At 40.4% G+C, this 70,935-nt stretch overlaps 2 protein-coding genes across 7 annotated transcripts; one reads left to right on the top strand and one right to left on the bottom strand.

Annotated features, from left to right (window-relative positions):
- Nucleotides 1-10,295: 10,295 nt before the first annotated feature.
- On the bottom strand, nucleotides 10,296-54,189 carry U2SURP (U2 snRNP associated SURP domain containing). Of its 6 annotated transcripts, none has more exons than XM_057366962.1 (27): nucleotides 53,881-53,960; nucleotides 46,204-46,251; nucleotides 43,835-43,933; nucleotides 42,616-42,730; nucleotides 42,082-42,215; nucleotides 39,948-40,015; nucleotides 38,496-38,590; nucleotides 38,377-38,412; nucleotides 38,195-38,277; nucleotides 37,648-37,813; nucleotides 36,963-37,174; nucleotides 35,986-36,029; nucleotides 32,684-32,788; nucleotides 31,543-31,609; nucleotides 31,288-31,451; nucleotides 30,027-30,189; nucleotides 29,428-29,507; nucleotides 28,320-28,407; nucleotides 26,602-26,724; nucleotides 25,530-25,686; nucleotides 25,093-25,188; nucleotides 24,429-24,495; nucleotides 23,287-23,449; nucleotides 16,241-16,351; nucleotides 13,693-13,811; nucleotides 12,730-12,906; nucleotides 10,296-11,454 (listed from the first exon to the last, which is right to left on the bottom strand). In XM_057366962.1, exons 3-27 carry the CDS (start codon nucleotides 43,925-43,927, stop codon nucleotides 11,316-11,318), a joined length of 2,865 nt encoding a protein of 954 aa, XP_057222945.1. In that variant the 5' UTR covers nucleotides 43,928-43,933; nucleotides 46,204-46,251; nucleotides 53,881-53,960; the 3' UTR covers nucleotides 10,296-11,315. The 6 variants fall into 6 exon arrangements, with proteins under 6 accessions (XP_057222945.1, XP_057222941.1, XP_057222942.1 ...); XM_057366958.1 differs by lacking the exon at nucleotides 53,881-53,960 and adding an exon at nucleotides 53,177-53,242 and having other exon boundaries at nucleotides 10,297-11,454; XM_057366959.1 differs by lacking the exon at nucleotides 53,881-53,960 and adding an exon at nucleotides 53,177-53,242 and having other exon boundaries at nucleotides 10,297-11,454; nucleotides 38,380-38,412.
- A 7,075-nt stretch (nucleotides 54,190-61,264) lies between these two features.
- PAQR9 (progestin and adipoQ receptor family member 9) lies at nucleotides 61,265-68,921 on the top strand. The gene has a single exon (XM_057366957.1). The coding sequence runs from the start codon at nucleotides 61,363-61,365 to the stop codon at nucleotides 62,590-62,592; it is 1,230 nt and encodes a 409-aa protein (XP_057222940.1). The 5' UTR covers nucleotides 61,265-61,362; the 3' UTR covers nucleotides 62,593-68,921.
- The last annotated feature ends 2,014 nt before the right edge of the window (nucleotides 68,922-70,935 follow it).

The following is a 70,935-nucleotide window of genomic DNA, read 5'->3' as shown; positions in this document are numbered from 1 at the left end:
GGCCGCGGGCGCCGCAGCTCACGGCGGCGGCCCGGCCGAGGCGGCGCCGCGCTCCGCTCCGCCCCACAGCGCGGGACGGCAGCGAGGGGCGGGCGGGGGCTTACACCGCCCCGCCAGAACGCATCGCTGCCCGCCCCGCACTTCTCCCCGCTCCGCCCCCGCCGCGCTGCGAGAGCTCCGGTACCGCCGCCGCCACTGAGGGGCGGCCCCGAGCGGCGGCTCCCGCCCCGCGCTCGCTATTGGCGGCCCCTCCGCCCGGCCTCGGTCTGCAGCGCTCCGCCCGCTCCGCCCGGCCGCCTTCGGAGAGAGCCCGGACTGTGCGGTACCGGTACCGGCACCGGCCCCGCAGCGCTTCTAGGAGCGGGTCTCTGCCSAGGCGCTTCCGTCGACCCTGCTCCGGCGGGAGGCTCCTCAGGGGGTACCCCTCGGACAGCGGAGCTGCGCCGGTAACGGAAAGAACCGAAGATGGAAAAAAGCCCTGAAAGGCCTGAGAGGGGTCTGGGCCCAGCCCCGCTGCCGTTAGCTAGGTCTGTGCAGAAACTCGGAGTTCTCAAAGGTCCTCCAAAAATACTAAAAAAGAAACCCTCACGCTGGAYCTTCTGACAGAGCACAGCACAAATCGATTCGCCCGCAGTTCTTCACAAGGTGTTTGTAGCCGGTGCCCGATGCTCGGGCGGCCCCCAGCCCACGGCAGCACCGAGCCGGCAKCTGGCCGGCCACGGGCCCCGACACCCCCTGCCCCGGGTGAGAATCAAAACGGGCAGGGCTTTCTCCTGACTCGTGCRTTCTGAGCCACAGCGCTATGTGAAKGGCAGCTCCAGGCAGCACCGGTGCTTTAAAGACGACATCCCCAAAAGGCGCCTGAAAAGGCACGGACGGCGGGTCCCGAGTGGACAGCGCACCTGTGGGACATTGTGGGCTGCCCGATGGGCTTCCACAGTGCCCAGTTACGGGCAGGAGTTTTCTCCGCGGTTTCCTCTGTCCCCGACGGAGCTCGGAGCACTCGCGGGCTGTTCTCGAGTTACAGATGCCCTTAGCGACTCTCGTGTCCATTGATCTCTCTACCCGGAGCTCTCGCACCAGTTCAACCTTTCCCACCACGCACAGGATATACACAGCCCTCCTCCCCGGGCAGCGGGGAGCCTGGAGCTGCTGGACGGCTGCACCTSGCTCAGACCAATCCCTCCACAACAGATGACACTGATGAGGTTTTGCTGAAATGTTTATTAACMGCACGGATCTGACACTGCAGCAAAAGCTTTTACACTCAGAGTGCGGATAAAGCACAAATTCACCCGGTGTGTGTCTTGCCGGGTAGCACACTATTTAATAAAGGCAAACAAACAGTACAGGAGCTAAATGTGTAACCGATCTTCATATTCCTTATCAAATACTTCTCCCACACTTTCTGCAGGGATATTAACAGGCAAGCTCTCTTTCTGGAGAAGCTTCTAAGCCCCTTCAAAGTGAAGGGTAAGATCTGTAGCAGGAAGGCTCCTCTCTTCGCTCCTTGCTCCTCCGAAGAACAAACCTTATCAGGGCAGGGTGGCAGGGGGACAAGAGCAGGGAGCTCCCCTGGTGTGACACCAGTGCCACCCACACGCCGCTGTCCCGGCTGCCCCGCAGCCATCGAACCACAGAGGCCAAATCAGAACCGAGTCACAAGCTGCCAGTGACGCTGGTGGCAGTGTTAAAATGTCACTGTSACTTTTCATACAGAAGTAATTTGTTAATAGCAGACTTTAAATAACCACTAAATATTCAARAAAAAGTCTCTATTTTATCAAAAGTGAGGGAGAAGGGGAAGCCATTTTTTTCCCTACAACGCTCCAGAGGAAGTATTTAAAGCYATATTATGTACAAATTATTTGCATCAAGTTGGCAAAATAAATGTGAACTGTGAACCTGATGAGCTTAAAACGATTGACTTGTAACTTTTGAAACACAGTATCTAAGGAATAATAATAAACCTTAGGAGCATCTTGTAGCATAAATGTCTTGCAGTTATTTTATTCTTTAATTCTGATCTGTGAGTTCTTCACATAAAATTCTTCTGCTTACATCCTTTTTGTAAAGGTTAACATCAAATATTTATTCAGCTTTCCGTGCTCATTACAGATGATATGACCATCACCTAGCTAAAGCAGAAATGTTTCTTTTTCATTCTGGAATGGTCTKTAGTAGCATCAATTAGTCTGTTTTAGATGATGAATGACAACGGCAGTACTGAGACACTGGAGTTCATAAAGCAGTATCTCCAGCCACTATTGTTCTGCAGCAGTAATGCAATAAAGGACAGAGACTACAGGGAGCAAAACCAATTCATAGCAGTGAAAAATCATTAAAATACCATGAAGTTCAAATTAATCCCTTCTTTCCATTTCACTTGGTTGAAGAGAGATATGAAATTTTCTAAAAAAAACCTACAATGCCAGCTCCAGTTCTTACACCATTTAAAATTGAGCAAGTAACAAATAAAGATAAGCAAACATGAACTGAAGGTATAACATTTGAAATGCTAAAACTAATCAGTAAACCCAAACATTAAAAGCTGTGATTGGATTCTGCACCTTTCCTGCTGTTACACAGTGGTTACATCTCTCTGAATCGGTGAGTGCAGAAGTACTGACAGCAGTGCTGCCTCATCAAACTGCTCCACAAGGAAAACCCAGGGCCCAGCAGCTCTTTAATTCTACTGTAAAATAGAGTCTTATTTTTCAAAACTGGAGCAATGTAGGTATTTATGCTGTGCAGGTGGATCCAAGTACCCACACACAACACAACTGCAATCAATCAGGTTCAGTGCAGCTGCTTTATCTGATCTTCCCAGAAGTTTCAGACCTGATAGTCAAGTTACCRCTTTGAATAACTCAGTATCGATGAATATTGTATAAGTTTATGTGGAAAAGATTTATACAGCCAACTTTCAATTCATAAGTTTGAAGCTTTGTTTGTTTAGTTTTTTTAAATCACCTATATACTTGTTGCAAAGTTTTAGAAGCATATATGGCAAAGAAACACAAAAGAATAAAAGGTAGTAAGAGGCACAGAAAGTGTGTGAAAGAGGAACATTCTGCAGCTGAACAAACAAAGCTTTCACAAATCTATTCCGATACTTCAGTGTACATTTTCCACCCTCTATTTTAGTAACAATGTTTATGAATTTACATTTAATATTTAGGCAACCCAAATCCTGACCAGCTGAATTTCCTCCCYCTCGAAGTGATACTGTCCCAGTCAGAATTCTCCAAGATTCCCTCCAAAACATCCCTTCATTTAAGCAATGGGGCTAAAAAAAGTTTCATCCTTACTGGATCACTTCCCAACTTTTTATTTTTTCATGCTTTATGATTTGTCTTTCTCATGCTCACAAGGATGCAATGAGCACAAAGGGAAGTTTTTTCTGAAGTCAAACTTTAGCAAGATTTAATCTTTTAAAACAAATCAAAAGATTGAGATTTATGCTGTTACATACCTAGCATGAGCTAAGTTCTGGGTGCTGATTAAATACTCCCCTATCTAGCCTAATCTATTCAGGATGAATAGAGATCCTGAATTTTTCAAACACTGCCCAAAAGGGAGATACTTAAAACTAAATCACAAGTTACAGACCACAAAATGTGAACAAAATTTCTRTAAAATTAAGTAGTTCAAAGTTCTCAAAACTTGGGAAACCTATGAATTTGTTTCAGACTGTATTTTAGTATCACCACTGGAGATGGGTGAGAAGAATCCATACAGCAGCATTTAAAATTGCAGTTATTTATATTTTGCACCCTTCCTTACAGCCTTGTGCATAATGTCTTAACAGCATATTCAACATGTCCTGCAGCAGTGGCAGCTGATTTCCCTCAAACACACTTTTTCCCAGCAATGCTGAATCCTTCAGCAGCCACTSCATTAAGTGATGGCTGCAGCAATCTGCCTTCTAAAGTATCCATTTTCTCTTGGATGTTCCTTCTGAACTGTGCCTKCAGAAGCAGCTGGCAGGGACCGAAATTACAGAAATACAAAGCCAAGTGGACAACCTTCCTGTAACAAGCTGTTCCATTCCCCTGCAGTTTCTCTTTTATATTCACTTCCAGTTGCACAGGTGACATTTTTAATAAACTTAATTTCAATAAATATTTATAAATTTTTGTTTGTGCAGCTGAAGGAATTCCAGAACTCYGCAAATGTCCTGGGGACATTGCAGTGTAGATTAGTCTCTATTTGACTTTTATTAAAATTAGAAATCTTTTTTCGGCTGTTGTGTAACTGGTTCAAGTTCTAAAGGAAATTAAGAGATTCTACTTTTATAACCACGTACCTTTAAAACAACGGGCAATGCACTGTTTCCCATCAAAGCTTCCCAAACCTTTAGCAGGTCACACCTAAGAGCGATCTCAGCCCCATGCATTTGGGCATCTCTAAACTCCCCCCAACCAACCCCATGATCCTGTGTTAATGACTGTCCTAGCACCACCAGGGCTTGGGGTGCCCGGGAGCCCTTCAGCTGCTCAGGGCAGCCCTGTCCCTGGATAACGTCCCTGTCCCAGGGGCTGTGYTTGGCACTGCCCTCCCCAAGGGCAGCAGGCAGGAGCCACTCAATGCTCCCTTGGATCGAAGCACTCAGGTGATGGAGCAAAACAGCCAGGCCTCATTTGATTATGAATTGGACAAATTTAAATCCCAGGGAAGAGAGTTGCCAATCCTCATCTAAAATTTCAAACACGGAGTTTTGGACCAAGAGTAAGAATTCAGTTTCGCACATGAGTAACATACAACATGCTATAAATGACCGTTTGGGGAGTTTCTTGAAATTAATCCACTATATCTCTTTGAAACTCACAGAGTAACATAAATAATTCACTAATTACTTTTGAAAATCCCCAGGACCTGAGAAAAAGGGACTCATTATCTGTATCCTTATTACAAACTTTTTTGTCGTTGTTTTATGTTTGTTTTTAAAATTTATCTGGTGCGATTACCATCTGCAAAAACAGAGGATGAGAATCTCCAGCCCCTCCGTTCACACAATGGACAGAATTCAATAACAGYCTCATGTCTTAAAGTTTATAGCCAATTCTTTCACAGAATTTGCCCAAGGCAAAAGTCTCCATTCAGCTAATCAGCAGACAGTTCTTTTTTCCTAAMCCAGGGAGGATAACCTGAAATGCCAGGAAAAAAAACATAAATCATCATCAATCCACAAGATGCATATTTTATAATGAAAATGCCCATATCAGCTGTARTGGAAACCTCTATACCATACTAAGCTCAGAAGGTTCATCTCTACTCTCCTGAGTTTCTACTTGCAGCAGTGTGGTCAGGGTTTGCTCTAGCAGGATCTAGCAGGTGAACACATCTGGGTAAATCATTCCTGAAACACCAGTTTTACCTCTTCAACATGGCTCCAAACAGATGTAAAAACTGGTTTCTACTCCCAGTGATGGCTTTGGTGATGATTCTGATTGCTGGCAATGATCCTGGAAGTTCAATCAATGTTCACAGGCTGCTCCATCTTCCACAAATCCAAACTGCRTGCATCAATTCCACCCTCCTCTTCCCACACCAGCTAAATTTTAAAACAAAAATAGTTTGTCATAAAGAATTAAGAAATTCTGCCAGGTTAAATCTTTCTGTGAAAGATTTCTGAGAGCTTTCTACAGACCTTATGCTTACCCGTTCTCCTTGCTCACCTTTCTACAGGCAGTTACCACACACAAGCGCTTATCTCAGACCTAGGTCCAGCCTCAGAAGGCTGAAAAACAGACTCAGGAAACGGGTTCCACTTGCTTGCAGGCAGCATCTTAACAAAGTCTTGAAGAGTCAAACTCAGTCTGTATTTAAGGCTAACAGCTACAGCAAGTTTCCCAGTCCACACAAGTGGCAAWACAGAGCAAGGTCCCAGGATATCAAAACATCCTGTGTTTAGGAACTCTGAGCTCTGAGTGAAGATTGTCAGTAACTGGGACTTGTGATCTATCCCAAAGGAATACTGTGGGTCCTAACATCAAGAGTTCATATCCCAGMCTTTCCCATCTTGTGGGGGCATCTGAGGTCTCTTTGGTCTTTTTTGTCTTTCACAGATCTTGCAGAACCTAACTTACCTTGGAGGCATTCGCCCCTCTCAGGTTTGAGTGCGGTGTTCAAGTGCCACTGGAGCAAAGGGCAGATGGAGACAGGCACAAGCCTGTGAGAGCTCACTGCTGCTAAGACATGGCCCTGGTTCTGCATGTCCTTCCTGCCCTACACTTCACCCCACACACTGCCCATCCTGTGCCCATTCGCCCTTTCCACGGGGAAAGCTGTCAAACCAGGCAGCAGAAAGGACACAAGGACAGAACAAGAGGCACAAGGAAGGCTGGAACAGGACCTGCACCCAAAGCAGCATCAAGGTGTGACATCGGCCCAGCCACAGCAGTCAGCATCCCACTCCAGCCCCACACGGGCTCCACTCCCCCCTGCTGTCCCTGCACACGCTGCCAGTGCTCACAAGCTGCTCATCATCTCCCTGTCCGAGCAGCAGTCCCAAGGGGGAGCTTGCTTTGTTCAAGAGAGAATTACACAGACAACTACAGAGTGAGCAGCCATGCCTCATTAATGAGTTAGAGGAGCAGAGAGGTCACTGTTGACGAGGAACAGCAGCAGCCATTAGGGATGGACAACACAGGCAGAACAGCGATGAGCACAGAAGAGCTGGCGAGGCCAAGGAACTGTTCACGCATAACAGGCACGAACACTGCTCTCTTCCAGGTTATAAATAAAACCATATCTGGGTATCAGCAAACTGACAATTTTATTGTTGCCATGTCAATTGGAAAATTTTCTGCATAAAATACAAACCCAAAAGCAAGTAAGACAGAAAAGTCCATGTGGAACTACCATTACCTCTTTAAATCACCACAAACGGAAATTTTTCAGCTTATGACAGACTTATATTGTAGAACATCCCAGCACAAGATCAGACATCAGAAGAGGCAAATGGCACAGGCTCACCCATGAAAGCCAACACTGACAGAAGGAGGTGGAGGAAAAAACAGTATGCAATTGTTTAAGAGTTCTGTATCCTACAGGGTAAAGAGATTTGGACAGAATTAAATTAGCATGTTTGTTATGATCCTTACAAGAGTGGCTTAAAAAGTGAGGAGCAGCAGCTCCAGCAGCAGCACAAAGTACTGGAAGTCTTGCAATGGCACATGCAGCAATGAGAAAAAAAATTAAAATACTACTATGAGCTGTTTTAATAAAATATACGTTCATGACCTCAGCAGCCTTATTTAGAAAAGGAAACTGATAAAATTTCCAGACTGACAAYACCAGGTTTGTAATTTGATAAATCTCATGATACTGAGCAGCCTGATTGATAATGGTARGTAACTGTAAAATTCTCATCTAGGTTATTCCACTGTTCCCTTCTTCAGCTCTAGAGAATTCATGTTAAGTAAKCAGAGTAGACCCACAGTAGCTGAGAACCCTCCCACCCCCAATGCCTCACACAGCTGTACAAAAGTGCAACCAGCTATTTATCTAAAAACTACCAAGTTCAGTCCATCTGCAGCAATACAGCAATGCTTCTCATTTTTATTTATTCAAAGCATTAATTCCACTGAAGCACTGTAAATGCCTGTGGAGGAAAACCCCACAAGCAAGCTGCCTCAAGTGATTAGTCAGAACAGATTTGCCATTTGTGGCTGATCTTGCTTTTCTCATCCCAAGACTCTGGTTTGTAAGGTGTGTTACATGAACTCTTTACTCTCAGCTCACTGGAACAGATGAACTCACATCAGCAATAGCTGCAATTCTAAATATATGCTTTGGAAAACAGRGTTGATTTGTTACCCTTCTTCCTAAGTGGTTTCTGATTCTTACACTTCAAAACCTGCAAAGGACAGGTGGGGCGAGACCACATGCACGTGCACAGTGCCTGAATAACCTGACACAGACATTCAGAAACCAACTCTTCCTCAAACAGCATTTCAAAAACTACATGCAGCTGCTGTGAGGGAAGCCAAAGAAAGTCAGTTTAAAAAAGGCAGCTCAAATACAAACACTCCCTTAACACTGGGAAGATTTTAATTGTTGGAAGGAGACTCTGCACTATGAAGCTTTGTGCACCAGTCCAGGGCCCACAGGTCAGGGCWGAGCCTGACCAAGCCTTGTGGAGACACTCACAGGGCCGGCAGTGGCTCAGAGGACAAGCACCTACAGCTGTTCCCTTGAAAGCCTTCCCATAAACATGGGGAKGTCCTGAAGGACAGGGCAGGCTTCAGTAAAGTGCATCAGAACAGCAGCGTTTAGCACGAATCTGGGAACACAGCACAGACATTCCCTTTCCAAGGTGGCCCCACAGTTTCAGGCAGCACAGGGGTTCTCAGCCATGACAGAACTGGACTGGACAAGCTACACTCCGTTTCTCTGCTTTGGACAAAAACACTGAAGCAGAAGACAGAGAAGCCCGTTACCCACTGGTGTCTCTGTGTCCTCCCAAAGTGAAGAGCTGGACGGGCACACACTGAGGGGTCTCAGAGAATAATGGACTCCCTTTTCCTCTACAGCCAGAAACCATTGGGAAAAGTAGGACCACACCTCCCCAGGTCAMGACTTTACTTCACAAGGACTCAGCTGAATGCTACTTCCTGAATCCAGGATCAATTATTTACATTAYCCCATTCAGCATTTCACCCCAAAAGGCTGCAGAAACACAAGTCACACAGTAATGGCACACTGCTACTGCACCTTGCCCTGCAACATGACCTGAAGAAAAAATAAATTTCACAAGCAGCTGAATTTTATGTCTTCAATAATAAAGATTTGTTACCAGATGCCGTCTCCTTCCCATTTTTCTTTGTGGAAAAGCCAAGCTATAAACAGAACTATAAAAGCAGGAGGAAATTAGGACTATGTAGGATCAAAAGATACTCTTTTCTACAGGGCAAAAAAACCCAGGCARTCCAGTTAAGGATACAGATTCTTAATTGCTCTTAAGAGACTGCTGGGTATGAACAGCTGTTTTAGAGCCCAGGACATGAAGCAAAGAASAAGAGGTATGAGAATAGTATTTAGAGAATAGATACTGAAAAAAGCATTGCATAATAGAGAAGTTACAAAATAAAGTCTAACAGGTGTGCTCTTTCAGTTTTTGTGCTACTTGGCTTAAGCTTTCTATAATCACTGATGAGAATTTTATAAAAGCTGAAATGAAAATTAATTATTAAAAAGTACCTGAAATGCKAAGTGATTTTCTACCCTGAGGGTTTTTAGCTATTAAATGAAATATACAATTGATTCTGCAGATAAAATACTCTTGTGGGAAAGCATCTTTAGTCTCACTTGACCCAGAACATTTGACATTTATCACTCCTCCATTTATAAACAGCTACAAGATAAAAGTAATGAAGAAGTTAATTGGATCTGAAGTGATCATCTTCCCACTGCACAGCTAAGATTCTCCCTGTCCCTAGCTGATTTTAGTACCTACTTTTCTCTCCAGAAATCTTCATATAGTCTGTGCCAGGTGTGATCACACAGCATTTAAGAAAAAAATATATTGCCTTCTAAGTTTAGCAGCCAAAATCTGAGCTGAATCCTATCCTGAAACACCTCATGTTACAGGGAGAAAGAAAAATACAAAAAATAAACAGCATATTTCTAAAACAGCTGCTTTATAATGTATTACAAACAGATAAAAGGCATRTTCTTTTCTCATTATCAATGCATCTAATCAATACTCATTCTAACAAAGTCTTCACAGTATGCATGCGTTCTCCATATTTTCATTGTTGCGGGTCACCTCACAGTTCTCATTAGCAAAGAGAATTCTCAACTTGATTCTCACAAATGCAACAATTTATATACTTTTATAACAATGTCTCTCATCAGGAAAAAAAAGAGAGAAAATATATCCTTTTTTTTAATAAGACCTTTTAGATCCTGCTTCAGGAAGTGCTGCCAGTGAGGCTATTTACGTGTCCAAGAGAAGATTTCCCCAGCACATTTACAAATCTCTACCTGTGTGAAGCCTGTGGATACACCAATGWAACAGCAGGCCATCATCCAGCCCTCTGTGCCTGCAGCTAAGCACAGCTTTTGCTTTTRCAAACAGTTCACAAGAGGCCAGATCCCTTTTGATTTGATGTTTTGATTACAATCTCCCCACACCTCCACACAGAAACACTGAGCCCTCCCCGTTTCTCATCCCTCCCCCTCTCCCACCCACAGAAAGCTTGCATGGTAAGGTGATGCAATTTAAAGCCACATCAATGCCTAACACACAGAACTGGTTTGGAGAAGGGAAAGCGTAACATGAAAAAAAAAAAAGTTAAACAGCCTCTTGAATCAAAAATATCAATAAATATGTAATCAAATTTAATCTTTCCTATCTTGAAGAATTTCCACAACAGAGGAATAAATTCAATAAAATCATGTAAAAGCCATCCTTTTGGAGTAAAAATCAGTTTTTGAAAAACAAGAGTGTACTGTAGGTTGCAATTRTTGTATCTATGCTTAAGAAATCACAGAGCCTGAGGGTTGCTGTCCTTTTAGTGTTCCCCATGYGTGCCACAAAGGTGGCTTGTGACTGAGACATCACATATATGCTACACACACACCCCCAGAGGATGTGCCTTTGCAGAGGCCCTTTTTAAAAACGAACAAAAACATTACTGTGGTGTTAGAAATATTCCCTACGATTAAAACAGAGAAATAGGAAGCAAAGATTTACCTGTAAAGCTTATCAGGTATGTACCACACTGTTCAACTCTTCTTACAGTAAAATCTGACAGCAGGGAAAAAACCCCATCCACTGGATTCAGAAGGTGCTTTTATCTGGATAGTGAAGCCAGTGAAAACAGGAACAGAGCCACACTCCACTGTCTGTCTGAAATACACAGTACTTCTAAACAAACTATGCACTCCCTTAGGGATCTGTGTCACCAGTGGGCCAAGAAAACAACGTCTTCATTTTCTCTTCAGATTTTATTTGAAATCTAATTCAAATTGTCAAAGCTACAAAAAGGGGGAACATTTGGGTTATTTCTGCTATGTCACAACATTCTAAAACAAAATATCACTACTGCCAGCAGATCAGTTACACACATTTCTGATGAAACTTCTAAACACAAAAATGCTTCTTTTGGGAAATAGTCACAATGAAGATATTTTGTACAATATAAAACAATGACAGGTCTACAGATGCCGATACTCATGAGTATACACGTGCATTCACAAAAAAAAAATCAGGAATGCTTTTTTGTTTTTAAACAGACTGTTCAGGCACAAAAACAAAACCGCATTTCCAGTAAGTGACAGCATCATAAAAAATATTAACATTGTCAGTGTTTGCTTTTCTTTGACTTCTTGTGAGATCTGTGAGGAGAACGGGACTGAGACCTGGATTTTTTCCCTGACTTTTTAGGGGATCTGGATCGTGATCTTCTTGATCTTTTGGGTGTCCTGGAGCCAGATGGCGACCTGCCAAAGAAAAAAAAAAAAGTTTTATATCACATACAGATAAAAGCATCTTTTTCCACAGTTATTTCTATTCCTTTATTGAGCCAAACAAGGTTGGGAAAATATTTTCCCCTAGTAAAGAAAGTAACAGAAGGATATCTTACTTTTGAGAAAAAGGCCATTTTTGAATTATAAGGTTTTGCAAGTATTTTGGGCTCAGCTTCAGTGCTTAGAACTCACAGCAAAAATAACACCAACTAACGTCCTTCAACCCACATCAGGAATTCACAGCCTTTCCCATAAGCCTCAACTACCTTGGCTCTTCTATTAATTTCAGGCTATGTCCATATAGAATTTACAAACTATGCTCAGTTGTGTCAGAGTGAAATACTTTTGACTCTCATCAAACATGTTCAGATTGTGGTGCAACCACACAGAAAAAGAATGAGCACAGAATAAATTTAATGTCATCTAACCCACACCTCATATATTGATCTAATATAATGAAAACTGAATGAGCATCATATTAACTCCACAAAAGCCCTTCAAATACTTTTCTACTTWTATTTGAAATCCTTATTTATATAAGCACAAGAATACTGTAGATTCGTGCTATGATTTTGTCAGTACCATCAAAKGAGTTTTTCTCAGCATGACTGAGGAATTTTGTATCAGTAAGATATCCTATACCTCTAAAAGAAGTGGAAGGTGAACTTTCAAGTTTCAAGTTACAGCAGCATTAGTACAATAAGAAAATTTCACCTCAAGTTTAACATTAACTAAAGACAAATATTTGTGTCAGAGTGGAGATTAAGAAATATCTAGTTCAGTAACAAAACCCCACATTGCAGTATCTATTTTTTTTCCTTAAAAAACAAACTATGTGAGTGAGAAGCTTCATGTAAGCTAATCATCAGTGAAAGGCTGCATGGTCACTGCAATTTGAGAGGTTCTATAGAAGGGCAATAGAAATTTTAGAAGGACTACAGAAGACTTGTCCTTTGAAAATAAAAAGCTAAGAAAACAGAAAGGTGCTCCAGTTTAAAGCAGTATTTCTTAAAATCACCAGTAAAGAGGTAAACAAAGCCACAATAGTGCAGAGTCTGGAGCTATCAGGGCAGGAGGCCGTGTACACTTCCAACCCCTGTGTCCAAAGACATTAACAAGGAACACGCACTATAGAGCACTGTGAGAAAGTACCCGAGTATCAAATGTGCTCTGCTAAAACAGACAGAGCCCAAAGCCACAACCAAACACAGGCATCAGCTTCCTGAAACAGAGAAGATACCAGCTCACCTTTTGCCYTTTTTACTGACATCTCTGGGGGAATCTTTGTGTGAAGAGCGGGAGCGGGAGCTCTCCTTGTGGGAGCGCTCGGAGCGTTCGGAGCGTTCCGAYTTGGGCGAGGGTGACTTGGCTCGGCGGCTGCCGCTGCTGCGGGACGGGCTGGGGGACGCGCTGTGCCGCCTTTTCCTGAGCACATCCACACACACACACACACACGGGGAGGGAAAACAAACAGTGAGAAAATCTGTTCCTTTCTGCACGGGTTTTCTTTAGCCAATATAATGTCAGACACTTTWAAGTAATTAAAATATTGTAGGCTTTTTATTATTAAAACAAAACAATCAAGTTTAACATGTGCAACTGTTTTTCTCTGCTTGAAAAAAATTAAGGCCTGTGAGTCATTCTGTAGTGTAAAAACATTCTGTCACAGCTCCCTGAAAAGCAAGGCTTTTTACCACACCTACACTTAGAATCATGGCACAGTTTGGCTATGCAAATATTAGAAGATCGAGTGTTCAATCAACTACCCCAAACCCAGCTGTTCAGAAAGATCTGCACGATGAGATGAGTAACATTTAAACCACCATGTATCGTTAGTGGTCTGTCCTCAGGACAGYTCTGTGACTAAGACACTGCAGGCAATTCACTGCTACAAGAGAGTTAACCCCGTCTGCAACTGGTCATGACTTCACCACACTTCCCAAGGGCACAGATCAGCCAAAGGGCAACTCTGTTCACAGGGGAAATGGCACCTCACTTAGGGCCAGGTAAAAACAACAATTGCTTTAACATTTTGGAGTATGTTTTAATAGCCAAAGCCTGGGTTTTGTTTGGGTTTTTTTTGTTTTGTTGGGTGTGTTTATGTTTTTCATTTAAAATCAGATGCATGATACAAGGTAATTTCAAGGCATTGCATACAAAGACACTGTGAGAGCTTTCCTCCCATCCACTTCACTCCAAGGAGAGCCATACCTCTCTTTTCTTGTTGGTGTACATTCCTCCTTTTCCTTCTTATCTTTGGACCTGGTCTCAGACTTCTCCCTGTCCTTTTTGTCTCTGTCCCGTTCTCTTTCCATCTCTTTTTCTTTTTCCTAGATTATTAGATGCATTCATGATTTCAGGTAAGGTGTGAGTAATTATTAGAGGCAATCAAGCTAATCACAAACAGCACAAAAGCACTGAACACTGATGGAACACAGCACATGATCTGAACTAATGGTCACAACTTCAGCCTTTGCTCCTGCTTGGTACACAACACAGACATTTACTGCAACACAAGCACTAACAAAAATGCTTCTCACCCTATGTGAGAAAACCCGAGTATCTAACTGGAAATGAACAGTCTTCAAAGTTACAAATTTCAGAGAAATATTACAGTTGTAATAGATTTTCYAAACTAAATTAAACATGGAAGAATATCAGGAACCTCTTTCTACTTAAAACATATGCAYTCATCCTCATTTATCCAGACTGAAAATGTATCTACTCTCATAACTAGAAGCCCTCTAAAGAAGAAGCAAAAATACAAAAAAGATTCTGCAATAACATTTGATCTGTTAAAACCGAACAACTATGGGCCATTTCTAGGCATCAACAGGACCATTTTGAAAGAAAATATATATGCTGAGTACACTCTGTCTGTCAAATAGAATAGAAAATTAATTATATAAAAATAAATCTCATCAGCAAGTCTGAACATAGAGATCAGATGATGTGGTTTTTAGTACTGGCATTAAAAAAAAAAATCCTTCCATGCCAAAAAATAAACAGATATTCCCTGCATACCCCATAAAGAAGATTATGAAGGGGTGATTTATCTAAATGGAAGAAAGGGGGGATGGTAGGAAAAAAAAGAAAAAAAAAACAGTAGAGGGAGGGGAGATAAGATAAATGCAGGAAATACCAAGACATTTACACTCATCTGGTCTCATGTCACTTTTACAGGGAAGACTTAGCAGTAAAACTTGGAAGTGTCCCTTATCCTCATACCTACTCTAACAAACTGCTGTTAGCTATCTCTAAAATTACTGCACTCCCAAGATGTGTCCAGTGTATTTGATAGCATAACTAAGTATTTCATCCTGATAAGTAAGAATAAACACTATTTTAAATAGCTCTAAGTTTCTAATCTCTAAACAATATACAATGCTGCTGGGAAATTACTCTTGGAAAGCTTATTGTAAGTTTGACAAAAAAGAATGACCAACCACCAAGTTCATGGGAAATGTAATCACAACCAGTATTACATTACTATTATAAAAASTTATATAATGCCATTTATTATGGCATTAAAGCAAAAGATGAAATCATTACCTTAACAACAGAGTTTCTATTGTTTTAAAGAATAGTTATAAAGACCATTAAATATTTCTTTCTTTCTTGAAAGAGACAATTATTAAAAAGCCAAAATAATGTGAACTGGTTGAACTAATTCAACACAAGACATCCAAGACAACTACAACTTYATCAGCGTTTTTCACTTCATCATTTTCTGTTTGTTTTAGCTACTATCTCACTAAGCATTCTGTGTTTAATGTATAAATCATTTCTTTTAAGAAAACAGCAAGAAAGTGGCAAGTTTTACAATACCACTATATTCAAAATGAAAGTTACTTATAAAAGTCTTAAAAAGTCTTAACTGCAGTCTTAACTGCTAATATCAACCTTCAGTGTGTACATGTCCTTAGGGATCAGTTTACCTAACTTTTACAAATCTCTTTCTTCAAGGCACTGTGCATTAATCACACACTGAGCACCAAATAATGGAAATAACAAGTGACAGAAAAAACCATGGTGGAAACTGCTTATTTGTGTTTAGCTTCCAAGGAACTGCATTGGTACCTAATTCCATCACTGATCTGTCAGGCTGTGAAACCAGATCAAAAAAATAACTGTCACTTACCCTCTCACTAAATGCAATGTCCAAAKAGGTTATGTTTTTTCATTATGTTTCAAAGGTTTGGGATCACATCATATCACATACAAGGTGTTAACTTTTAAAGCCACTCTGAACTCATAATCCAGAGAGGACTACTAAAAATGGTCATGGTTCAGAATTAGCCACATTTGGGTGAATGAATGAGCTGGAATTATTCAGGAAATTTAGACACTGGAGAATCAGAAACACACATGCTGCTTAAAACTATTCCCTTCCTTCAGAAGCATTTAGCACAAGAGATCAATTACTAAAAGCAAAATGGAAAGTCTGATAAACCTTCAATTGACAGCTGTCCCTTTGCTTTCCCACACCCAACAGTTTGCTTCATGCAGCAGATCCAGAATTGCTCTCTAAGATTTCTACACACTCCATGATATCCAGTTGTACAGTGGGAAATACTACAGTATTTTGATTTAAAAAGGAGAATGTGTGTATTCTGTATTGGACTTAAACATGCAGTTTGACATTACAGTACTATTTTAACAAGAACCATGTGTTTTATGTTTAATGCCACCTTACACTTGATAAACTCAATAAAAGTCTATCACAGAATCAGAGGCAAACATAAAGAACAGGTCTTACCCTCTGGAGCAGCTTGTCTCTATAGTGTTCAACTTGTTCCTGAAAACTCTGGCCTGGTTTCTTGGGTCTTTTCCCAGACTCTAACTCATCCTGAAACTTCATCACCTTAAGCTGTGGAAATAATACTGACCATTAGATTACTGAGCTTATTATTATCCAGTTAGGGATGTGGCTGAAAGGGAAATTTCCATGATTTATGATCTGTGTTCTTCATTCCTTCTATACAAGCTTGTGCACAGAGATACTAAACTTTTTTAAACTGGATCAAAGTAACAAAMCCGCACACTCATCTGCAAGCACCTGCAGTTGTTTACAGACACGGTAAGAACTAAAAATAGAGGGAATTTTTTTCTGTTATTCTACTAATTCTGTTCCCATCATTAGTACACTGAACCCTTGTATTTCTTAGGTCATTATCTGTTCYTTTTCTTTCAAAATGAAATCATTTACTGCAGGTGTCAATATGTTCTTTCAACTTCTCTTGTCTACTTCAAAGTTTCCTTTGGAAACTGTCTTTTTTTCCGTTTAACCCTAAATGTTAAAATCAAATGACTGACATAATTAGGACATAAGACAATGCACCTCCTCCACAGGGTTGTTTGCACAGAGTGGCTGATTTGAAAGAACTGATTTTTACTAACATAATACTTTTTCATGTGCTAACAAGCTTAGCAACCGAATTCAGTTCTCAAGTGCTGCGAAATGTAACACTAAATGTGCTGCAGTATCCTCAACAGAGTCACAAAGTTAAGCAAATGTCAGAATTTTTCCATGTGTTCTTTTTTGTGAGCTGTTTTTTGGTTTGGGATTTGATTTTTTTTTTTTAGTCTACATCAAGTTGATTCACATCATGAAACTTCACTCACATCTCTTATCATTTGTCAATTCTTCATTCCTAGTGACATGTCCTTGTACAAAAAATCCTTCAAATTGTTTGGAGGAGAAGGTGTCTCTTTTTTGGGGAAGGAGAGAAGAGCTTAGCAATAATTCAGGTTGTATTTGTCAACCCTCTTCCAAATGTTCATGCTCTGACCCTCCCGCACTTCTTGTTCCAGTCCCTACATCGTATATATGAGTASATTTTTTCAGTGCTCAAGGTTTTATTTTTAGCAAACACAAATAGTYGTTTTCTCTTTAAAAAGATTTAGTTCTTCCACACTGAAAACACGGAAAGGAAAAGACTTGCAACTGCCTGTTTTGATTATCTGAAAGGGTACTTATTCTCCTGCTCCTCAATTCCCCAACATGTAGTCACAAAATCAAAYTCTAAAGGCTTGTTCTTCCCTCTCAAAAATCCAGCAGACCAGATCTAATCAGGCCTTCCAGTTACAGACAGAAAGGTTATCACAAAARCAAACTAATCATGAGTATGTTAAGAAACATAAAACCCAAGAAAGGATAACAGAATTTGGAACAGGATCCCCTTTCCCTTCAGTTACAGAGCTCCTGCCAACACCACATTTTTCATTTTAGTATCATACATAAGGGAAAAACTCGCTTTCAGGAAAAAAAATGAAATAAAACTTACAAAAAGCACTGTTATCTCATACCACAGTACATTTCTGTCAACTGTTCTGTTCCCCTCCYTCACTTACAGAGCCTGCTCTACCTGCAGTTGAGCATTTTTTCTTAGAGTTCAGCCAATGGAAAACTGTYATTTGTCACATACCACCTTCTATAAAGGCATGCTTTTCTTCTCCCCCCCGCAAATGCTGAGTTTCAAAGGCAGAAATACCTTTTRGAACCATATACTCAGTGTCACTGTGTACCAGCTGTTCTGGTACGAAATCAGGATAGCATTCCCTACCATCATGTAAACTCCAAGGTCATCAGTTGCTCAGCACATTCAATACCAAACAGGAGAAGTATGGAGGAGGCTTAGCTGATCCAGGAAACCTCTTGGGCTGTCATGGTATGAATATGCCCATATCATTTTAACATTGTTTTCCCAACTAAATAACCCAGATAATTTAAAAAAACAAAACAAACACAAACCCAAACCAACAAAAGTCCACAAAAAAACCTCCATCAGTGTAAGATTTTATTTCTTTATATTTTTAGCCAACCAAACTGTGACAGTCTCTGTTTAACCGTATTTTGAAAGCAAGGAAGCCTAAGTCAATAGCCCAAAGTAACCTAAGATGAAAATAAGCAAGGAATCCAAACAACAGGCTTTACCTGATTTAATAACCTAAACTGGATGCAAAAAATGCTGACATGCAGGGCACACAACCCACTGTTGGCAGAAAGTTTAAAATGGCAAGAGGMATTATTTGTATGTAACTTCTCCAGAAAGTGTGGGTGGAGTCGGGGGCTGAAGGTGGTCATTAGCAGGTGCCTTGAAAAGAGAGAAAAAAGGAAAAGCCTACCCTATGGTAGRCTATCTCACTCAACACCTGCCCAGACTCCAACTATGGCAGGATCATATGGCTTCCTGAGACAGCTGTGGTCTTTCAGAGACCAGCCATGAATGGCYCTCTCCTCCGCACAATTGCTGTCTGTATCTCCCTTTGAACCCATGTAAACTGACTCCTTTTAAAAGATGCTGTGGGCAGAGGAAATGAGCTCTAGTACACCCTCTGGAAAAGGTGACTAAGTGTTACAAAGTGCTGAGATGCTATCAACAGCTCACTACAGAAAGATCAGGCTCTTTCACCTTTCTTCTCCACTCCTGCACTCCAAACACAGGGTCCCACTTGCATCTTTCCCTTGCACCAACTGCAGCGCCTGCATGAGCCTTCCATAAGCCAGAAGTTCACTCTCCTCCCCAGTTTCAATTTTCCCTCCCTTAGTGAGTACTGGGTCAGGGACAGAACGGGCAAGTGTCAGAGCCTCACAGGATCAGGATGTTTCCTCACCCAGCAGAGGWGAGCAGTTAATCAGATCAGCTCATCCTACACCTTCACATATAGAGGCTTTTGCGATTTGCTCTCATCCATCATCACTGTAACTGTGTTTTAAAAGACAGTTCCAAAGTCCATGAAGAATTATTAAAAAAAAATCAACCACTCAATTCAAATTACTGTCACTAAACTTAGATGCCTGGTTATGTGCCTTCACCATTTCACTGCTCATTGTACCCTGGCCACAGTGAATACTCTTCTCATGATCTTTCCAACCACAGTATGGGAAGCTCATATTCCGACCATACAGTTCAAGACACTCCCTGAGGAGATAGAGATCCCTAATACTTAGGCTTAAATCTCCTTAAGCATCTAATTGATGAATTTGTAAGCATTTCACTTTGCAAACCTGCACTGAGAATGAATTAATATAATTCTTTAACTATTCTTGTTCAACAGACAAGAACTGTTAACATGTTCATTTTCTAGGAATAAATATACTGACTTTTATCTGGACTASCCCTGACGTCAGTAATAGGTATGATAAAATGGAAGGGGAAAAATTTTTCAAATCTGTGTGCCATAACTTTGCAATACTAATTCCTTAGAGCAGYCTCCCAGAGCAGAGTTTACAGTCTTCAGAGCCTGCAATGCAGAAGTGTCAGATATCACTGGAGTTGCTGTGACTGATCCCTACTTAATGCTCTAGTGCAGGATCACATTTCTCACTAACGCCAAGAGCTCTCTCCCATGAGATCAAAACAAACACTCCACAGCATCCCTCTTGTCTATTGGTTCTCCTCTGGAGACTTCTTCCCTCTCTCCTTGAACTCAATTGAGCAGAGTTTAGAAGGTTGAGCCTTTGCTAGAAGCTGAGGCCTTGATTACAGTTCACCCAGGAAGTGAACAAGCTAAGGGAAAGTGTAACATTTCGCTACCATGGCTCAGGGCAAACTGAAGCTCAGCTTTTTCATTTAGATACCAACAGGTGTGCTGTCAGAAGCCTCCCTTACCAAAAACTAATCTGCTTCCAAAAACCGTTCTTGGTTTTCTGATCTTCTGCTGATAGTGTCTGAGTCCATGGACAGGGTCTTCAGTGCAAAAAGGCTTTTTTACAAGAGGTTACGCCACAATCACAGCCTCTGAACTTAGAGCAGCCAGGTTCAAACATAACTAATTTGAGATACATCAGCTGCCTGCAACATATTAGGATGAACTAGGAAGCTGATCACCAGATGCTTTTGCTTGGTAAGTAATTGCACTCAAATGTAGACTGATTAGAAACAGGACTGACATCCAAACAGACCAAAGTGTTTTGATTTTCTTTAGAACACTCTTGCCCCAACAATGGCTGTCATAAGTCCTAGATTTTGCCAGAAGCAGAGCAAAATATTTCTTTGAAAGCTTCACTTKCCCAAGAAGTCTATGAGTAGTGGAATTTCTAGAGCTAAAATATTATCAACAACAGATGAACAGATTTACTGACGTACACTTGTGAAATATCTCTTCTGCCATAACAGCCCTCTGGCACGCTCAATCACATTCACAGGTTGCCAAGTGTCTTGGAGCTAGGCAATTCCTTGCTTTTGGCTTAGTGTAAAACAGAAATAGAGTCAAAGATTTAAAATAGACCAGACTCCTCTGAGTAGTCATCATCTTCAAAGAAACAACTGCTATAAATAGCAAAACTATTGGTTAMGCAAAAGCCAATTTGTCTCATGTGTTATTATAAAGCCACAATCAGTAGGATATTTAATGGGGTATCTTTATGCTGTTTTGCAGCTACAGAAACCTCCACAGACTGCAGAAACCAAAGGGTTATATTGTTCTAGTCATTATTACAAACAGCTCCTTTGACCTGACAAAGAAATACTCAAAAGTTGAGTATGCTGCACAATAAGCACCATAATCCAGAGAAAGRAATAATAGAAACTGAATGGAACTTCTTGACAAAGGTAACCACCTTTCCTTTGTGACATCCAGGAAGACTTCTTTGGCTCTTGGTAGAAAAAAAAATGGGACCTCAAATACCATCAGGGGCAGGGAGTGTTTGGTGTGGAGTCTGTGCATGGAGCAGGGAGGTACAAAGATGAGTAAAGCCAGCTACTGAAATGGACTAAACTCTTGTTTGACCCTTTTGGAAGCACTGGTATGTTTGATTTGTGAAGAGCKTGCCTCCTGCTGCAAATGAAGTCTATGCTGTGCCTTTTTGTTTGGAGTAGGATTATCAAAAATTGTGCAGCAAGGTGGAGMCAGAAGTAAGATACCTTAAAGCAAGGTCCAAAGAGGACTGTGCTGCTTCACTTTGTCTGTGAGTTTTTGAACACTCTAAGGGAACATGATTAATGAACAATTTAAATAATAAAATTTCCATTTTTCCACCACTTCAGAGCACTAAGGTCTCTTTACAAAGAGGCATACACCTTTCTTTTAGATGTCCCGGCAGGGAGGAAAGACACACACAGCACCACAAAGACYATTCTGGTATCTGAGTTATAATGTAATGTAACTCAATCGTTCCACACTTAAAAAATGGTTTAGAAATCACTGTTCTTCTGAGTTACAGGAAAGCCTCTGCTCCTGCTGAGTTCTGGAAAGAATTCACACTTCAGAAGGATTAACAGGGCTATGAGGGAAGACGAACAAAAGGTTACTAGCTTGCCTCCTCTGATGGCAGCAGTCTGATGGCTGAGGCCAAAGTTTGTTTCTTATTTCACTTTCTCCTTCCAGCTAACAAGCTTAATTCACTAACAGTGCCAAGAACTGTTGTTTGGATTAATGAATTTTTAAAAAATGCATGAAAAAATGTTTTTCAGCATCCCTGGCAGCCACGGTGTAGACTGTGTAGCTAGAGAATCAGACTTCACCAATTTTTTTGCCAAATATTTTATAAAACAGTTTTTACAGTGCATATTAGATGGCACAGTTGTTAAAGCTGGTAATTGGTTGGTTTTTTCCTCAGCTTCTTCTCTCAAATTCAATAATGGATGTGGGTTTTGGCAGGGGTTGGGTACACACTAATAAGAAACCATGACTGTGAATGCTTTGAAGCAGTACAAAGAGTACTTTCCTGTCAATGACAAACTTGAGGAAAATTTTAAGTACTCCTACATAAAGTCTGAAATGTTCACAAAAAAAAAAAAAAGTTCTGCTCTTCTGGCAATCCCACAAGTCTGAAACCAAGACGGTAATTTRCTTACCAAAAAGAATACAACGCAAACTTGCACTTGAAAAACTCAAATATTTGSTACCTAAAACTCTTACTGAAGAATACATTGATGAAAGAACTTAAAACACTTGTGCAGTGTAAAACTGACAACACTTAAAGCAAATCACTGCCTAATCTGCCTCCACAACTGCCAGGACAACATTTATAAAAGAGATACTCAATCTGAAAGGAGCCCTTTCCATAACTGTTACAATCAATATTACAGCAACATGAAAATTAGYTTTACTTGTACTTTCATTAGTCTAACATCATGTATTTTCTACAAAAATACTGCCACCATGAGTCAGGTCAGACATAAATCCCGTTCAGCTTCTCACATTCAGAATTTACTCACTCAATATGGCTATGTATCATGAATGTTCAAACTGCTGTGCAAAGCAAGATATTTCTCAGTGCATAGTGAGAGTCTATTAATATCAATAAAATCTGAATAGTTAAAGGGAGGCATATTTGAGAGAAACAACAGTTGTGACATTTTAAAATATTATTGGCTGAACATCTTAGATGGGGCTTTGTTAATGGCTGACTTTAGYTAACCAGCACATTACAGCATAAACAGGAAGGCAGCCACAATTCCACCTTCAAAACATTACCCAGGTTATCACCTGTCATTTGGAGATGCTACAGCAACAGTAAGCATTTAGCAGCTCTTAATATCACTCTAATGCACTGAACAGAAGGTGCAAGAATTCTGGTATTCAATGTCCCCCGGGTTTAAATATTGAATACAAGCCAGAAAGTCACATAAAATTCTAAATCTGATTTTGCATGGCAGGGTGTGTCAGAAAGGCTTCACTGCTAGACAAAGTTTGTGCTAAAACGTTTAAAAATATACCGGACAAAAGGAAAAACTTACTATATAACTGAATTATAATTATTTAAGTAAAMATAACTACCCATCATATGTAGAGAACTCAGGGTGGGGTGAGGATTGGAAAGGTACAGAAGGGTGGCAGAAAACACCCCATGCTCACCTCTATCTCTCGGAGTTTGGCACGCTTTTCTTCACTCATTTCTGAGTATTTGACTGACGACTTGGATTCAGGCATTTCCTCTTTAATAGGATTGGAATACATGTGCTGTTCTTCTGACTTAGAACTCTGAGTGTCTTCTTCATCTTCACTTTCTTCTTCTTGACTTTACAGAAAACATACAGAATTAACTAAGATATAACAAATATCTTAAATATATATGAATGTACTATTTCTCCTACTTAGTTTCTACAATTGGTTACTAGTTTTGGAATCTGTTAAGTAAGATTATGTAAAAGTCTCCATCTGCAAATTAGTGTCCATCTGGGAAATAGTTATCTTTTTCATCTAATTCAAYTGTTAGTTTTTATTACTCACACAATTTACACTTTTCACGGAAACAGAGTGCAGAAGAACTCATGAAATTTATAGTCATCAAATACACCTCTACCTCAGCTACAAAACAAACCCACTCCCTCACAGCAGAATCTCAAAGTGCTTTCACTGTGCTTTTCAGATTTAGTAAGTTAAACAGAAGAACAAAATTTATTTCTTTTGCTTTTGGGAAATAAACCTGAGACATGGCAAATACCCAAAATTATATTCCCAGAATGGCCACTAGAGTGCTGCAGGACTGCATGCAAAGCAGGAAGTATTTACATTAACAGATGCTCTCAGCTGCCTAGAGAGCAAAGTAAACATCAACTCAAACCCAACTTCTGCTGGCAGGGAGCCTACCAGCATCCAACAAACCACACACCTCACAGCACTACYCACTGTGCTTGGCTCAGAAGCAAGAGACAGAGGTTTACATCCATTCATATGGATGTAAAGCAAGATAGCATGATTTCCATATTACTACCTTAGTTCTTACTATTTGATGCTAAATTCTCAAACCAGCATGAGTTTAAAGACTATAGGTAACAACTCTACCAAAAGGTGTAATTTATCATGTCAGAAAAAAATTGTGGGGGCTGAAAGCAGGCTGCACTAAAATCCTGTTTTTTCTCAGTTTTCTTATTTTCCTACTTTGAAAATTTCGTGTTTGTCCAACTCTTGTAATATATAACCATCTTATAAGGACTTCCACTTCACTTCAGATACATAAAATAAGTATGTTTTCATTAGAATTGAAAAGTATTTACTTTTGAATTTCCTCCTCCTCAGATTCTTCATGTTGGTCAAAAAGCTCCCACTTAGAAGTAGTCACAGCTAGGAGAGACAGTAGGATAAGTTTAACAATTAAAGAAATTACCACTTTATCTGAAAACTARTATTTGTATAATAGTAAGATGTATAGTATGTAATATGTAAGACATAATATGAATTACATTGTGGTAAAATTTCCTAGCATTTAGCACTTAATACAAATTTTCTGTTCCATGGAAATACTCAAACCAGCCCATTATAAGAATATTTACTTTTCACAGAGCTATTCACTCATATTGCATATCACATTCAATATCCTTYAAGAGTAGATAAGCATTTGTCAGTTTATAAAATATTATCTTTCAAAACAAAATTTGGAAAGACTGCCAACCCCATACCCAGATTTTTTTTGTTTTCAGTATCTATTCTTAATGAACTGGAAATTAGTTTTGAGGGTTGAGAGGTCACTGAAGTAGAAGAACCATAATAGAATACACTATTTTTCTTTTTTGGTTAAAAAAGTGAACAAGTTAAAACAGAAAATCCCATATTACAAGATGAATCCAGTTAGCATTTTAGCACAGATCAGCTGAAAATAATCATTACATAACCGACCTTATGCTTCCAGTTTACTTCAGGAAAGATACTTTCAAAACTAACCTTGAGCTTCCAGTTCCGATTCATCCACTGCCTCCCACTTTGAAGGGGCAACTTTAAATATGGGCTCATTCTTTTTTGAGTCTTCAGTTGTATCCACTAGTGGAGAAAGAGACACAGAAAAATAATTTACAAAACTCTTCAGAAGCTGAAACCAAAAAGTACTACAACAACAATCACAATTAAATAATGAAACAGATTCTACAATTTTAATATTTGCAAAGAAAAGAAAGAAGGGTTTAGATCCTGACATGTGTAACATCAGAAGACATCTCCTGTGTTTCTGAAGCAATTACTATCTAAAAGCAAGTTGAAATTAACCAATTCAACATTTTACAAAGCCACATGACAGATCAATTCTAGGCTGTATTTCTAAAAACTGTGAAGAAAGAAAATATCAAAGACTTMAGATTCAATTTGAAAGCTGAAACATTTCGTACAAGGAACTCCATCAAGATCATCATCCAGCGATTTAATTGGGACTCCATCCAGATCATCAATAGGAGCAGCATCAATAGGAATTCCATCCACATCTTCTAATGGAGCACCATCGAGCTCTTCCTCAATGGGAGCACCATCAAGATCATCCGGTACTTCCTGAAAGCAAATAATAGGTAAGTACTTCAAACACAAATCTACATTCCTTTCCTTTACTTCTCAAATTATCAARTAATTTCCTTTTAGAGAAGCACTTTTATAAATACCAAAACCTCAAAAAAAATCAACAACTTTTGCTAACAAGTATACTTGCTTATTGCAGAGGAAATAACACAACAATATCTTCCTATAAAAAATTCAAGCAAGAACTTGGAACTTGTCCACAATGTACTGGAAGCTTTCCAATACTTATATTGAAAGAAACAGATATTAAATTGAGGTTAGTTCAAAATCAGCCAATTACAATCAGATAAATTATACTTAATAGATATGAAGGTTTCCCCAAGACCAGTAAAATGAACAACTCAGAGAAATGGACCATTTYGCAGGAACATTAATGTAAGGAACACACAAATTATAAACACAGCTGTGTATTCTAACTTGTCAGGTACGAGCACTGTCCTTCATTTGTGTGAGTTCACCCCGCTCTTCCACTCAGAGAGATCAGCTATGCTTTCAGTTATACTGCTGCTCTCCCTCCCACTGTTCTGAAAGGTATCTTTCCACACAGTTACGATGCCTGAAACTCCATTCAAAATTCAGAGACAGCTACTACAGAGTATTTCCAACACAAAGGAAATACCTGTCATTCTGCACTAGTCTTTGCTCTGAAACAGTTTCACAATATTACTTCACAACAGCACCTCATCTACAAGCACCTCATCTACAAGCAAGACACACAGATTAAACAGTATTTGAATTTGAAAATATGTTACACCTCTAGGAGCAAAGACTTTGAGGAAAGGAAGGTTTACTCACCCTGAAAGAGAGAGCAATATAATCCTTGCCAGCCTTATTTTACATTTACACTTTTTTCCCCTGCCGTCTGCAAGCTTCACTCCTGCGGTCACTTACCTCTGTTTCTTTATCTTCCATGATATTTACAAGTCCCAAGAAAATATTCTGTAGTTTGATCAGAAATGGTTCTGGATAAATTGCCCAGTCTTCCCATGCTCGGAAGCATGTCATTACCCGTTGCTAGAAGCAAGAGGAAAAAAAAATGCTAAAACGCTTGTATTGTGAAATTTTACGTGATGGGAAATGGACCACAGAGAACTGCTACTGTAAACAACTATTGCTAAGTAGTTCCCTACTGAAGTATATTACAATGATACCATGCTGGGCAAGTATAGTAATTTTACAAAAATACGTATATAGGAACATTTTAAGAAACCTCACTTGGGTTTCATTTTCACTTTAAATTCCTGCTACATTATGCATTCTGGCTGTGCCCAGTTCAATCCTGCCAGTAAATTTCATTCTGTCACAATGTTCAAAGCAGGTGCCTCTACCAGCTCTAGGAGAAAATATCTTTCTGYTTGTAAAATAAARTAACTAAAATAACTAAAATTAACATTGGCTCATATATATTATTGAACTGAAATTGTGTTCCTACTTTCATTTTATTCAGCCTGGAGAAGAGAAGGCTCTGGGGAGACCTTAAGAGACCCTTCCAGCACCTAAAGAGGCTACAGGAAAGCTGAAAAAGGCCTTCCGACAAGGGCAGGTAGTGACAGGACAARGGGAGAATTGCTTTAAACAGAAAGAGGGATGTTTTAGATTAGGCATTACCAAGAAATTCTTCAATGTGAAGGTGCTGAGGCACTGGCACAAACTGCMCAGAGAAGTTATGGAKGCCCCACCACTGAAASTGTTCAAGGCCAGGCTGGATGGAGTTCTGAGCAATGTGGTCTRGCGAAAGGGGTGTCTGCCCATGGCAGGGGGTTAGAACAAGATGATTTTAAAATTCCCTTCCAACCCAAATAATTTTATCTTTTTTTTTTTTAAGCATATTTGAAAAACCATGTTTCAGTTTGACACATTAAATCCAACTGAAGATGCACATTTATTTTAAAAAAAATCTGCCTCTCTTTACCATAGAATTCTACAAAGTTTGAACATAGCATATAAATAAAATTGATTCTCAGTCTAGAGCAATTGGGAACAGAAGACAGTAGGACAACAAGGATGAAGACCTTAATATAGAAAAACTAACTACACCATAAGCTTTGTATTTAAAGCCTCTGACTGAAAACAAGAAAAAAGAAGTGCAGAGGCATCGTGGATACAGAAAGGAAAGGGGCTGAGCATGAGAAGCAGAGAGCATTCCATCTCAARATCACACTCTCAATGTGTCAGAACTCTACCCATGGTCAGAACTCTAAAACAAAGCCTGCCACTAAAAACATTTAAAAGTAACTTTATGGTGTTCTGCCCRTGAGTTTCTTTCCACACTCAGCAGCACCTAAGTTGATTTCTGAAACTGAAAATTAGGTGGCCCAAAACCAATAAGAAAGCTAGAAGGCCTTGCCTGTAATTCAAGTAACAGATAGACATCCTCTCAACTCCACAACTGTACATCTATACTGGTACACTTCAGCTSGTAGATGCTTATTTCCTTCTTTAARTTCAAGGCTATCSTTGCAAAAGAGAAAACTTTTTWWAAATTATTCTTTTTAAAGCCCAATTAGGGACCTTGATGTCTAARCTACCTATCATAGTATGCAATCTCTTGTGCAGGAACATCTATTTATATGACTTCTATGTCATGTAAATAACAATGAAATACATACCTTGAAATTTTCAGACTGTAAATGGCCTTGTATTGTACGGTAAGTAGCATTGAGATCAGAGAATATCTGACATAATTTTGTTTCAAAACTAGAATTAAACATATACATTTCTTTAGTTAAACTTTGTAGTATTTTTTTTCTGGACATACATAATTCATGAAAATACCTGGGACACAGGACTCAAAAGCACAAGGTTCTGATCCTTATAGAAGCCATGAACTGAACTATAAAGCAAATATGATTACTATATATTAAATCACCTTGGACAACAACAGAACTGTGAAGGGAGATCTTCACATCTGCTGCAGTCTATACACCCTGGAAAGATTGGAGGACGATAAAAGGAGTTTTACAACCTTAAACAGAATGAAAAATTGTCTCAAAATTCAATCTGTATTTTAAAAAAATTCTTAGTTATGCTTGTATTCTAATTTAATCAGTGAGGCCCTCAATGAAAGCACAGTGAGCAACAGCTGCCCAGCTTCCCTTGAGCTTCTCACAATGTGCAAAAAAATAAACCAGCACAACACAGACACATTGCAACAAGAAACATCAATTGCAATCACTAGCATTTTCTAACATGCTGAATATTTCCCATCATGCTGCCCTGAAATTAGAGAGACTCCAGGAAGTACACACGAACATCTCATATGACGAAAATACTGCCCCTTGGACATTTTTCCTAAATTCTCCTCAGCACCTTAGAAATAAAGTACATAACAACCTCTTATACTTTCTCCGAAGTTCATGGAGAGTTAAACCCTCCACATGTTAATAAAAATAAATCTGTTTCAAAAATTTACTTCTTTGCTTGAACTATTTGCTCTACCATATCTTGAATATTATCTACAGGTTCTTTCTGTCAAGAGGCACATGAGGTATTCTCACCTTTATGGAGTTCCATGCAAGTGGTCCCTTGCATAAGGCACATACATTTTTTCCATTACCAACATGCTACATCTTACACRTTTTCATGCAAACAGATATAAATACCATCAGTCTGTAATAGCAGCAGCACTGAAAAGTGTGAATTTCCCTAGAACCACGTTTATACAGAGATGAATATAACATTTTTTTTAACTGCCATCACCTAAAATGTTATACTTACAATTTTCTATAGTAGGAAGCATTGGCAACTTTAGCTGAAGAGTTGTATAACACATCTGACACTAGATAYAATCTTGCAATCTACAATAAAAAATGATATAAAAAATAATAGTTTACAATTTAAACTCAAATTTAAATTATCTTGAAAGTAGAGGCATTTCTTCAGAAGGAATACAAGACAGCTTAAACTATCTGGAAGCACCTAATTAGAATTAAGTGTAGCACAGCTATATTATTAATAAACATACTAAGAGGCAATTAGCCCCCTATTATGCTATAGGRTACTAACTACTGTAACATATTAACACAGAATTACAAAGGAGAATCGTGGCATTCCAGTTTTAATTGCCTCATTTGAAYAGATATCATTTCACTGTTTTCAATCTCACAGTAAGGCAGAACATTAGTTACAAGCAACTCTAGAAAGAATAAAAAGTAATAAAATTCCACAGTAAAAGGTCCTACTTAAATTCAAGCCCACATTTTAGTACAAAAACTCAACACTATCTGAAACTTTTTGAACAATGTTTGTAAATAACATGAATGAACTGCTACGTAAGCTCTTCCCCCAAAACACAAGATTATAGAAAATCTTCACACCTTCTTAGGAAGAGGAGTCTTKAGAATGGACAATGACTCTGTAATGCAGTCCACAATTTCTTCAGCAGCTTCCGCATTATTTAGACAGAAAACCATTGCATCACCAATATCATTCTTCCGAGGTGTTAATCCACGTAGAATTTCCTCTAGTTTGTCCCTCTGTCTGAAATACCAGCAATTTTAATACTTTCAATATAAAAGCAAAAATACTTTTGGGAATTTCCATTTAATAATGGCTTTTTGGTTTTCCACATTTAGGAAAAAAGCAATTTTCAATATTTAACACTCCTTTGCCTGAGTTCTTTCAGTGGTTCATGAATTTATGTGTTCATATTACATAAAGTGCAAAAAATTCTCATTTAAGTCTTGATTAGAGACAGAAATCAAAGAGCTGAAAAATACCTAATGCAGCACATCAGTATCTCTAATAAAGTAATTMTCTTTCTGGATTTAGTTTAGTCCTAAACCAAAATGGATAAATCKGAAGCATGAAAGTAATTTTTGCTGCAAAATAAGAAACACTGTATTTAGAAAGCTAGTAAATAAACAATTACTTCACATTTTCCCTGACCTCCATATGCAAAGAACATTTTTAAAAGAATCTCTATTTGAGCTTTTCCAAAAGAAGGTGTAAGAGAAAAACACTATGTATTACAACCTACAGAAGCATGACTGGTATGGTAACTATGATGAGAAGAATAAAACRAGAAAAAAAATTCCATGTGCTAGTAACACATTTGTAACAACCGCAGCAAATTTAAGAAAAGCAGGTCTCTATTTCCACTACCACAGCCATCTCCAGCAAAATGACTATTCACAGCAAAGAACTCTGATGTCTGTCTCTTGCTGGTTATTAACAGTTGCTCCCAATTTTCATTTCTGCTGAACAGCATCAGTAAGTTTAAGATTACAACTGTCTAGCTCATGAGGCCTTAACGATGTCAAGAAAGATGCTACATATCCTCACCTACGAACAGCAATAGAAAATGGGGAAAACCCCCCATCTTCCCAATCCCTTTCAATTAAAGGGTTAGTCACAACTGGAATGAAAGGTTCAATGAGAAATCTAACGAAATCCAGAATGTTTTTATCAAGTATGATCAGAAGCACTGAGGTTAAGAGACACTTACTTAGACACATACATAATACTATGACAAGTATGACAACTTAGGGGATGACACATTAAAACTACAAAAACACAGTGGGTGAACACAAGCAGACCAGCTATTAAGCAGCACTATAAATCAGTGGTAGCACATACTCTTCCTTGAGGGCACCCTTCTTGTTTGGTTCCTCCACAAACGCTTCTGTTTCYTGCTCTTCTGACATCCCATGCAAGTACGGATTCAATGGTGGTGGCCTCCAAAATGAACCATTTTTGAACATACGGAAGTCTTCTGTCCTCCACTTGGTTGGAGCATCCCCCTATGAAAAAAACAGAAGTATTTTTACTTTGTTGTTTTTTTTTTACTTCACTGTGCTTGAAGCCATGAATTATCACRAAAATTCTACTTGCCTGAAGAATTGAATAAAGCTTCCATCTATAATACACATGGGCTGGAGTCTGGTTTTCAAATAAAAACCTAAACCAAAGARCAAAGATAAGACACAAAGCATATTACAAATTTTGAACCAACGCAAATTCAAAGGAAGTAATTTTAATAAAAAACACCAAACCCTGTTCATAATCCCACCTTAGCTGCAGAGTGAACACAAGGCAGCTACAATCATGTACACCCACAGCACAGCCAGGCAGATAAGCAACTGTTAACACACACACATGCACACACTTGTTAGAAGCAGAACAGGGTCAGAAAGAACAACAGCACAACCTCACCACAAAGCACAAGAATCATCAGTGCAAAGAGTCACTACAGGAGCAACTGCAACCTCAGCACAAGTRATGCTGGAGCTTGCAGTTACACAGTGAGGTGATTCATCAGAAATACTGAATGACCTGAAGTTTTCCACTACAAAATTGTCTATCAGAACACCGGCAAAACCTGATGGAGGACACGGAGGACAAGCACCCCTTTTTTAATGGACAGGATATTTTGACCTGCGTATTTTCTCACTTTATATACAAAAATCATAAAAAGCAATTTGGAAACTGATACTTCGTTATTCCATTAATGACAAGTGCTGGAAATTCTCAAAACTTCCCTATGTCAGCTGAAGTTTAATTCTATTTGCATTGACATAAAAAAAAAAAAAATCACTTGYCGCTCTTGCTAAACGTTAGAAATTAGGTTCCAGGAGGAGCGGACCTTATATTGAGTTTTTTTATTTGGGGAAGGGGGGAGATTTTTTTCTTTTTTCAAAATGCGTGCTACTGCTTCCATTGATGACTGTGAATCCCTCAGAAGACTATGTGTTAAAAGTTTTGAATTTTTTTTTATATATATAGAAATGTATAATGCAGTGTGTGTGTGTGTGTACTATTTTACTTATTTACATGTACACATTAGTACAACTGGAATAAGAGTACATTCTTCCTTATAAAAGGAGAGTATAGCATTGGTGCAATTTGTAAAGTTTAAATCTGCATATAAAGATAGATACAGTAAAAGCAGTCTTATTAGTATTTCAAGAATGCAAAGTAGTATTAACAGTGAAAATACTGGTGTTATTTGAAAGTGAACAAATGTAATAAGCACCTGAACATGGGGTTGTTGATTTCTCGGTTCATGATCATGGCTTCGAACATGGGCCCTTCCCGAACAACAAACTCTATCATTCGATGTATCAAAGCGAGTAAATTCCTACAACAACAACACAGTTAAAGAAACATTGATTCAGACCTAACACTATATAAACTACACTCCACCTAAGATACTACAACTGTGCAGGAGATTATTTTGCCGTATTGTTAAGAAATCTGCGTAAAAGATAAGGTAACATGGAACATATTATAGCTTTGCATCACAGACACGGGCATTGTAAAAATCAAACCATGCCTAGCAGCAATGGAATAAGAATTTAAGAGACCTCTCTCCTGAATTTCCACAGCTTAGCCTACAACCATGTCTTGCTTAGCAGAAGCCTGATACACAAATATGGGCACCTGAACACCAAAGTACAATTAACTAGCAAAAACTAAGCCCTCATCTACATTGTCTAGAAGTAAGACTGAAGTGTTAGCTGATGTTCCGCAGGGGAACAAGTGGCTGAATAATACCCTCAAAATAAAACACACATACTTTTGAATATTCAATAGAATCTGCATTCAGCTTTCAAACTATTCACTATTCCTTTCATATTCACGTATGAAAGGAAAAGCAAAYAACCTTTTTGATGCCCAAAAGGGCAATGGTTCTATTAAATTTGGATAATCTCTTTTTGGTCAAGGCTCAACTACTGGCATAGAACAAAACTATCCATCATTTTGTGTCACACCATCCCACGCTCCCTCCCTCGTACACCCAGGAGAACCCAATCACAATTTAAAAAAAAAAAAAAATCTGTATCATTTCATTCAGCACTACATCCTGAGACAGGCAAGACGGATGTCAAGTGCACATTTTTCAAGCCCCATCTGAAAATGCAGAGTCAGTTCTAAGCATGCTAACAGGAGACTGTTATCAAAAGTACTTGATCAAAAGTACTAATGGCCAGTTTCCACCCTTTTGGGGGTTTTATGGAAACAGGGTCCTGAATTTTTAAAATAGATTACCTACATATAGCAAAAACTTCACAGCACGTGTCCTTTGAATGTGATGCAAGCCAAAAAAATACAGATTTTTACGTTTTTGTTTTCTTTGATGCAACAAATGGATATTGGTTCTTTATACGTAATTAATTGATTTCCATTTAGCATTGTTTTAATTACTGAAATTCCATAATTGTTACATTGTAAAGTTCCAGAATTTTCTATTACTTTTTAGCAATGAGGTGACTAGTTTCTACCATGAGTATTCCAAGTTCTGCCACAGATATAATGCACTATATTTAAAAAAAAATCAACTTAAAAACATAGTAACAGAAACCTATCCCTGCCATCTGCAAGAGTTGTTTTAAACAATCTATCATTGAATCTACATTTGCCTCAAATACAACACAAATAAAATCAAACCACTACCAGTTCAATTTTTCTGTCTGTTTTTTATAATCTCAGAAACATTGCAAAGAGGACAGAGTTTCAACAATTCTGTAGCCATTTTATTTACAGCAGAGTTCTGAAAGTCTAAATACCAAGAGTCTTGTTACATGAACTGTATTTGAAAACATCAGCAAGAAAGAAATCTACAATTAGCTCTCAAGCCTYTGAGTTACTACAGCATTCATTTCTTTTAAGGCAAGTCCAATGGGATCATTTCTGGCTTCCTGCAAGCCATCACTGATTTTCATCTAATTTTTCTTTCATCAAGTAAAATAAAGCTGTGTAAGAGCAGCTTGTGCTTGAACATCTGCTTTGTGAAGACCGCCGATGTATGAAAATAGATCCAGTTCATCCCAGATCTGAAAGGGGTTGTTACAGGCATTTTGCTATGGAAGTGAATTTCTCAGAAAAAAAGARATTTATTATACTTAAGATTTGCTGTTTACTAAATACTAAGGAGTAAGAGGCGTTAAAAATGTTATTGAAAAWTTTTAATTAAAGGAGAATAATTAAATGTATAATCCCACTGAAGTCAGTCAAAATTTTGGCATGATGTGATGACTCTGCAATGGTCTTAGCAATTGTCATTGGCAACTACCAAAACCATCAGGAAAAGAATAATTAAAAGTGTTTTCACATACAATTCATTTAACATGCGTTCTTATCATAGAGGCTTTTAAAATGCTGTAGTAAATAAAATGGACACAACTTTTTCTCTGACAGCACTGTCCAGTTTTACAAGTACTTGTTCTACTAAAAATGTTTCTCAAATCAAGACTCCTCCTGGTTGCCCCAATTACTCAAGTCTCTACCCAACAAAAATTGTACTGCCCTAAAATTCCATCAAAAATAMAATGCATTGGAGCATGTACTGACAAGTCTATTAATGCACTATACACAGCTTCACAAAACTCTTTCTGCCCCCTCCCCCCCCATGCGAAAAAAAGAAAAAAGGGACTTTGTGACAATTAAGACAGTGTAGTAAAAAACCGGTAGTGCATTATTTTAAAATGTCATTTAGTTTAAGTTGGCCAACAAAAAAAAAGTCTTTTCAGTTATAATAAAACCACATTTATTGGAGCCGATCGTACCAATGTCTGGTCAAAAACTGTATACTTTCCCAATCCATCCCATGATGTTTTCCTGGTCCCCCGCTGCCGCAGACAGTTCAGCTGGTGTTGCTCACCAAGGCCAATGTCAAAGAGAATTTGGTAATCTTTTGTGCTTCTTTACTTTTAAAACAGTGTTGTGTTCCTATGTTTGGGAAAAGGTTCTAGCTTAACTGAGCAAGAGTACACCTAGACTAGARTGAAGGCAGGAACACTGACCGGGACCAAACTGTAAAAATATCCTTGCAATAATACAAAAGTRTCTCTTTCAGTAACCAAAATTATTAACTGCTGCCTTTAAAAAACAGCAGAAAACTAAAGTGATTTTAAACTGAAGTAGTTATAAAATGTACAAGTCAGAAGAAAAAAAGAAGACAAGAAGAAAAAAAAAAGAAGAAAAAAAGAAGGAAAAAGCCCCCTACAGCTGCATCCCAATACTCAGAGGTTTATGTCAGGACTTACGCTGCGTCTGTATTTCACACAGTATTTCACCCTAGTGCTCACTCACGAAATTACTCTGTATCTAYCTCTACTGCTCAAATTAAATGTAGAAGATAATTACTTAATACTACCCTCACTTAAAAAAAAGAATAGTTAAGACTGTAAACCACACAACTTTCTTTCAAGTGYCATAATATAACCATTGCTCAGTCAAGCCATTACCTTTTCCACAACATCACCATTTTTCTTTAAAATTCCGAAGGGGAAATTTTCTATATTTAGATCAGTAATAATAAAGAAAAACATGTACCTTTCTGTTGGGATAACCACTTTGACTATGGCTTGCGACAGAGTCTGTATATGAAGTCACATCAGATAATAAACATAGAATATGTGAGTATTGTTAACAAGTAACAAGCAAAAATATACATATGCAATGAAAATACTACACATCTATCACAAACTTTGCAGGCAATCACTGCTGTGAAGTTATAACTATGCAATTACACAAAATTCAAATGGTTGTGTCAGTGAACCATAAAGGTTCACTAATTGCAAAGTATCAGAACATTCCTGTCAGAATGTACATTGAGGCACCAAATAGGAACTATGCTTATATAAGAAAGGAGTTAAGTTTATGAAAAGATTCTAAACTATTTGACTTGGATCATGTTGGTATTACTTTATTCCCAAGTCTTACAAAAAACAGACCTGACATTTAAGTGTCATTCAAAGAATYAATAAATTCTTACAAATGTAAATCAGGTTGGTTTGTGATTTCAAGATACTTACCCTTTTATCAGCTAATATTCCACAAAAAGAAAAGTTTGAAAACTGACTTGATAAATAGCATAAAATACTTACTCAATGTCCAGATTAATTACCTTCTACACAAAATACATCAACTCCTCTAGGGTAAAAATAATGCTACCCAAATTAAAATGTAGGATTTTCTCTAAAGAGAACAATTTAGATACTGCAATTTGGCAGCCAMGAAAAGGGGGGGACGTAGGAGAAAAAAATCCAGGGAGCCTGGAGGGGGAAAATGATAGCCAGATTTTAAATAGCACTAAATTAACCAAGAGCCAATATACTGTACCCTAACCCTCCTGAACCAGAGCTTCAGGAATTAAGTAGGTTCCCTWGGGCTACAGCAGGGAGCCACAGAAATTGCAGACTAAGGGCCGCCAAAGTCAGCATGAACAATGCAAATCTATGAAGCCATTGAAATACTGTCACAGATGTAGTATTTAACAATGAGATATGGCCCAGGGTACTGTWAGTTACCTTCTCAAAATCTTCCTTGTTTTTTGGTGGTGGTAACATTGGAGCATTAGGATTCTTCAATCTCTCCCTAGGCTGGGCATTAAAAGGCAGTCCTGATGGAGGAGGTGGCAGGGTATGCTCCATCATGGAAGGCGGAATGTAGATTGGATGCGGTGGTATAGGTACAGCTTTGCCCCAACCCAGCTTCATTTCAAACGACATAATCATCTTGCCTGAAGAAGTGAAAGGCAAAAACCTCCATCACCATCATGCTATTAATTGGTTCTGCATCACTTGAGATTTCTCCTTTTCAAGTGCAGCATTCAGGTTTGTCTGCCACATGTTTGACCTTTTGCTTACACTGCCGCTGATTGTTATTACAATATTATGTATTATTATTGTTATTACAATATTATGTATTATTATTACAATACGTTATTACAATATGGGTAAATAAAGGTCTAGTACACAAAATGTTTTATTAATCTTCCCCCAATGTCTGTCTTCAGGACACTATAGTATACAATTACTACAGTTTGACAACATTCAGTTGCCAACAGAATAGTCAAGTGTAAACTTAAGTCACTGCCAGCCTGGTATCTACTGAAGTTAACAGAACATGTCTCACTTGTCTGATAAAACAATCTGGAAAAGTGCTTACAGTCTGCAAAGATAATTACAGTCCTGAACTGAGAAATTTATTTACCATTTAAATTCTTCAGTGCTCTTTCAGCATCTCTCCTGTTCATAAAAGCAACAAAGCCACAATTTCTTTCTCTTGCTCTTTCTTCGTCAGTTCTTGGCCACATGATTTTAACGCTCGCTAATGGTCCAAAGCGTCCGAATTCTTGACATAACATCTCTTCATTCATCTACATGAAAACGAGGTAAAAATTAACATTTTGCCACTCTATGTCTGTGACAGTTGTTCATATKGTTGTCCAAATGCCAAAATACTAATTTTTTTAGTTTCTTAATAAACAACACTTCACTGATAGCCCCCTAATGCAATCTACTGCAAAAACAGGAATCTAAAAAACTGCACTTTTAACTGAGCACACTCAGATTTTTGAGATATGATTCAGCTTGCTTACAGATAACAACAGAAAAAGAATKTAACTGACCTAGCGACTGGCAGTCTAAACCTTAACATTTTCAGCATTATGTATAGAGTATTTATTGCAAGGAATATTGCAAAAAAATTCATCTGGACCTAAAGATGCCAACACAGCACTCCTTGGCTCCAAACTCACCTGCGGATTGATGTTTCCCAGATACAAATTTGTTGTGCTTGGATCTCCAACATCATGTGACCCTGGTGCATAATCATCCAGTACTAACAGGAAGGAAAAAGAAAAAAAAGGAAAGAAGTCATAATCTCTGCTACGCATTTAAATGACAATATTAAATTGAGTAAGAAAAGAATCTGTATTACCACCAGAAGATCTGTTTCTTCTTGAAGGAGCATCCACTAGATATAGAGAAGAAAAATATATACAATTTAGTCTACWAATCTTGAAGCCCAAACTAATATAAAAAATAACATCTACTTACTTGAACGACGCTGCCCATCTGAATCAGACTGGGGTGGTTCAAACCGACTCAATCTACCTTTTGTTTTGTGCCTTTCATCACGCTCCTCTTGGATTCTACAAACCAAGTTTAACATAAGCAACATCTTAAAACCATTCTGAAGTTTTTATTATAAAATTCTGAATTAAYTTGACAATTATGAGAGTTCTTAATACGGAACAATGAGTTTGTTAAAACTTCAAAATTGCCAGTTTGTCTGAATTTCTGTTTCATTAACTGGAATATATCTACCAGAATTATTCCAGCTGCATGCTTCCTCATTAATACTGTGAGGGTATTTTATTAGCAAACAAAATTCATTTGGTTTGAGGAGCAGCTCACAAGACCGGAAATAAGAAYTGCGCTTTGAAAAAGTGACTCCAATTGCATGTCCAACTGTCAGGGATGCGGTGAGCATTTAGATGACTTTGCAAGATGCACTCAACTCCTTAGTGTCTGTCCATTCTTCTACCTTTGCTAGGGGATACTCACAGGCACACCCACATGACTATTTCCAGAATATACTGGATTTCACCTCAGTTCCTAACTCTGAAGACAGTACTCACACAAGTAACTATTTGGTTCTGTGCAGCCTGGCCTTAAATCCAGATATGGAGATACTTTATCCGAGGAATACAAGGCTGTCAGTTCAACTCATTTACGCCAACTAAGGAACACCCAGCAGTGAAGCTCAGGCACTCCTCACAGAAGCCACATATGGATTTATAATGTATCCACTGATTTCTAATGCATACAGAATGATTTTTTTTCCACCTCTACGATCCAGATAAACATATAGCACTCAGCWGTACTCAGTACATGTGCTGCTCTTTCTGTTGCATTACAATATACAATACATCCAAAAGTAAACAAATCTGCTTTTTCAAGCCTTATCCAGCCTGCTTTTATACTATGCAAGCTGAAGTAAGTCTCTGGACTTGAATTACTTGAATTAACTTTTATTTCTGCATTATATGAAAGCTTTATCTCCTCCTGCAAATTCTTCAGGATATAGCTTAGAAACACTAACAATGCCTATTCTTTTCAAGTGTGACAGACATTTCATATTGTCACCAATCTCTCTGCTACACTCCTGTACTGGGTTTGCTGGGCAGGTTTCGGTAGGGGGGGGCTACAGGGGTGGCCTCTGCAAGAAGCTGCCAGAAGCCTCCCCCATGTCTGATGAAGCCAACATCAGCCAGGTCCAAGATGGACCCAACAATGGCCCCGGCCAAGTCCATCAGCAAGGGTAGTAATTAAGTTTAACTAACTTATTTTAAGCTARTTAGTTATACCATTTCATGAGCATTTGGGGGAGGAAACAAAAACAAACCTCTGGGAAACATCTTAGCAAGCATGATCCTAAATGCTATCTGTAAAACAAGGCAAAAGCCTTGGATTTTCTTTATTTAGAGTAAAAACTACCACACTTACTGCTTTAATTCTTCTTTAAAAAGTTCCAGATTACTCTTTTTCTTTTCCTTCTCTCCTTTCTTCAAAGGCTAAAATTAAAGATATATAAAACAACATTTCAGAAGAGAAAATGAACAAAATTTAAAATCATATAACAAAACTTTAGGTAATTTCCATGCATATTTTACCCACAGCTTTCAAACCAAGTAAGCTACAGGAGAAAAAAAAACAAAAAAAACCAAAACAACAACCAAACAGACTTGAAACATTCAGACTGAACGCTATCAAACACAAAGCTAGAAAATAAAAAATTAAGGATAGTTGAAAATAAACTGTTACTTCTCATTCTTACAATGCAGCACGTGATCAAACACTCTACTACATACACATTTAAAATAACTGTGAGGTATTTTGTCAGTTTGTTCCATTTGGAAGCTAGGATGCTGACTACACCCCCAGCAAACCATCATGCTCTAATTAATTTGATAGATGTGTGTACATATATATGTAAATTATTTTACATATATATATTCAATTATTTTGTCCACAAACATTCTACTTGAAAAGAATTTCTTTCTCTTGCTTCCTTTTGGATGTAAATAGAGTCTGAAAAAACAGTTACTTTAAATAGTTCAAGATCCTCAAAAAACACTCTTGAATGACAAAGAATATGGATGCTGCAAKACTGCCTTTTTTTTAAAAAAACAGTAATATTTGTTCCTTAACTAACTCATGTGAAATCTTATCTTCAACAACACTGTTTTCATATAACCAAATTTAAATGAAAACGTTTCCAATAGGCAGACATACAAAATATTTGTGTTACACACTACAGCTTTTGAAAAACTGGACTTCCTACTCACCCCAGGCAAAGTTGTTTGTTTGTTTTTGTTTTTGGGGAGGGTCTGCCAAATAAATAAAATCATTTTTACCTCATTATCTTCAATCACCATTGGACAGGGCAAGTGCGTAAACTGCATTACTTCACAAGTATTTATGAAAAATTTGAAAAGCAGTAATATTCTCACAGTACAAACACTTGCATATGACAGAACAGAGCTCAGAATAATTTTTAAAAAGCTACAATTCATTTCTGTAACTGTAGAGCTTTACATACAATGCAAATCAAAACTGCCATCCAATAGTACAACACTAGCTAAAACTGACATTTKTTTAAAGCTGGAGGGAGGTTATGATGGAACTGCCCACAATTATCACATCTCATTTCATACCCTAACAGGCAGCATCATACACGTTTCACTTAAGCTTTAAAATTGTAGTAAGCTCTATTGAAAGACTTTTAAGACATTCAAGACATTCATTACACATACACAGTAGTAACAGTAATCATATGCAATTATCCATTGACTTGAAGACTGCGTTTGTTCGTAATATTTTGAGTATTTTCAATATTTTTTAAGAGACACGCGGGTTTACGAAAAAAAAAAAAAAACCAAAACCCAAAAAACAAAAAACAACGCCCCCCCCAGCAAAAACACCAAAAAGAAAACCACCCTCAAAACAAACCAACAAAAAAAACCAAACCAACAAAAAACCATCAGACCATGCAGGAGACAAAAGAAATTAAATAAAGCAAGGTGTTCAGCTTCAAAACTGTTCAAGTTCTGGAACTAAAAAGGGACTTCTAAAGGAACTTGTCAAACTTCACTCCCCTCAAAAAAAAAAAACCCCAAAACAAAACAAACAAACAAACAAATCAAAGAACCCTACCAAGAAAAACTTGGATCAACACAACAGTCAATTTATTTTTTGGTTTTAAGTTAAAAAAAGTCAAAGACAGATGGTAGCAAGAGGAATTGAGAACTGCTTCTAAAACTTCAGAAATTGTCAGGACTGAAGAAGCTGTTACTTTGCCACAGTCACTAAATCCATATCCAYGAGAAGTTTGTCCAAATTAGCAGGAACACAGTAAAAGGGCAGTGCAGTACYAGGTGTATTGTGCCAGATACAGGGCTCCTGCACCTCTGCATTTCATCACCTTCTTATCTGCTATGGGTTCAGGCAACTCCAAATRTCCACCTTCTTTCAGTATGTGATACATGCAGATAAAACTACACTGCAACATCACATGGCCCTTTTCCTAAGCACTCCTAAACACATCAGGACAGAATTAAGATTCAAGTAAGAAACTTACAGGCTTTTTGGTTTCTATCATTAGGAGRGATGGAGGCTTCTCATTAGAAGGCTGACTTGGCTGATTTTTTTGATCTGAGAATCGTGATGAAGGTTTATAGATTTTACCCCGTTTTTCATCTGTTTCATGCTCCTCTGAAATAWAAGGAAAGTTAAAAGCAAATTTTATTAAGCAATGCTGCACAACACTGTTCATTAGAAAGAATGCTGCTCTTCAGTCTTGGTCATTCAATATATTACTTTGTTTTTTAAAAGCTGATAATACAAATTTTACATATAATTTAACATATTTTAATATGAAAATAGAAAAAGAACACAGAGTAGGTATTCTAMACCAAAGCATTGTTTCCTCTTATGGTTAAAACACAAATGACACCACTGCCTCCCACAGTCAAAGCATAAAGTAGATTTTAGTATCAAGTTATCTTTTCTGCTTCTAATGTAACATTTTGATTTTAAAATTCAACTCAAAGCCAATCTTCATYTTTACTAAAAGCCAAATAACCCACYACCTCCAAAAAAAGATTCGTTATACCTTTAGATGCATTAACGATTCCTCCTCTTACAAATGTTTTCACTTTGTTACCATCACCTCCTTCAAAGGCAGCAAGGAATTCTTCATAAATTTCTGCAGCAGCCTTCTCATCCTCCTACACAGCAAATGTTAATCTATTTACTATCATCACAGAACAACCTTCACTATACAGTTATTCTTAAATTAGCTATGTGACATTCCTTTTTGTTTTCTAGAGTTCAAGCCACAAACTGCAAAGGAGTTTCAATTTTAGACAATTCAAATTTCTGAGAAATGTGGGCAGAACACAGCACACAATAYGCAAAGCCAGTAAGGCTGTATGCTCCAATATGACTGTTCCTTTCCAAGAGTTTACATGGCAATTTAACATTCAGAAGATGCCAAACAGAAAAGCTCRTATCAAAGACCAGGCTTATGAGCCTGGAGCTTTGTTGGCCTCAGCAGAGAGAACAGTGCCCATTCCACCTCAGCTATTACAATCAACCCATGTGGCTGAAGAAGATCAACAACAGGATCATCTTTCTGCATTTCTCAGAGAATAAGTTAATTCAATGACTTAAGATGAGACACTATAYTCAGCAGTATCATGATCTTTAGGCCAGTATTTCCCACAACCCAGCAGGAGATAAGCCACTGGAATATAGTACAACTTTTGTGTTTGAAGTTCAAACCCCAAAATTCTCAAAACTTCCACACTGCCAACTACCAGATACATATTTCCTAAAATTGGGATGTTCCTGAGTAATCTAAAATGCAGTATCTGATTTTAAGGTTTGTATTAGCTCCCAATACAGTCACTAGCAAAAAAAACAGGTTTTACAGAATTAAAAAGGATGTGTATTGAAACAATTGAAACAATGACAGGTTCTCTTTGTAATTACTGAAATCCAATGATAGATAGCAAATGAACAGAAAATTACCTAAGTTCATGGCTGTCTCCATCTTGAGTAATGCACCAATGGACTATTGTAATTCCCTATTTCAGGAAGCCAGAGAACTGGATTTCCCACAGAGAAGGAAAGAGTAAGCCTCTCTCTATCTTAATGCCATGGATTCCAAAAAGAAATTACGTAAGTAAAATACAATTCACTTCTGCTCTTAGAGAGCTACAATTACCAAAATTAAGGTATTTGGTATAAAATCTGGTTGCAATCTAAAAGCAAATTTATTTCAGCTCTGCATACAAAGTAAYGTATACCATTTTCTTGTATACCATTACCTTCTTTTTTAATTCTTCTTGTTCCTTCTTGCTCAGAGTCCGTTTGGCAGCACTCATTTTGCCAATACTGAATGCTTTAAGTTTACTTTCCATTAGAGGCTGCAAAGGGAGTAAGAAAACAGACATCAAACTGTTTAAAAAACAATTAAAATAATGTAACTTTTGACCTTGGTCTAGAACCAATAACTCAAAACAATGAAAAGCTTTCCTGTACTTATCTCCAAAGTTGTCATTATCTAATACAACTAAAAAAATGTACATCTATGTGGTTTTTTTTAAACAAATCATCCTTGGTTTAATGAGAAGCTTTTAATGCACCATACAAACAGCTGTAATCTGAAGGACACTTGCTATAAATGCCTGGACATTTATCACTGTGCAGTGCTGCAGTTTCTAAACCTTCAGAAACACATGCTTTGCACTACAGTTCTTCCCCCTTCCCTCCCCTGCCCTTCCCAAAAAAAGCTTTTCTGACTATTTTGGCCACAATAATGTATGTGCACGGCTRGACAGGTGTAACAGAACAAAAATGACTTAAAGATAATGTTATGAAAAAAATTCTGACACCAACTGGAAAGGGTTTCTTCTAGGAATAATTTTCTTTGTGAAGAGTTTTATTTCTAGTATCAGCTTCCTATTTAAAATTTTTTTACATAAAAAGCACCATGAAAAACAAAGTGTTTGAAACATCTTCAATTTACAATCCTTGCTTAGCATCACGAACACCTTTTAGATCTGTCCCCAGCRTATGACCGAGTAGCTCATATTTCTTTGAAAGTGTTCCCTGCTGCATCGCTGAAAGCAAAGCTATCAGTGACAAATTTATGCAGTGTTGTCTGTGAAGTTATCTGGTTTATGACACCGTGTTTGTCAACATGAGCTGCTGTGACAAGTTTATCAGGACCTTTTAATTCATCTGCATGTTTTTAAATTTATTAATATCCAGTCTTCCAGTTGTCTGAAAAACAGCTTCTATTTCAGTATGACAAATAATATACAGCCTTGGCAAAACACGAGCCACTATGGCACAGCAATGCAGGCAGAACAAACACCACGCTCCCACCCAAGCCTTATCCTGTCATCAGAAAAAAATCTCTCACAGTAATGTTACAGGATACCTGCAGATCAGCCAYATGAATATTTGTTCCAGTGACATAAGGAAAGCAGCTGTAAGATACAGAGYTCTGGCACTAAGATTTCCTCAGTTTAGAAAGGGTCTCAGGGAAAAAAAAAAACATCTTCCAAGTGGCAAGAGCAATATAAAGTTAAAATGATTGAATTAATTTATGCCTGCTAGTTAGATTCCAGTGGACAATTAAAACATTATTATTAACCATATTACCCAGCTTCACAAAATTCCTAACAACAGAACTGCACAAAACTTGAAGGCCTTCCTCTTTCAAAAAATGCAAAATACTGTGAAAAGGGTAAAGCAAAGAGAAACTTGCAGCTGAGTTATCAGATCTCTGTATGAAAGCAAACTTCTGTTTAAACAGAATGCTGCATTGACTGTAAGATAGCACAAAGCACTCAAGTCCCAGTTCCCTCAACACAGAATACTCAAAAGAGAWTTAACAGTAATTTTCCAAATTGTATCAAGTAAAAGAAATCAATAAAACAACCTCCTACTTTATGAAACGTTTCTGCAATCACAACTCAAATAATGCCGTCTTACAAGCAATTTAACAGCCRGTAATAGACTTTTGCATATACAAAATCAAATTGAAATCTTGAAGAAAATCCAAACCACAGAATGAATTGTCTGGTATTAACTCCCAGTTTGGCTCTTGCTGCCTGTTTTTATTTCATTTTCTGCTCAGAAATAGGTAGGCTTCATGCAACGTACCAACCAGGCAATAGTCTCTTCACTGAGGGGATAAGGGGTGGGGTGGCCAGTGAGACCAGGTTATTACCCTTAACTTTTGCTTTAAACATATTCTACTAGAAAAAAAAAAAAAAAAAGGATGGAATTAGGGCCACACTATGTCAGCTTTGAGAAGCCAACTGCATATGAAAAGGCACTTCAGTATCCCAGGACTCTTAGAACTGATCACCTTGTATTCTCAAGCATTCCCCAGTACAAGAGACAAACCTATAGAGTCCTTAAGAGTTTYTTTCTGTTCCAGTACCTATTATGAATGCAGTACCATGCAGCACAGCTTCCTACACTGGTACTTGTTTTGAAAGTTTCAAGGAGTATTTTTGAGYATGAAAATCAATGGTTCATTTGCAAACACCTACAGGTTACATATCCAATGCACCAAACTCTGCCTGTAGCAAGTAGTTTTCTTTAAAAACAGGCTTCTTTTGAGTTTGTGGGTTTAGTTGGAATTCTTTTGTTTGTTTGATTTTAAGTGTTTTGGACTTACATGTGAATCAGCAGATCCAGTGGTATGTACTGCATCTGGCCCTCTGACCTGAGGAGAGAATGAGGAGGGAGGTGAGGCATACTACAAGGAAGAGACAAACTGCCTCTGGGGGTTTTTTTTTCAGTTCTTGGAATGTGATTTTCATTCCAATTTCAACATCTAAATACACAAGAACAAAGACACACATAATGTATTTTAATGATACATTTCACCAGGTAACATCAGGWACAAAATCAATATAAAACAAATAAGATATTAAAGATAGACCATTAAAAATATCTCAATTTCCACAGCTTGATTTCATAAATACCTCACTAACGGCACCACTGGGAAAAAAAGTAAGTTTGTCACATTGTATCTTCAAGAGCTGTCATTAAAGGCTGTTACAGATTACATAAAGTGCTTGATTACATTTGGCTTACTRTAAAATAATTTCCAGAACTGCTCTTTTTATATTGTGCATAGATAGAAACCAACCACCTCAAGAACCCTAATTTGTGACTATGTACTAACTGACATTATTGCTTTAAACTCTAACTGAACTTTAATATATATATATATACACTTTTAAATTATGTAATGCCCCAATTTCAGAAAACCTGACATAACATCTACTATCAAGATATTACTGCCTGATGCACAGTTCATACCTCAACTGGAATTTAAGGCAAAACAAAACATTTCCATTAGCTGAAATTTGTTCATTAGTTACAAAACATCAGTATTTTTCCTTATTATCAGGAGTTTATAGTTTATACCAGAAATAGTAATATATGATGCTCATCTCCAGTCTCTCAAAACAAACAACAGTAGCACCAAATGCTACTCTAGAAGATAATTTACTAGGCCTTGTTTTCATTGTACATCCTGCTTATTCACCAGCTATGACGTTTCCCTTTCAACAAGTATATTMCTATGTTATACAGTAAAATCAATTTGAAACAAAATGGTCTTCAACAGAAAGCACTTCAGCAATCAGAATTCAGTGTGCAAAGGTAAAGAGCAACACAAAGATACAGCCCTTCCAAGGGAGAAGCAAAAGGCTTCTGGGAATATGTCTGGAGGTGTTTTTAATAAAGATAAATGGGGAAGGGAACAAAAATAAAAAAAATTATGTCGAACTCYCTAAGACATCCCAAATTCCCATACTTACTTGCAGCACTATTCATAACTCACAAAGCACATCTTTGCACAGAAGCTAATACAAGTTTAGCATATAGATGGAAGTATCTCAAGCATCTTTCACTAATGCCACTTCCCACAAACTTCTCCTCTGTACTTGGTGCTCGATTTTTTTGTGATTCACAACTGCCTGTKGCACTCAGACCAGTAATCTGTTATCTGCACAAATGTAGCTTAAGGAAAGCTGTCCTSCCCCCAAGAGTTTATGAATGTATAGCACCACATCACAGAAGGACACTGTGCAAAAGAATTCCAAAGCATGAGAACAGCATTCTTCCTCCCGTTAGCTGACGCCTCCTGCGGCAACCAACACAGCAGTTACAATTTCACCCTTCCAAAAAACAATTTCAGACCCGCAGTTAAAAAGATCAGTCTCAAACGTGAAGTGATACAGTGCTGTCTGCATTACTGTACTGACAGACACTGAGCACTGTGTGGGAAAGCAGCTTGCTGGCAACAGCAGAATGGAATGACCATTTCCTGATTCTCCACATCTGTTTCATTTTTGCAAGTTTTAGAAGCGACAAYTCCCAAAAAGGGGTAGTGCTGAAGCTGCTTATAGGGATGACAAAAACCAAGGCATTACACAGAGTAACAAACAGTAGGAATGCTCAGTACAATGACACGTTATCCTCAGGAAGAACATAAAAATAAGACACTAAATTTGCTTCTTCAGCAGCAAGCAGATGATACTGCTTGGAAAGGCTTAAAATGCGTGGTAGCACATAGAGATTCTGTGGGAGTACAGTGGCACTCCCCGACGCACCAACAAGGATCACGGCACTGTGGAGCCACTCTGAACATTAGCTGAGCATCAGAATTTCTATTCAGGTGCCCACGGAAAACTTCTAAAAGCAGTTTTAGCTTTCAGACCAACTCAATCCCACAGTAACTAATAGCTTTGGACAGACACATTATCTTCCTCCTTACAATTCTTATTTTTAAGGTTCTTCTCTCCCTACGTATAGATTTAGCTCTRCCTTTGATGCTGCTCCTGACCATCCAAACAACTGTACTGACAAAGCACAAGATGAAAAGGTTCTTGACAAAATTACAYATTGTTACCTGCCAGTTTCTAAATAGCAGTCATTTTAAAAAATCACAAATTCTCRCAACACTGCACTTTGCATCCATCTGCGCTGCCTTGATGAAAGGGGCCATTTTGTTTCCTTAAGAGTCAGACCAGCTGCACTGACTCAGCGGAATCAGTGTCTTTCTAACACAGAGGGAAACATTTTACAAGATGTTGCTCACCTATGTCAAAACCTGAAACAGGATTATCTTTTCTGTTCTCATAATGTCAAGTAGYGCAACTGAACTTAACTGATGAAAGAAAGACACACAGAAAGCTCTGCCCTACACGTGATGAGATGTGAAGACAGCTCCCTCCTGTGCAAAATGCTGACAGAAAAAATGCAGTGAATCCATCTTTCAGTCACTGCCAGCATAAACAAGTGACAAAAACCTTCTTACTCCCAATTCACTGCATCTACCGGTCTGCATGAAACTTGTCTTTATTTATTTATTTGCCCAAACCAGACTATTTTACAGTTGGATCACTTTTTCCSTCACTTTCACTCTGTGCATTTCTCAAAGTATGTGCCAGCACAGCTGAAGTGCCACTTCAGCAGCCTGCATTGCTTCTACAGTAGAATACAGCCCAGTCAAACCCCAGTCCTGGAGGTCAGGTCATTACTGAATCCATCTTTACCTAACCTCCAACAGAAAAAAAAAAAGATCTTCAAAGGGCCATACAAATGAGATTTAATCAACAAACTTCCAGGAAAAGGTCAAAGTAGAGTCATCCCTGAGATTCTGATATTTACATTTGTTTCTGGMTTCATGGAAGCTTGGAAAACAGAGAAGAGAATGGCTCTCCAAAATCTTCCTTCCCATCTACAGTTCACATGGCCACTAATCCAACTCTTCACAGTTTCTCCAGATTTAAAAATCTCTTGGTAAAACTGGCATGATCGTGTCACTTCACAAGTATTTAAAATACGGTGTATACGATAAATATTTTTCTTAATTAATACTGATGTCATTTAGTGAAACAATGAAGAGCAAGAAAGCACAAAAGCCACCAATAAAACCCAGGAGGACAATCTGTGGCCTTCTAAATGGTGAATGGCATTTTTACAACCTTAATGGCTACAATTTAAAACACAAATTAAAGCTCTGTCCTTGAAAGAACCAATACCTTCAGGGTTAAATGTTTAAAAGAAACTCTGGTGAAAGATACTCCTGCCCTGTTTCAACACCTTCGCTTGATCCTGCCTCCATACTGAGCAGMTGGTAACACTGAATTACAGCACTGTTCCCGATCCAGCTGATCACCCCGGAAAGGGAGAGATGGGGAGGCTCAACCAAACCATTTCCCAGCTCATAGCAGCACTCTGCTGCCCAATACATGCCAAATCAACCTAAGAGGACAATGTTTAGTAGGAAAAAAGTAGCTAAGGCTGGGACTGGTTTGTGTCAGCACTAACAGCAAGGAAAAGCAAATGAGAACACATCATAAATTCAGATGTCGAAATCCGGCAAAAGGAAGTTTCTAGGTTGCCTTACCMTTTTTATTAGTTCCTTTCTCTCTAGAAAGCAAGTGCTTGAAAATACCTATAAATTATGTAATGGTTCATCTATTTAGTCTTTACAATTACTAGAATAATGCAGATTAGTACTATTCCCTATTTAAGTATTCATAACTCACAGATGCAAAAGTACATGGGCAATGGCTTTCTCCTATTTGTATTTGTAAAGAATGGCATTCCATTACAACCTTATACTCAGATGAACAGGTCCAGCTTTGAACATGAAAAAGGGAAAAGTACAGCTTGGTCCAAGCGGATTATTTCTTCTGCATATGGCACCCAATTCGAACTGCAGTATATGTAAGAGCAATGCCATGCCCCACAGTCACTATTCTCAGAAGATACAATAACAAAATGGAAGAGTCACTGAGCAGCTAAAACTTCATTACATAAAAATAATAACTGAACATCTGTCTCCGTYATTTCAGAATCATGTCCTACACTGACATCCTGTGCAGTCTTTGGCAATATCTATTTTCTCCTTAATTACCCTTCTTTCTTACTTGGATGTCYGGAAATCTAGAGCACGAATCTTGCTATTCTAATCTCAAAGTGCCAAAGGAATAGTTAATGTTTTTGCAACACATTTCACATTGGAGACTCTCAAACTTATTTTGCAGCTACCAGTATCACACAGAGTAGCTGCCACCACAGCAATGAAGACACTGTGGGCTCCCTGAACCAGCAGCATCTCTACAAATGCTTTTCAAACAGTGAGTGAAACAGATAACGCCTGGCTGAAAAGATCTGATTTTACACTACTGGGTCAAATTCAGTACCTGGACACTAAGACTGAAGAACAAACACCAACCATTCTGAAGGGGAGAAACTATTTTATTTCAGGCACTGGGTCACAGTTCTTCATAGAGCACAGAAAATAAAGGTCAGTGTGTCTTCCCAGCAGGCATCTAGAAGCCAGCAAAGGCACAGCTTTGAACTGCCACTGAAACATATACTATGCAGTCTATGAGATACAAAAATAWTTGTACTTGCAAAACAATGCACCAGAAGAAGCCTACACCTTCAATTTTAATTATGTGAGTAAATGAATCCTAAAATGATTAAAAGTAATCAAAATGTCTGATAAATAATTACTTCAAAAATTGAGTAAAATGGTTATTTGCTCAATTGTTATACCATAAACACGTTCAACTAAAAATACACACTTTAATCCCTGTGTGAATAAATTATTAAAACAAAAGGAGTATTACCAATTTCAGTACCATTATGTCATATTTCTTTCTGCAGACATCTGAAAAATATCTCTATGTATAAACGTATCACAAGCATTCATGGAATAACAGAACAAAAGGTACCAAAGGTACCGCATTCTGTTCAGCCCTCCCAAGATTTTCCAAAATTTACTTTTAGGGAAATAAACCCCAAGAGATAGGTATGTCTTATTTTATTTCACTTTTCAACAGAAATATTCTCATTCATCCAAGTATGTACTATCCCTATTTTCTTTGGCACAGAAAATAATACTCACTAGAAAAAACAAGCAAGATCTAGAATGTAAAGCATGGGAAAAACACTAGTGAAACACAGCATGGATGTCTGGAGGAATGGGAATCTGAGGGATGAGGGGGAAGGGCACAAAGGTGGTAAGGCAGGTACAGGACCTCCTCAAAAGGCCCTGACAGATGAACACGTCTGACTTTACATTCCCTGGCTGTCCTAGTGACTTCCATGGCATGGATGAAGGAGTGTGAAGTGCTAAGTGTCTGCACATACCTCTGCAGAAGTGACATCTAGGATGAAAAACAATTCTTATAAATTAATTATGACTGTATATTAAAAAGAGTATCATCAGTACAGAAATAGTAAATGACAGAACAAAAATAGCCCATAAAGCAACTGTGAAAAGAAAATTATCACATCTAGGTTGGTTTGTGTACCATGTTACCAGTTGCATTAATCAATTATTAATCATTCTATGTCTAATTATACTTGAAATCCCAAAATGTCTTATTCTCTGAAAGTCACTACCCACAAAYTAAGACCTATTTTACTACTCAAGTTTTCTATCCAGCTCTTACTTGCAAAAAGCAAGATAAAAAAAAACATTTACTGGCAATATTTGGGACAGATCATAAAAGGAAAACAAAAATAATAACAACCGAGTAAACACGCAAAGACTTCAACTACATTTCATTACCAACTACAYTGGTAACTGGTTTCATAGCAGCAAAATTAAAAACACACAAAACRCCTTAAAACAGTCCTGGTTCTGCTTCATAAAAAGACGGACCAAAAATACTCATTTATATAGCACTGGAAATTCCTGAGCCAAAACAAAGCTTCCCCCTTGAATGATTTACACACTCACACCAAATCCTGGAGAAATTATATAGTTCTGACCTAAAACTTGAAACGAAAGTGAATGAAAAGGAGTAATCCTCAAACCATCAGCTGCCAGTGCATCCCCTAAAACATCTTTCTCTCCACCCTCCCAGCAGAAGGGATGCTGCAAGCACAAGCAGCTCTGGGCTGTGAACACCCGCTGGTTTAAGAGCACAGCTCTGGGCCAAGTTTGCCCGAACCCCTGCACTACCTGTGTTCCCGGGCTGGAAATCCAACCACCAAGAACTACAGGAAGTAAAGCGGATACAGTGAAAAGCGCGGGGAACGCCASAGCAATAATACGAAACTTATAATTTCAACGCCATTCAAAAGAACACATTCGATCTCAATTCGGCGTTTTCCTTCATACTCACAAGCTAGAAACTAACCCAACGCAGGCTTCAGCCYACGGGGCTCAATGAAATGAAACCCGTCGGTGGGCACGGCTGGGGCTCTGGCATTATGGAACAGCCCGCACGCCAACCAGGGGACGCGCGGGCCGGCACAGCGCCTCCGCCGGGCCCCGCGCCTCCCTGCGCCGAGGCACGGGGACGCCACGGGGACAGAGACGGGCTCGGGGCGGCCTCGGGCAGCAGGGGTTCCCCGCAAGAGGCCCGAGTCCGCGAACCCCTTCCCACCTTCCACCCCGTCCCGAGGCCGCGGTCACCCAGGGCTCACAGCCGGAGCGAAGCAGGCCGCGCCGCCCGCGCCTCGCCACCCCGCCGCTACCGGGCTCCGCCGCCGCGGCAGCGGGCCGCAGGCCGTGCTCCCCAAGCAGAAGGGAGTGGGCCGCGGGCCGTGCCTCCCGAGCCGAACGGAGCGAGCCGCGGGCCGTGCCCAGGGCGGAGCGGCCTCACCTTCCCGGCGGATTTCTGCGAGCCGCCGGGCGCCTTGTCCGCCATCTTGCCTCTCCCCTCGCCCAGCCCTGGCGGCGGCCAAGCGAGCGCCGATCCCACCGAGCCCGCGAGCGGAGGGCGCGAAGCCGATGGCCGAGCCGCCGATGGCCCCCACCCCCCACCCCACGCGGCAGGGCCCCACCAGCCCGAGGCCGCGCTTGCCCTGGACATGTAACAATGTGAATACCGTTTGGAACAACGTGAAACGTTACAACTAACTGAGAAAAGTCCTTGCAGAAATAGTGAAAAGGCTAGCACAGCAAATCCTCCGGTATTGGGTTTGATATCATACTACAATTGCAACTTTATTGAACACTGTTTAATGGGGATTATAAACAGCAGTCACAAGTCCTTTATCATGAGTTTCRCATTCCCCTGTTGTTATAGACTTTTAGCCTGGAAAATTCAGGGGCTCAGATAATACTTAAGGAAAAGACAAGAAGATTCATTAATTTCTGTGTMATTTTATTCCACCACCTGCCGACACCCACTGCCCTGTGAGCGGCAGGAGGGAGCAGGGCCTTTGCTACCAACCACCTGAGGAGGAGAACGAAGGTTCCAGAAGAGAGAGAAAAAACAAGTAAAAGTAGAGGTTGAAAAGGGCAGGGGCAACTGCAGAGGGCTGGAAGTTTAGAGAGGAGGGAAAAACTCTGAGGAAACCTCACCGGCTGCAGGAGTGCGTCCAGCTGTGAAGGGACATGGTCTGGTGAGAGCTGCTGCTCTGCCCGCAGCTGTGTCAGGGTGAGGGCTCAGCTGCTGTGTCCATGGCAGCTGTCACCGCGCGTCACAGCACTGAGGATGGCCAGGGTGACAACGGCACAGCGGCGCGGGAGCGAGCGCTCACGGCGGGCCGGAGAACGGCAGGGAAGGCTCCCTCAAAGGCGGAGGACGCGGCTCAAGGTCCAAGAGCAGCAGGGCGGGCAGAAGGAAGAAGGAGCAGGATTTCCTATCCCTCTGGCTGGGCAGGGCACGGCGGGACGCGCAGGCGCCGGCAGGGGGCAGGCACGGCCCGCACCGCGCACCCGCCTCAGGCGGCCCGTGCCGCCTAACGTGACTCCACCCAAAATTACACAAAAAACAGCAAAATAAAGAGTTACGATCCGCATCGTTCCTTAGGTACCAGTCGCTTTACCCCGCAGTCCAAATCGCGGCGGGCCGCGGCAAAGGCGAGGGCGGCAGAAAGGCCATGAGGCAGCAGGCGCTTGTCCGGCTGTGGGAGCTTCCTGCCGCCCTCCGTGAGGAACGTGGAATGTTCTGGTAACGGAGGGGCAGCTGAGGCTCCAGACAGGGCGGATGCGGAGCTAATACATGTAAACCATTACATGGCATGTAAACCATTACACGGCACGGTGCTGAGTCGCACTTCCACTCTGGAACAGCCTGTACGGCTCTCTTGGATAAATTTGAGGTGGAATCACTGAGGCTTGGAAGGAAGGAGGGGGAATAAAACCCACGCATTGACACGTCCAATTCCACCAGTCTTTTTAGGATATTTTGAGTCCCAAACTTTCTCTCAGAGCAGCCCTTCCTCATGAAGGGATGGCACTGGTCAAGGAGCTTTACAGGTGGATTAGGCAGCATTTACTGGTTCAGAATCCAAGCCAAACTCTTCTCTTCCCCCATCTTTCTCCCTGTTTATCTGAGAACCATTTTCCTAGCTTGCAGAGACAAAGGATTAGTATCATCTGTGACCTGCTTTTGGGGTGGTTTTTAACATAGTAGTGAAAACAGGTGCAGCAGTGAGTCGAAAGCAAACCAGCTGGGGAACTTGTACARGCTAAATGGGTATTTAGGGCCACAGGAGACACTAGATGATGCTCAACTCTCTTGGGACTGCATYAATAAACCTGGCATGAAAGAATGATTGACACTTATGGATTAAAAAACAAACATCTAGCTGGAAAGAGGAATGTGCCCTTGGATGATGGAGTTTTGAGGCCAGTAATGTTTAGAAAATTTGTGCTCCATTTGGCCTCAATCCCTTTATTTTATCCACCTCATTAATCCTTTTTAATTATCCACCTCATTGTTTAAATCCTCTGCTTACTGCTTAGCATCAACTCTCTTTTGTAATTAATAAACTGCACCAAATTAAGAGCATCACAATCCAGAGCATGTTGTGAAAAACAGGAAAGATACAGTTAGAGTTTCAAAGGTCATCTCTAAAGATAATTTTCCAGAATGAACTGTACTCCTCAATCTGTGCTATTTATAACACATTGCAATAGTACAGTAGCACTCGTGTACRGTTTGTGAATGAGAACACATGTCACTGTTTTGGGCCTAATGGGAGAGCAAGGGYAGGAGGGAGAGCAGGAGGAAAAGGAAGCAGTGAGATGCAGAAATCCATGGAGAATTAATGCTGGAAAGGGTAGGCTAATAGTATTTAAAAGTAAATTGTAGACATTTTTCATTATAATGCAGTAGGTCTGGCTGTCTGCAGACCTGGGAATTGTTTATTAGCTGTTGTTACAATGACAAGTATTATTAGGCAATATACTTGGGAAAATCATGAATTATCATAAATAATTAACACTACAGTTACRTTAAGTAAACCACATGCTGCAGTGTGTTACACTTGTCTTTCTGGCTGCTTTTTCCCCAACTTTCAGACGAAAGCTCTCCACTGCTCTCATTCCAGGCCAAGGCACGGAACTGCTGCAATTCTTTTGCAAAGGTGGGTGTGAGGGAATGAGAGAGGGAGGATTTAACGTGCTGTGAGGGTTCCCTACCGTATATCAAAGAAAGCATGTTTGAGGACATGCAGCAGGCAGATTATGAGTAGAAGTGTAGCTGCTGGGTGCACAGGTCTGTAACTCCATAGTTTCACACTCTCCTGTGTAGTTTCATATAGGGACTGATGGATCACTAAAATCCACAGGCTGTGTGTGTGTTCCCCCGTGCTTAGGCAGCAGTCTTCCAGCTTCTTCCCTTATTCCAGCCTCCATCTCTTCCCACCCCTGAGGCTGAAAACCACCAGCGAGGATTCTCAAAATAGGCAGCTGCAGCTCCCCCGTGCACTCGCGGGTTGCCAGGGAGCTCTGGGTGTGCAGTGCCGAGCCGAGAGGAGAGGAGAGGMGGGCAGCACTCACGGCTGGAACAGAGAGCYKGGGCTGAACTGAGATGCTTTAGCAGGGACCATCGGGATAACGAAAAAGAGCCAGAGGGGCTGTCTGGGAGAGGGCAATTTGGCTCTCAGGTTCCCAGCAGTCTGGACTTGCTGCCACTGCTCTGTCTACCCTCTGTCTCCTGGAAAGAGCCATCTCTGTATTACTCCATCTCAGTACTGCTGCTTTACCTTCCCTCAGCTATGAGTCCTGCTCTACTCCTGCCATAAAACTGTAACTATATATTTTCCTGTTTTTCTTATCAGGGAACCTGAGTTCTTTCTCCCCCTGGGATTCCTCAAGCAGCRAGACACATTACACAAACCAGTCATAGGGGCAACACTGCACTTGCACTGTCTGGCTGAGAAGGGTGGGTAATTTGCAGTGTATTTTCCAGGCATTAGTGCAAGTATCAAATGAAGGTTTAATTCCAAAAGTTCTGCAACTTCTTGTCAGAGACAATTACCTACATGGCTAGAATCCAGATGTGCACATTTACCAGCTGTTTGAAAGTGTGGAAGTTCAAGATGAGTGCAATGCCAGTCATTCCTTTGTCATACTCAGAGTCCCTCCTGTCAGGTTACTAACAGTAAGTAGCAATTTGTGCTCTGCAAAACACTCCCACTCAGCACATACAAACAAAACAATTTCTTAATCATGGACTTTGTAAGTGAGGGYTCAGTCCTGCAACCCTTGCAAAGGACAAGTTGTACTTTGCTCTTACCAAGAGCCCCTGGAAGCTGGGACGGGTGGATTTTGACCATGGAAAACATAAAATATGCATCGACCCAATGTTATTCTTCATCGCAGGGAAACTAATTCCACTGCAGTACTTAAGTTCAGATTTGCTGCTGTCAAGAAAAAGACAAGTTTTACCTTAAATCCTTCAAAACTAGGAACTATAAAAAGACAACCAAACATTCAGAAAAATTTTCTTAAAATGTGAAGTATTTTTCCAAGATTGCTGTGGTTTTTTTCAGATGGGTTTTAATGCTGGTTTTTAAAGCATGAAGAGCCCAAACCTGAAGATATTAAACTTGAAAGTAAAGATGGCAGAAAATTACTGATCACTGAGATGTTACAATGAACATTCCTGTGCAACCATGATRGTGTTGATTATTGTTATTCCCTTTTACAACATCTACCTTTTCTGTCCTCCAGGTGAGGCTTTAAAATATAGGTATCATTTCCACTTTTGTTTATCCATTAAGGAATTAGGTTTATCAAGGATAATTGACCCTAATTAGTTACTCAAGAAGGAGAAAGTGATGCAAGGATTCCGGTTTATCCAGTCTTAAAAAGATATTGGAGTAGAATCTCCAAAGGCAAGTTAATCTCTTCAGTATTAGCACTGTGTCTACTCAATTATTACAAAGTATTGTAATCACTGCAGTAAAAAGTTACCCATCAAGACATTATTTGTAAGAGATTAATACAAATTCAAGAAAGGATTAAAAAAAATCCCATAGAACAAAAGGACCATTTTTGTATGTTTATCTCTTCAGATGTTCTCCCAGAGAAACTGTAACCACGAGGCACAGCAAACAAAGTTAGATAAGGCTAAAGCTTCTTTCATAGCTACTCTTTTGCAATAGAACCAAATTCTACCCTCTCTCTTGGTCARTGGGGTTCCATGGAAGATGTCAGATTTACTAAAGATGTCAGATTTACTGAAAAGCTTTCAGTGAAGGAGAAAAATCCAGAGGAAACAAGGAGGGTAAATGTTTTTACTCAGATAAAACTTCTTACTGAGAAAAAAATCATCAAAATCTGTCTTGGAAGTGAAGATCTAGAAAGTAAAAAGAAATTATACAGGCAGAGTTGTGTGGTAGAGGATTATGCCAAGCAAGAGCTCCTAAGACTGATACTTGCCAGTGAGAGTGAGTTGAATTGAGTGAGGCAAAAGGTTTCTCTTCAAAAGCATCTTAAATCTTCCAAACTCCACTACTGCTTGTTCATATTGAGAYTTCCTCTCCTTTTTAAGCTTTTAAAGTTAGTTTCTTTACTTATTCAAAAAAGGTGTRTATAAAAGGAGGGCTAAGTACAACCTCTTCTCTAGTGTGCTGAGTATGCTTGAGTGCAAAATATGCATTTACCTTTTTYTGAAATTTCCTAATCAAAAGGCTAATTTTACAGGATAGGGTTGAAGTAATTTAGAATATTTTTTAGGGTTTTTGATATTTCAGACAAAATATTACTTCATGAAAGGACTTCAACAATRAATAAAACAAAAGTATAATATAGAAACAAACTCACATTTGGTATTTTAACACATCTTTTCCTTTGAGTCTTCAGCCAGCACTGATTAACRTTATCTACCGTTATTTACCTCATTAGGCAGTGCCGTCATCAGTGTTTTAAGAGTCTTCCTAAAGGTTATTTGGAGAGAAAGCCTGCAGAAAATTCTACACATGCTAGGAGAAACCCTGGTATATGCTGACCATGCCCTTCTAAATATAAACCCTGGTTAGAGAAATAGAGAGGCCTCTTCATGCACTACATTACGTGGACTCCTCTCTGTGACCTCCAGATGTCCTGATTCTCCCTGGCTTACCACATAATAGTCATGTAATACTAACCTTCATGGACTACATATGAATAAGAGGCTATTTTGAGGTTGTAAGTGCTTCAAATTGTAAGGTTCCCTGCACACTATCCCACAGCTGGCTTGGGAGGAGAAAAYTCAGTGTAAGATGTATGCATTTGTTTTTATAAAAGCCCAGTCTGTCCTCGGAGATGACTCCCCCTGTGTGGAGTCTGCCCTGGAAATAAGCAAAAGAGTCAGATCGTTAGCAATGAGTTCATAAATGTGGCTGCTACAGCATTAGCGTGTACCTCCACCAACACCCAAACAGTCCAGTGTCCACCAGCACTGTCAGTCTTGCATCACAAGCAAACCCAACCTGCTCCTCCCAGCCTGGGCTGCCCCAGTGGGCCATAAACCCAGTGGGTGTCTCTCCCACGAAGCCAGGCCATACCCCAGAACTCYCTGAGGTGAGAGGACTGAAAGCCTCCCACATCCCTAAATGCCAGGTGGTTGCAGGAAAGTCAGAACGTGTCAAACGAGCCCTGCTGCTGCTGCAAGGCCAGCAGTTCCGATCAGCAGTGGATGCTGCTATTCTTTAGACACCATCTGTTGCAACAGCTGCTGGTGACTTTCCRACAGCCTCTTTAGCGCAGGTCTAAAACCTGACTGCTCTCAGTCCACCACCCCTTCTTATCTAACCTAGACTGAAGATCATGGTCACTTTGGCCCTCTACCACAGAGCATGCAATGGCACTGACCACTATAATGGCCATGTCAGTGTCACTCAGGGACGGGGAGAAAGGATCACCAGAGCCCTACTGGGAGTGCCTGCGTGTGTGGTCTGGTGTGGTGGGGTGTGGTGTGGTAGGAGCAGGGCAGGGGCACGTATTCCCCATGTCTGCATCTCCAGCATCCGAGCTGYCTCTTCTTCATGCTGGCCTCTCTAGTGAAAAGCAAGACCATGAGAGGCTCACCTCTGCCGGAGGYTGAGCAATTTCCAGTAATCTCCAAGAGCCTTTCCTCTCCCTAAATCCCACACTGCAGAGCGCACAGGGAGCAGGGCCCTGTCAGTCGCTGAGGAGTGTCCACATGGTGTGTCCCTGCATTCCACCAGGCACCCCCTCTAAAACACATGGRTATCAGAGCATATTAGGCCTGTTATCTGAAAGATGTCTTTTACTTAATATTTTATTCCTCACATTGGCYTTTCAGCACTGTTCAGTTGTGTTTATTTTCTTAGCAGGTCTCCTGTGTAATTTTTATAAAGATTATATGCATGTCACCAGTCTGCCCTACTTTTGAATGAAAAATGCATAGAAAATCACTTTTTTTTGCGCTAACTTAAAAAAATTTAGTTCTGATTACCTCCTTGTTCAGAAGATTTTTCACATTGTYGCGATTCACTATCAAACAGAAGATTTGTATAAAAATCTTTGAGCAAAATGTCCTAATTACACTGGATCTCAGTTTGTACCATGTGACCATAAGTGTATCTCTGAATATCACCATGTAATCGCTTTTGGAAACCGAGAGCTATTGGATGTTTAAGACCATCTGCAAACAAACACAAAGGAAACACGTCGAAGCAGTGGAGAGCAATCCCTTAGTCTGGCTCCYAGCTACACCTGCATTAGTGACTTACCTTTATTTCCTTCAGACGCGTTAAGGTACAGTAACACTCGTACAGCGCTTTTCCCCGTATTTTTATATTCTGATTATGTAACTGTGCCGCTTGCATAACTGCAACGACAATAAGTGTAGGATTTGTCTAAGGATCAACACAGAGCAGCTCCTGCCAGCCCGTTCCCGAGTCTCCCTCCCAGCCGCCCCGCTCGGAGCGCGCAGATAAGGTGGGTGCCGTGTGTGCCAGTGACGCTCACCCCGTGCAGCCTGGCCGGGAACGTTTAGCCTAAAATAACGTTTGCGTTCACTGCATGAGATAATGTCACCAAAGAAATCAGCTCTCAGCGGCCTCACCGAAGCACACATGACAGCCAGCCACCCAGCTGCCACCAGTCTCCTGACTGGGGACACTTCCCCGTCTGTCCCGCCGCCGGGGATCCCCCAGCCCCGCGGGGTCACCTCCCCTTTCYCGGGGCTCCAGCCAGGCTCCTGCCGCACGCGCGGGCGCAGACGCGCTCGGGAATGGGCGGGCGCCCCGGTGCCCCCTTTGTGCTTTTTACACCAGAACGGCCCCGCGGGCAGGGCCCCGCACCGAGCGGTACCGGTGCCAGCTGACCCTGCGCCCGGGAAGGGGTCCCGCGGCTCCGGGCCGGCCGCACGCCTCGCTGCGGGGGCTCTCACGGACCCGCCCCCCCCGCTGCGGCCGCATCAATCATTAACGGCGGCTCGGGTGTCCAGCGCCTCCCTCCCCGGGAAACCCTACCCGGGGCGGCGGGGGCGTCTCTTCCCGCGCCTCGGGAGCCCTGGATGCGCCGCCGGTTTCCAGTTACCGCGATGCCGGGCGGCGGGGCGGGAGGAGCCGCGGCGGTGCCGCCACTGCCCCTGCTGCAATGAGTGATGCTGCCGGGGGCGGCGGCGGGGGCGGCGGCGGGGGCGGAGAGGCGCAGAGCTACCGCGGATCCTCCGCCGGCGGCTGCGGGTGCAGCGGCTCTGCCTCGCCTCGGCGGCGAGGCGGCGGGCCCGGGGTCGGCCGGGGCAGCAGCAGCATGCCGGCGGGCGACGGGGACAAGGAGGAGGCGGCGCGGCCACCGCCGCCGCCTCGCCCTGCCGCCCTGCTGCGGTGGGACGAGGTGCCCGAGGACTTCGTGGAGTGTTTCATCCTCTCGGGCTACCGGCGGCTGCACTGCTCGGCTCAGGAGTGCCTGGCGTCGGTGCTGCAGCCCACCAACGAGACCCTCAAYTTCTGGACCCACTTCATCCCACTGCTGCTCTTCCTCAGTCGCTTCGGGCGGCTGTTGCTGCTGCGGGGCGCCGGGGATGTGCCCTTCCACCACCCGGCCCTGCTGCCCCTCTGGTGCTACGCCTCGGGGGTGCTGCTCACCTTCGCCATGAGCTGCACGGCCCATCTCTTCAGCTGCCTCTCCCCGCGCCTCCGCGCCACCTTCTTCTACCTGGACTACGCCTCCATCAGCTACTACGGCTTCGCCAGCACCGTGGCCTATTCCTACTACCTGCTGCCGGGGCTGAGCCTGCTGGACGCCGGCGCCATGAGCCGCTACGTGCAGCAGCGGCTGGGCTGGCAGCTGGACTGCAGCCTGCCCATCGCGGCCTACCGCGTGCTGGTGCTGCCCGTGGCGCTGGCGCTGGCCGTGGGCTGCACGGCCGCCTGTTGCCGCAGCCGCGCCGCGTGCTGCGCCTACCCCTTCGCCGTGCGCACCTTCGTGTTCGCCATGCCGCTCAGCATGGCCTGCCCCATCATGCTGGAGAGCCTCTTCTTCGACCTCCGCGCCCGCAACCCCACGCTCTTCGTCTACTTCTACCGCCGCTACTTCTGGCTGCTGGTGGCCGCCTTCTTCAACGTCAGCAAAATCCCCGAGCGGATCCAGCCGGGGCTCTTCGACATCGTGGGGCACAGCCATCAGCTTTTCCACATCTTCACCTTCCTCAGCATCTACGACCAGGTGCACTACGTGGAGGAGGGGCTGGCTGAGTTCCTCAAGGCACCCCTGGCTGTCCCCACCTACCTAGGCACCGTGGGGTATATGCTGCTCCTGACCGTCTGCCTTGCCGTGGTGGTCAGGAGGTTCCTCAACGTTGCAGACCTCTGCAAGCAGGACTGACCAGGCCGGCGATCCTCGAGACAGCGACCACCATGCCAGTGACCCTCGGGCTGGAGACCCTTGGGCTGATGACCTTCAGACTGGTCGGTGACCCTCAGACCAGACCCACCATGTCCTGAAGAAGCTGTGAAACCTGGGGGAAACACACCTGTGGAAGAGCCAGGTCCCTTTCATGGAGGTTTGCTGGAGAAAATGACCATGGCAGAACTGCTCGTGCTCTTTAAACTACTAGGTTACCAGGGGAAGCGGGCAAATGCTTACTGGTATGTTGCTGCTTAGAGTATAAGCTGAAATAACTTAGCTCTGCTATTAGGAAGAATGCATGAATGGTGAATGCCACTTACTAATTTCATAACAATTAGGTTTAAACTAGCTCTGTATATACATATATATTTATATATATAGCTATATATTTATTAGCTACATATATGTRTATATATATGTATACACCTGAAGACATTTGTGCAATGATTACTCAGAGACTTTTAATCAACTCCTATGTGAAATTTCCTAGCAGATTATGCACTGACATTAATTTTCCTCTCTGATAATGTAACAGGCCTTTGCAGCCACATTACTGGATTTTAAATGCAAACAAATCGATAGCTATCTATAGTTTCTAAGGTCTTGCAGCCTTTTCAGCCAGGGAACAATAGATTTAAGAGAGAGAGGAAAAAAAGCTGTGAATTATTACAGAATTACGAGTTGATGGAGAGACTTGAATTAGACAGACAGTGAGTGGTTGTTGTTGCCACTCGGATACTAAAATATAATAAAAGGATATGTAAAATAAGCAGAAAGGGGTCAAACTAGTTTGGAATGGGGGYGGGGGAAGAAGAAGGACACTGCATAATGGCATGGCTCTTCCCTCAGCACGTCAGGAGCATCTGTTGTGCTAAGGGGGTTGCTAAGGGGCCCCTTTATCTTCCGGGTAAATCACCCCCAAATCAGTCCTTTAGAGTCAAAGTCAGATGCCAGACTTTCTATAAACCCCTGCCAAGCTCGGTGGGAGTTCTGTGGATGTAAAGAGAGTAACTGATGCATGAGATCTTATTCTGGATCTTTTAAATAACTGTATAGAACTAGTTTCTATTGCTCTTTAATTAGAGCACCCTCAGATTTACCATCCTAAAATTAGTTGCAGAATAAGGTACTGCTAAACCTGAGTTCAGTACCTAAAATCTGGCTCTAGAAGTACTGGATACTGGCACTTTTTCATCGTTCCCACCTTTTCCTGTTCTGATTAGTTGTGGCTGCCGCTGGATGTGCTGAAGTTCTCTTTCAGAAGCTTTGGGGAAATTTAAAGACGAGAATTAGGAGGTGTTTTCCAAAGCAGTATCTTTTCAGAGTAACCCAGGTATTATCCTTGTCACACAACAGAGCCAAGTATAAATTGAACTTACTCTCTCAATACATTTTTGTAAACCATGTGCAGATTTTAAGCAGATGCATTTTGATTTTGCCTGACAGAACAAGTGCAATAATATTACACAAGGGGGTTACAAATCAAAGTTCAGGTGAGAAACTACTTGTGTAACCCATTGTCAAAAGAAGGGTGGTACTTCCTTAGGAAACCCTGGTGTCAGACTGCACAATAGCAGTAGCTCATTTACTCAGCTCCTATTGTAGAAGTGTATTTTTGCTTGGGTCTTTCCCATTTTTATGGACATGGCATCTGAATCCCAAGAAAATGTTTTCAGATCAGTCCTAGTCTTCTGGACAACAAAGTCCCCTTTTTTATAAATGGGAATATAGGAAGGCTTGTAACTAGGGATTATGAAGTCAAATCCTTAACATGGGCCAGAATCATGAGAGAAACCAATAAAAGGCTCTGTACTAACGTACCAGCTTTGTGAAAATTCCCCTATGGAAGTGCATAAGCTAAAAGAAAATTGCRCTCACTTAATTTTATCTTTTATCTCAACCCATTTGAAGTATAATGATTTGAATCTTTTAGATTCTCAGTGAACTATGAAAATTACCTAATAAAATGTACTCTTTGTCAGCCACAATTCTGCTGCTATATCATTTCTGGAAGGGTCAGATGTGGTCTGCTAAGGAGATTGGCTAGAATTATCTGAAGGAGCAGTTCCCAAACTGCGGCCTCTTGARTTATTACTGTTGGGCCATAAAGAACCTCGTGGTCCTGTGTGGGTGGCTGTGTTCTGTTTTCATTTGCCAACCTGCATTGAAAGAAAGTGGAAACTAAATGAAGTATTTTAAATTTTACATGTTTTCATTAACTTTTGTCATAAATGTAGCATTTATTCAGCTGCCAACAAAGCAGAAAATTATCTGCACCACTGGGAGAAGAGGCTGGTTCACAAAACTGTTACTCTCTGAAATGTGCTTTAATATTGTGAAAACCCTGAAAACTTACAATACACAGACAGCGAACCAAGACCTGCAACAATGCCATCCTATGAATTTCCACAACTGCAAAAAGAATCCAAAAATCTTTGAGATGGGCAGTATTCAAGTTAAAATAATAGAGGCATAGTAGTTAGAGCCCAATGACTCATCCAAGTTTCAAAACTAATTATGTAGAAAGGGTTTGCCTGGGAGATGCTGCTAGCACATCCAACCAGCAATTAAAAACTAAGAAATAAATCAGAAAGGCCAGGGACAGCCAACCTCAGCACTAGAAAACAGCTTAGAAACAAGCATCAGTAAAAGCCAAATATAAAAGACCAGGCTTTTAAAGCATACTATATAATGAATTATATTTGTGCTTGTCAGTCACAATGTAGAGGACATCTCAAGAGACAACGTCAAAAATGGCTGTTGCTAACTTGTAAAAATACATTTGATATTTGTAGTTAGGCGACACAGGGTCATCTATATATATCTCAAYGACAGATAACAGTATAAAGTTTGGATTGCAACCAACTGCGATTTTACTGGAATCTTGTTGCCGTTAAAAGAGTTGCCTGTGAGCCCGTCACACTGGAGATTTGGTACCTGCCTCTGATATTAAGCATATTGCTTCATTCAGAAGTTTCTGTTGGCAAATTGTTGAGGCACGTGTATGGGCCTGAGCACCTTATGGAATTATTTGTAATAAAAGTTGGTTGCGAGCACAACTCTCCGWGCCACTGTAAGCAGGCTGCTGAATCCAGAGTGAATGGCTACAGGGAGATGTGATTAGAATTTAGGAGTTCTAATTAATGGGGTTTTGTTTGTCTGTTTTTTGCTTAAAAATGTGGTACAAATTAAAAAGGTACAGTAATTGTGGAAAATATCTAGGGAAATGTTACCTGAGTGCCTGTGTTTATTCAGCAAAGGACGTGTATGTAGATAATTGTTCCATTTGCTGKGTCCAATGGACAGAACAAATCTGAGATAAAAATATTAAAACTGGAACAAGATGTCTATAATTGTAGTGCTTGAATTTGCTCACGCAGAAGTGAGTCAGCATTTGGGTGACTTGTAAAAGWGCGCAGGATAACTTTCTGGTGTGAAAGCACATATGACTGAACATGTGTAAGCATGTCCAGAGCTCAGAAAAGARATCTAACCTTCATACTAGATGCATAAGGACATCCTAGAAAACTAATTTTTTTGCAGAAGTACCTGTCATAATGTTTTTATAACTTGCCATAAGGTCTACACTGTGGACTTCACAGCTCATGTTTAAAACCAAAAAGGCTTTTTGGGCCTTTTGTAGTAGAATCTGTAGGGGGATGGGAGCCAAGGTGGGGACTGGAGCTCAAGGGAGTGGCCTGGAAATGCCTGGGTGTCTTTCTGTGTTTGGCCAGCACTGGCCTCCAGACTGACACACCTGTGCTAATGTGMAGTGACTGTTGCTGGGGCCACTTCCCAGAGTGTTAATGGCACAGACACCTCTCCTTGCAGTCAGCATGTGCCTACAACTGCAATCTACACACTGGTATCTATTCAGTAAGCCTGGCTTCTGGGCACTTCTGAATAGCCTGCGAGCTTCAAGCTCATTTTCGTGTAAGATTGATAAATGTGATCTGTAATCATTACTCAACGTGRTCTGTAATCATTACCCTGTGTTCTGTGGTGATACAGTATTTCTTCTGCAGTGGATTCATTTGAATGTCACTATTCAGGGTAWCTGTGAAGCTCTGAGCAGCTTCATTAGCAAGACTGGAATCTGCRGTCCGGAAACAAAGGGAAAGGTTTCATCTGCATGCTGCACTTGTAGAAATTTAGCCGTTAAAAGTAGAAATATGTTGGGTTTTTTTGCTAAAATGATAGTTCTGCTTAGTTGTCCAAGTGTTATGCTTATTATTTATTTGCTGAATCCAGCTACTTTGYTAGGTTTTTGTCAACAGTGCACCTGCAGAAAATGACAGTATGAAAGTTTTACTTCATGTTTAAGTAAACTCTCTGAGGCAGCACATTCATAGAGCATTATTGCACTAAACTCAGTTGATTACCATCCACATGCCTTACAGAAGCAAGTCATACCTGTAGTAATTGCCCAGATTAAACTGTTTTTCATTGCCTGTGAGAGTAAAGATRACCAAGTGGCCAGTAACAAGCGGAGGAGTCAGGCATTTCTGGGATTTTGTCCTTGCTTTGCTACTACCTGTTCTGTAATCTAGGGCAAGTTGTTTAAACTGTGTTCATTTTGAATGAATTTTAATTCATGTGAAACACTGGAATTGTACCAGGGTTGAATTTGACCCTCTGTGTCTCAGTTTCCGCATCTGTAAGATGGGGAGAATATACGTTACCTACCTCGCAGGGTTGCTCTGAAGACTAGTAAATGTTTGTAAAGCACTTAAAAATGCAAAGACCCTCCCAGGTGCTAAGAAGAAATACTACTGAACTCCAGCAGAGAGAATGTTATGTTTCCTCATCTCACAGGGAGAGGAACATGAAYGTTTCCAGATCATGAACTCTTGGGACAAACCCTTGTCATTGCCATACTCCTAGGATGTTCACATCCTGTCCTTTGGAGCTGATGGCAGAATTTCCACTGGCTTCARGTGGGGGGCAATCAATACCTAGGCAGTATTAAACAGGCTGACTAAATGTTTAAGGATCAGGAGTAAAGAGAAAACACACATGACTTACATACTCTTTTCTTCAGAAATTCTCACTGGTAACTTGCACTGAGGAGCATTGTAACACTCACAGGAGGCCTCGTTGTTCATTTGGCCATGGATTGTATTCCAGTTAATGAGAAACAATGGAGCAGGATTTCCCATCAGTGTCTGTAAGGCTATGATTATGTCTCAGTTGCCATTGGGAATTTCAATCTATATCAAGCTACTTCTTATCAGAGTAAAGACCTGAAATAAATGAAGTTTTTAAGTAAAAATATGTAATCATTTGAGAACATAAAATTATATTGATMAAACAACTTTCCTCTTTTTCCCTCCTATTCTCCAAAACCAACAGCATGGAGTTAATGCTATGACTGAGTGAAATGTGAACTTGGATATTCTGGCCACATATATGTACTCTGCCAAGGAGCCCTGAATAATCTTCCTGCTAACCCATTCTGCCCATTAACTGGAAGGGCTGATATTAAAAGCACCACTGAGTAGAGGACCATATTTTTAAGAGCTGTTCTAGCTGGCAGCAGTAGCCGAGGAGAAAAAAAAAAAAGGACACCAAAGGGTTTGAGTGGTTAGTCTAAACCTGTACCTTTAGGAATTCTCCCAATATCCAACTTATTCCTAGCTTCTGTTAGACACCTCTGAGTCAGGGCTGTGTAACCAACACCCAAGTTACAGCTGAGCCTTTAATCTCTTCTCCTCAGATGAGATGCAAGATGGTAGTGTCACATGCACTGAGAGACACAGACCTCCATTCAAGACACTTAGAGTCTTGGAGCTGGGTGTGGAATAAAGTTAAATCATTTTCACATCTTGCTTAGACAGATGCTGCTTCATTCCACTGAATTCAGTAATTATTGACCAAGACAAAGGAAGCAGGCTTTTGCTTAAAGTTGCCTGTAAGGAAACACCACCAGCAGACTTCTGCTTTCAGGGCAATTGCTTCCTGGGCCATACTCAGAACATGGAGGATTCTGAAGTAGGGCTTTGCTTTTTCRTGGGAATGCCTTAGTATTTGTGGTTGTAGCTGGGGGTTAATAGTACAGAGGAACAGTTTATAGCAAGTCAATTCTGTCTGCTAGAGATTCAAGCACGTTTTAGTAGGAGGTATCATGTTTAAAGGGGCTGTGCATGCAATGAACAAAAGTGTGAATTTTGTGTGGTTCTGTTGGGAGGGTTTGAAAATTTACTCTTTGTACACTTTTGGATGCTGACTACTGTATATGTAATGACTATGCATTTTTAGCAAAAAAAAAAAGGTGTGATCTATAAATAAAGTTGATTCTGAGTACATTTTTGTACGCATTTATAAAGGTTTTTTTCATTTCTTAGTGTAACTTACTGTGACACCTGTAGGATCAGAAATGTGTTGAATGTAGTTACCTTCAAATACAGATGTTGTTATCATGAGTACAAGAACTCTRTGTTCTTGTATAGGGGTGTTGGTATCTGAGGAAACCCTGTACTGGCAAAAGTATCATTGTCATTTTGTTGTCTTTTTTATTTCAAAGCAATAAAATAGCATTCTTTGCCAYTTTAGTTCTCCAATATCTATGCTAACTAATTCATGATAGACATCCCTGTTACACTAAGGTCTAAGATATGAACATGCTGGAGGAAAAATATCACAAAACTGATGAAGCCAGTGTTGATGGCAAAAGCCTGAGCAGAATGGTAAGCAACAGAAGTTACAGCTGCTAGGACAGGTAATTAATTTATTGTGGTCAGTACCTCAGACTTCGGCTCTGGTGGTTCCTTAGTTATAATTACTAGAAATCTGAAGGTAATCTACATTTTGTTACCATGACATCACTTCTCTGACAAATGATCCTAAAAGGACAGTATTTGAGGAGAGACAAAGGAACATCTGGCACACAACAATTACCTTCAGCTTTTATTCGCTCATCATAAGATCATGTAAGGTTAGCAGGATCTGTGAGTGGAGATGCAACTCATTAAAAATTAAAAAGCTGGTAAGAATATAGAGMAAACTGGTAGTAATGTTAAGGCTAAATCTTGGTTGCAGTGATGAGTGCCTTTGGGGCAGACACTAGAGATGCACTTTCTGTATCAGAAACCYTCTACTACAAGGCAGATTTCTTATGAAGAGTGGCAGTGTGCTTCTGTTAGTGGGGAGCTGGAAATACTTCTCTTTCCAGGGAGCACAGCCTTTGGGTACATGATGCATGCTTTACAGAAGCAAAACAACCATGTCACACAGCCTTTTTGGAGAGGAAGTAATTTTATAGTTTTGTAATTTGAGTGTCTCCTGCCTCCAAGATCTAATCCTTTCATGTCCCCCCTGAATAAAGAGACATGAAAATACAGTTTTCTTTCATTTTTGGTGTTAAGCATAATTTCCATTATTATCCTCTGTTTGCAAGAAAATGTCTATTTTCTCTTTCTCTCCTCTGCTATCTTGAGAAACTCAGCAATGTCACATGTACAAGAAGAAAAACCTTGACTTTCTCCCCCCACCTCTTTATATGCTGGGCTTTTCACATCCACAGTCCTGGGGCTATGGAATTAAATCACTGGCACTCGCGAGTGTTCCAAAATCTCAGCTTTTCTTTTTAGCAGCACTTGGAAAAACAACTATGAAATGTCAGTGGGGTGGATAACAAGCAGCAGTATCTGCAGCCCTCAAAATAATATAAATAATGAGCAAAAGGTAAACATGTCCCTGGAGCAGCTTCTCTGACACCCTTGTACACACAGCTCATTATTCCAAATTTAGTGACGCTCATAAGCACATGCTTAACTTTAATAGGACTATATGTTTATCTTTGTTCATTGACAGGGGTGAACTTTTCCTTGTGGTTAAGTGTGCTATAGAAGCGGAGCCCTAATGAGCAGACAGTGCCAGGGAAATGCTGCCAGCAAGTGTCTGGCACAGCAGATTCTGCCATTCAGCCCTAAGGCAGTGTCCTACTCTCCAGTTCCAGACTCACATTCCCTCCTCAGCCATAGCACTTTAAAGCATTCTCCTTTCAGGTCATCGTCTGAAAGATTTTAATACAAAACAAAGAGCAAAATACCTATGTATAGCTAGAAATTCACCAACTTAGTTAAGAAATAAAGCTGCAAATTTTCCATTTGTACCAATTACAAGATCAAAGCATTGTTTCTTGTAGTCTAGTAGAAAACCATAACCTGTAGAGAAACAGTTTGGAACAGTAAGTAACCAGAATCACTGAGCATTGAAAATATATATTCATTAGCCAACATAGTTAAAAAGAATWTTTCTTTCTGTATAATATAGACTSAAAAATTAAACAGAGCAGTCCAATATTCTATTAAGAACACC

Source organism: Malurus melanocephalus, unplaced genomic scaffold (genome assembly GCF_030028575.1).
Source record: "Malurus melanocephalus ecotype Western Australia unplaced genomic scaffold, MMel_1.1 scaffold_73, whole genome shotgun sequence".
Taxonomy (NCBI): domain Eukaryota; kingdom Metazoa; phylum Chordata; class Aves; order Passeriformes; family Maluridae; genus Malurus; species Malurus melanocephalus.
The sequence above is the reverse complement of the archived record's forward strand: the minus strand, read 5'-3'. Positions and strand labels throughout refer to the sequence as shown.